Source organism: Myotis myotis, unplaced genomic scaffold (genome assembly GCF_014108235.1).
Source record: "Myotis myotis isolate mMyoMyo1 unplaced genomic scaffold, mMyoMyo1.p scaffold_m19_p_25, whole genome shotgun sequence".
Lineage (NCBI taxonomy): Eukaryota > Metazoa > Chordata > Mammalia > Chiroptera > Vespertilionidae > Myotis > Myotis myotis.
The window spans coordinates 3,961,930-4,022,719 of record NW_023416330.1 but is presented as its reverse complement, the minus strand read 5'-3'; the positions used below and the strand labels follow the sequence as shown (position 1 = coordinate 4,022,719).

The 60,790-nt window shown below is 53.0% G+C and overlaps 3 protein-coding genes across 9 annotated transcripts in view; 1 reads left to right on the top strand and 2 right to left on the bottom strand.

The window, feature by feature from the left end:
* The window catches only part of LOC118679397 (ATP-binding cassette sub-family F member 2), an 18,167-nt gene extending 13,974 nt beyond the window's left edge, over positions 1–4,193 (bottom strand). Inside the window, exons 1-2 of one of the 3 annotated variants that reach the window (XM_036356088.1) lie at positions 4,048–4,193; positions 3,192–3,392 (exon numbers count right to left, since the gene is read on the bottom strand). In XM_036356088.1, the coding sequence (XP_036211981.1) occupies positions 3,192–3,351 (160 nt within the window). In that variant the 5' untranslated portion in view covers positions 3,352–3,392; positions 4,048–4,193. The other 2 variants (XM_036356089.1, XM_036356090.1) reach the window with 2 other exon arrangements.
* A 13,324-nt stretch (positions 4,194–17,517) lies between these two features.
* CHPF2 (chondroitin polymerizing factor 2) lies at positions 17,518–23,238 on the top strand. Of its 3 annotated transcripts, none has more exons than XM_036356084.1 (4): positions 17,519–19,067; positions 19,493–20,057; positions 20,718–20,900; positions 21,815–23,238. In XM_036356084.1, exons 1-4 carry the CDS (start codon positions 18,781–18,783, stop codon positions 23,111–23,113), a joined length of 2,334 nt encoding a protein of 777 aa, XP_036211977.1. In that variant the 5' UTR covers positions 17,519–18,780; the 3' UTR covers positions 23,114–23,238. The 3 variants fall into 3 exon arrangements, with proteins under 3 accessions (XP_036211978.1, XP_036211977.1, XP_036211980.1); XM_036356087.1 differs by having other exon boundaries at positions 18,930–19,067; positions 19,419–20,057; XM_036356085.1 differs by lacking the exon at positions 20,718–20,900 and having other exon boundaries at positions 17,518–19,067.
* A 134-nt stretch (positions 23,239–23,372) lies between these two features.
* Positions 23,373–60,418, bottom strand: SMARCD3 (SWI/SNF related, matrix associated, actin dependent regulator of chromatin, subfamily d, member 3). 3 transcript variants are annotated; one of them, XM_036356092.1, is made up of 14 exons: positions 60,327–60,418; positions 58,365–58,505; positions 30,874–31,085; positions 28,657–28,699; positions 27,488–27,610; positions 27,251–27,373; positions 26,905–27,000; positions 26,638–26,739; positions 26,247–26,408; positions 24,629–24,726; positions 24,337–24,472; positions 23,960–24,082; positions 23,743–23,844; positions 23,373–23,531 (listed from the first exon to the last, which is right to left on the bottom strand). In XM_036356092.1, exons 2-14 carry the CDS (start codon positions 58,401–58,403, stop codon positions 23,478–23,480), a joined length of 1,413 nt encoding a protein of 470 aa, XP_036211985.1. In that variant the 5' UTR covers positions 58,404–58,505; positions 60,327–60,418; the 3' UTR covers positions 23,373–23,477. The 3 variants fall into 3 exon arrangements, with proteins under 3 accessions (XP_036211985.1, XP_036211986.1, XP_036211984.1); XM_036356093.1 differs by lacking the exons at positions 58,365–58,505; positions 60,327–60,418 and adding exons at positions 36,394–36,504; positions 36,854–37,394; XM_036356091.1 differs by lacking the exons at positions 58,365–58,505; positions 60,327–60,418 and adding an exon at positions 34,138–34,609.
* Positions 60,419–60,790: the final 372 nt, after the last annotated feature.

Below are 60,790 nucleotides of genomic sequence, written 5' to 3'. Positions count from 1 at the left end.
AGAGATGTAGTAGAGGGGGGAAGACAGCTCGGTGCCCTCCTTGGACAGGTAAGCTTGGGGAGAGCAATGCCAAGACAGAAGGTGTGGTGGTACGTGGTCAGTCTCAGAGGTCACTCTCCAAATACCCCATCCTGTCAGATTACCTGTGCTGGCACCATTACCCACCTTGCTGCTAAACCTGCTCTATTTGCAAGGAACCAGCACTGAGGGCGGAGAATGCTCCACAAGACAGACAGCAGTCATTCTGTACCTACCTCAGCTCCTGAACACTATGATATATATGTAAGTGCTTGATAAGTACTTTTTGAATGGAGGACTAAGTTTTTAGTTTTGACTGCAAGGAGGAATTTTAAGTCTTTTTTCAATATGGTTGTGTTACCAAGCTTCCCACAGCCTTGCTTTGTGCCAATCCCTGTTCTAGATGCTGAGATGATTATGGAGTAGGGAGAAAGAAGTTCATGTTTAGATAAGTAGTTGATAAACTTTTTCTTAAAGGGCCAGATGGTAAACATTTTAGAGTTTACAGGACAAGTGGTAAAATCAAGATCATTATTTAGTATCTACATTACCATTGAAATGTAACCCTCTAAAAAAATGTAAAAACCATTCTTAGCTTAGGAGAGAAGGTGGCTTAAAAAAAAGGCTGGCCAACTGCCTACTTTTATAAATAAAAGTTTTATTGGAACACAGCCACATTCATTATTTACATATTGTCTATGGCTGCTTTCTACTACAGTGAGAGAATTGAACAGCTGCAAGATATAGTCCATATGTATAGCCCACAAAGCCACAAATATTTACTATCTGGATTTTTTTTTTTCTTGTTCAGTGACATTAGGAGAAACCCACCAATATCTTAATACTCTTTTTTTTCCCCTTTAATTCTTTATTGTTTAAAATATTACATTACTATTTGGATCTTTACAGAAAAAGTTTGACAATCCCTAGTCTTTCTCTTCATCTGCTCAGGCAGGGGAAGATCAAAATTAAGGGAGGGCTATATGCCATTTTCTTTTGATCTCTTCCAGTTTATAGCATCTATAACCTAAGTCACCTTCTAAGCTTCAAAAGAAAGACACTTAAACAGACCTCATTGTCTAACCTACAATATCCCAGAAAACAGGCTCCAAAGACAAGTGAATAGTTTTGAAGAAATGGAAAAAAGATTCTGGAACAAACTTCACCAGAGTGAGTACTGTCCCTTCTACTCATTCTCCAGTGCGTATCTTAAAGTGTCTCACATTGTAAAGAAGGTGGAACTGTTGGTCAGAGGTCACTTTCTTTGCTATTTATCTTGGTCTTTTCAGACCTTGCTATCTAAGGAAGACCACATGGTAATGGCAATTGGTAAAGGCTGGAGAATGGTCACTCACAGTATCAAATAATCCCAAACCCAGAGGAGAGAGGACTCATTAATTATGAAAGCAGAAACGACATGGCTCCTGGCAATAAGAAATGTTGGTTGAGAGGGTTTGTCACATTTCATAATAGTATCTCCCTGAGGAAGCAAGGTAAAATCCAAAGATCCTGTATTATTGAGATAGGGATGCTATATCTGGGTTCCCTGGGAAATTCTATTTTCATAGAAGAGGAAGGGTGAAGAAATTTGTAATGAGGACAGTAGACAATAGTCTCAAAGTAGGATTCAGTTTTCTACCTTTCCAATTCATCCAGAAAGTCCCCACAGAGCCAATGATACAGCTTACCATGGTTCCTGAGCATCTAGAGGGGACCCCAACTCTCTACTTCAGAGATCACAACTCAGCCTGTTCACTCCCACCATTCTTAACTTCTCATCCCTCCTCCTGCCAAGAATAAAACTTCCCCATGGCCTGACTTCAATGCACCAGTTTTTTCCTATAATTCTTATTTTGGAGACAATTCTTACCACTCAACTCTCTACTCTCAATCATTTTTAACTCCTCCTTTTCTGAATTTCTATCTGACTGTCATAATTTGCATTAGTAATTCTCCTCTCCTCTTCAAACATTTACTTAGCATCTCTATCTGCAAGGCTAGTCATACAAAATAGCATTATCCAAGACACAGTCCCTGCAAAAACCAAACAATTTAGGTGGAAAAAAAAACACAAAAACAGAAGAGAAAATATAAAAGGTAATGGTATAAGATAGCACAGGAGTGTAGTAAATGGAAATATTAAGGTCAGGTTTGATTGGGAAAGGCTTTGAGAAAAAATGTCAAATGTAACTAGCATAAAAATTGTGGTATTAGAACTCAGTGTGTAAAAGGACAGAAACATGGTGACTATTCAAGGAATAATAATAGTCTGTATTGAGAAGGCCTGTTTAGAGAGCCTTCAGGGGGCAGGGGGGAGGGCTGGAAATAGACTCCCAAGAGCCTGGAATATTATTTTTCTTTCTTTTTTTTAACATTATTTTTCTTTTCTTTTTATATATTTTTATTGATTTCAGAGAGGAAGGGAGAGGGATAGAGAGATAGAAACATCAATGATGAGAGAGAATCACTGATTGGCTGCTTTCTGCACGCCCCCCACTGGGGATCAAGCCTAAAACCCCAGGCATGTGCCCTTGACCGGAATCGCACCTGGGACCTTTCAGTCCGCAGGCTGACGCTCTATCCACTGAGCCAAACCGGCTAGGGCTGGAATATTCTTTATCACACACTGCCATGTTCCCCCACCTAGACTGTCAGTTCTGCGAGGGCAGACTGTGTGTATAGCTGAGCACCTCAGTATGTAGAACAGTGTCCAGCCCTGGAGAAGTGCTACATATTTTCCAAACTATAACAGAAATTATCTCTTTCCCAGGAAAAACCCATAAAGTAATTCATAAGTTTATGAATAGAAGTCATTACCCCAGAGAGGACAAGGGTGTGATTTGGCAAAGAGCCTGGCACACTGACCACCAGGTGTAGAAATGGGAACTGAGAAAGGGGCAGGGAGCTGACCTCCTCCTCACAGTCTAGCAGACAGAGCAACAAAGTAGCACGGCTCTCCCAGCTGCCTGCCCCGGGTATGTGAGGAGCCTGTGTTTCCCTGAACAGTAACAGGATGCCACAAGCTCCAACGCTATTGTTTTGGTTCATGCAAAGTTTCGAGGCACCTGATACAGTATTCAGTGCCCCCAGCATCCGGATCCGGCCTCTGGCTGGGGCCCGCATCCATCAAGTCCTAGCAACCAGCCCTGGCGCCCACCTCGCCCTCAACGCACCTGTGGTCTCCTGGCCATTGACCCCCTCGTTTCTCTCCTCTGCCACCTGTGGTTCTGCGGCAGCATCTCCGTTTTCTTCATGCCCCTTCCTGGGCCGCTGCCGCGCTTTGGCAGCTTCCTTCTTTTTCGCCGCCTTCTTTTTGGCCAGGTCGGAGGGCATGGTGATGAACCACAGGGGTCGGTACTGGTCTTCCAGGGAGCCTGAAGGAAGGCAAGCACCCCTAAGTCTACTTTAGGGAGAATGCCCGGGCCCTGCTCCGTCCCTGCCGGGAATTTTCCTAGCGAACCTCGGGACCAGCTCCGCCCCTGCCCGGTAGCTCCCAACTTTGTCAGTTTCTCGAGCCGATGCTGATCCTCGGCCGCTCTTTTAACCTCAGCATCTCTTCCCTCGGGCTGTGTCCGCCAATCCCCACGGCCTGCCTCGCTCCGGAAACGCTCCTCCTTCCAGGGCGCCCGGTGGGCACCGGGTTCTGCCCCTCGGCAGAGGGCAGAGGTCCCGTCTCCGGTTTCCCCGCAACTTGGCGCTCCGCGCTCCAGCCGTCCGCCTCGCTTTGCCGGGCTGCCTCCTCCCGTCCGCCTCGGGCCTCCTCTCCGCTGTCCCCTTACTTCCACACCACCCAGCCGGCTCCCCCCGGGACGCACTGTCCCCCCTACCCGGGTGAGTCCCCTCGGGGTCTCCCCACACGCCACCCCCGAACGGACCCCAACCCCCGCCCGTCAGCTTCTCCCCCTTTGCCTTTTCTTCTCCCTCGAAGATTCCTCCATCCATCCCGACCCCGTTCCTCCTCCCTCTTCTCATCCTCCTTCCCCTTCACTGGCCGGCGCCCTCCCCCCAGCGTCTCTTCCCCCAACTCACTGGGCCTTGCCGCTCGGCCTCTGTCGCAACGGAGCTGCTCCTGGGGCTCCTCCGCGTGCGGCCGGCTCACCAGCCAATCACGGGCCCGCGCGGCTCTCGGCGCGCCGCCGCTCAGACTCCTGGGAAGTGTGGTCCTCAAGTCGCAGCTGCCGAGGCAGAGAACACTCCTCGAGAACTACCGCATATCCCAGGGGCCTCACAGACCCTGACGTCATTACGACGCGCGAGGCCGGGATAGTGGGCGGAGGGAGATTAGAGTCCTGGACCCCTCTGTTCGCAGAAGAGCTTTGGCTGCTGCAAACGGCAAGTCCCAGATTGCTCCTCGGATAAGCGGGCTGCATCTTCCGCGCTTTACCCCACCTCTCGAAAATCTGTTGAGTTGTGTGGCGATACCGAGTTTAGAGGGCATCCCGGTTTAGGTAGGCGGGCGAGCGACTACACTTCCCAGACTGCATCAGGCAGGAATGGGGTCGAAACAATGGGCAAAGCAGAGGAGGGAAAAGGAGGAAGAGAGAGGCGGTTGCGAACAGAAAGCTATCCTGCCTGAAAGAAAGGCGTCCCCGTTTCTTGAAACCGAGATTTAAGAGGCTAATCCAGCGTTAACCAAACTTGTAGAATGTGCCGATCGTTGTTCCTGAAACTTGCCGCTTAGCCTACCCACTCCAGAATTGTTAGGTCTGCTCGAAACCATGCAGTTTGGTGGGAAGACCCTCTTTCCGAGGACACCTTTATCATCAGTTAGTCCGTTACCTTTCCTGTGAGCCTCACAGATTTCTCATCGCCTACGCTGTAAATCCCAAATTTGTAGCTTCAAACGCAAAGCAGGCGTTTTGTGATCCCTGTTAACCTCCCCAGGCTTCTGGCCAGCAGGGCCACACCATCAGTGACAGGCTGTAGGGAAGCAAACTCACTCCGCCACCCACATAAAACTAGTTTTCTTCCTCAAACTTGATTCTCCAATAGAATCTAACTGCTCGTATTTCAGATAATTCTATTTCACACATTCATGCCTTTGAAAGTAACTTTTTCTAGATTACCCTCCACCAATTAAGTGTCCAGTGTACGTTAGGCTCAGAGCTAGATGCTGGAGTTGCAATGGTGACAAGGCATTCTCTCACCCTAGGCCAGTGGTCGGCAAACTCATTAGTCAACAGAGCCAAATATCAACAGTACAACGACTGAAATTTCTTTTGAGAGCCACATTTTTTAAACTTAAACTATATAGGTAGTTTGCTTCTTTTTTGTAGCCATGTCAAACAGGGCACCTAAAAAAATGTTTCATTTTATAATAATAATAAAGCCACCAACACAAAATAATTACAATTCTTAAATTGATGACAAAAATACCTGTAGGATTTGCAGCTGGTTGGAAAAATACAGGTAACTTTATGCTTCGAGTAGGTACTTTTGTCACCCGCGTGCGATTTGCGGAGGCGACTAGCACTAACCACTGCACAATGAGACTGCTGACTGACCGGCTCACTCAACTCGTGCATGAATCGCGCCCGCCTCCCCCACGCTGTGTATCCCGAGGCCCGCCTGTGCCGTGTCTCCCGTCGCCCGACTGCCCGACACCCTCCACTTCTTCTAACGCCACTTCTTCAAAATAGACTCGCCCAGGCCGAAAACCGACTTCTGCGTATGGGCCACGAAGGTTCAATCGCACTGTACATGCACGCCCGCACGTGGTATTTTGTGGAAGAGCCACACTCAAGGGGCCAAAGAGCCACATGTGGCTCGTGAGCCGCGGTTTGCTGACCACTGCCCTAGGGAGCTCGCAGTTAAGAAGGAACTTTTTTTTTAAAAATATATTTTATTGACTTTTTTACAGAGAAGAAGGGAGAGGAATAGAGAGAAACATCAATGAGAGAGAAACATCGATCAGCTGCCTCCTGCACACCCCCTACTGGGGATGTGCCCGCAACCAAGGTACATGCCCTTGACCGGAATCGAACCTGGGACCCTTGAGTCCGCAGGCTGACGCTCTAGCCACTGAGCCAAACCGGTTAGGGCAAGAAGGAACTTTAAAAAGGTGAACAAACCATGGCATTTAGGTGGTAAGTGCCTTAAAAGAAGTGACTTGTGCCTGCTGCTGGAATTCCTGGATGGGGACCTCACTTGTCATAGCATAACCAAGTGCATGAATTCTGGGAGCAAACTGCCTGCATTCAAACCCCAATGCTACCATTTACAGTGTGTGACCTGGAAAAAATACATTCTCTCCTCTGTAAAGTGGGACTGATGATAGTACTTACCTCATATGTTTCTTAGAAGGATTAGAGTTTTGTTGGTTTGTTTTTGTGTTTTGGTTAATTCTCACCTGAGGGTATTTTTTCCATTGATTTGTTTTTGAAAATTAGATTTACTATTTATTAGAGCATCAAAAATATGAAATATTTAGACATGAATCTGAGAAAAGGTGTAAAAGATCTAAACAGTAAAAATTATAAAACACTGCCAAATTAAGATCTAAATAAATGAATACATTTACAATGTTCATGAGTCAAAAGACTATATAGTTACAATGTCAGTTATTCCAAAATTGATCTACAGATTCAATACAATCTCAATAAAAATCTTAGGATATGTTTTGTAGAAATTGACAAATCGGTTCTAAAATTCACATGGAAATGCAAAGGACCTAGAATGGCCTAAACAATTTTGGCAAAAAACAAAGTAGGATGACTGACACTACATGGCTTCAATTAAGGCAGTGTGTTAATGGCATCAAAATAGACAAGTAGATCAATGCAACAAAACAGAATCTAGTTCTGGGCCCCACAAACATGGACAACTGATTTGAGGCAATGGTGCAAAGGCAACTCAGTAGAAAAGGAACCATGCTTTCAAAAAATGGTGCTACAATAGGTGACCCATTTAAAAAGGAAAGGAGAGAGGAACTTAGGTCCACACCTCACATCCTATACAAAATTTAATTCAGAACAGATGATGGATCTAAATGTAAAATTTTAAGTTATAAAAACAGGAAGGAGAGCCCAGAGCCCGGCAGCCGACCAGGAGCGCGGGCTTTTGACCCGCGCCAGCCCCAGGCAAGCTCCGGTGACTCTGGTCGAGGCCATCAGCCGGCCCAGTGGCAGGCCTGCTGCCCCCGCAGGCCCAACCGGGGAGCGCTGCGAGTCTGCTAATAGCCTCTGCGTCCTTCTTTGTTCCTAGTCGACCCAGTGGACGCAGTCTGGTTGGACTGAAGCCAAAGCGGGACCTTTGCACCAGTGAGGGTGAAGAAGCTGATTGTTTAACCAGCTCGTCCTTTTCTGCAATAGAAACAACTTGAGAGGAGACGGAAGATGGCGGCGGTATAGGCAGACGCGTCCCAGGTCGTGTCCCGGAGCAAATGGAGTGAGCAGCTGAAACTAGTAACATCCACCCCGAATTGGCGAAATTGCTCAGCTGGTGAGACGGTTTGCAGCCGGGAAGAGCAGAACTCCCCTGGAAAGCAGATCCAAGCAACAGCAACCTCCTGAGCACCACACCCTCTGCTGAGGAACAGCAGCTGTACGTGAAACCTCGCCCCACCAGCCAGAAGAGCCACCACAGCTGTGAGCAGCACCCACCAGAGGAGCTGCTGCCAACTGAAGAGCAGCTGCTACCGCAACCGCCCGAAGAGCAACCACAGACCAAGGAGTCACTGCCACCAAGGGAGCAGCCACTGAACGACTCAACGTCTAGATATGTCAGTGAGATCAAACATGGGTAGACAAAGAAACCCCCAAAGGAAAGAGAAGGAGGACTCTCCAGAAAAGCAGCTAAGTAATACAGAGGCATGCAACATGACAGAAAAAGAATTCAGAATAAGGGTCCTAGAGTGCATAAACCGGATGGAAGAAAAAATCGACAACCTCTGCAAGAAGCAAGATGAAACAGATGAAAAAATCGATAACATATGGAAGAAGCTAGAAGAAACAGATGAAAAAATCAACAACTTAAGTAAGACCCAAGAAGAAATGAAGAGTGATATAGCTGCAATGAAAAACTCCATTGAAAGTATCAACAGTAGACTAGGTGAAGCGGAGGACCGAATTAGTGAATTAGAAGACAAGGAAGCAAAACACACCCAAATTGTACTGCAATTGGAGAAAAAAATGAAAAGACAGGAGGAGAGCCTAAGGGAGCTTTGGGACAACATGAAACGAAACAACATACGAATAATAGGGGTACCAGAACAACAGAAGGATGAACAAGGATTAGAAAACCTATTAGAAGAAATAATATCAGAAAACTTCCCTGAGGTGGGGAAGAAAAAAGTCACACAAGCCCAAAGAGTCACAAACAAGGTGAACCCGAAAAGACCCACACCAAGACACATCATAATTACCATGGCAAATGTTCATGACAAAGAGAGAATCTTACAGGCTGCAAGAGAGAGACGGAAAGTTACATACAAGGGATCTCCCATTAGATTGTCAAATGATTTCTCAACAGAAACACATCAGGCCAGAAAAGAATGGACGGAAATTTACAAAGTGATGCAAAGCAAAGGACTGAATCCAAGAATACTCTATCCAGCAAGGCTATCATTCAAACTTGAAGGGGAAATAAGAAGCTTCACAGACAAAAAAAGGCTAAGGGAGTTTATCACCACCAAGCCAGCAATGCAAGGAATGCTAAAGGGACTGGTATAAAAATAAGAAATAAAAAGCTCAGAAAGAAAACAGCCACACAAAAACAGAAATGGCTACAAACAAGTACCTTTCAATAATAACTTTAAACGTAAACGGACTAAATGCTCCAAACAAAAGACATCGAGTGGCTGAATGGATAAAAAAACATGACCCATACATCTGCTGTCTACAAGAAACCCACCTCATTAGAAGGGACTCACACAGACTGAAAGTGAAAGGATGGAAAAATATCTTTCAGGCAAATGGAAAGGAAAAGAAAGCTGGGGTAGCAATACTTATATCGGACAAAATAGACCTCAAAGTGAAGGCCATAACAAGAGATAAGGAAGGCCACTTCATAATACTAAAGGGATCAATACAACAAGAAGATATAACCCTGGTAAACATATATGCACCCAATCCAGGAGCACCCAAATTCATAAAAAAACTCCTGGAAGATATCAAAGGAGAGATCGACAACAATACAATCATAGTAGGGGACTTTAATACACCACTGACAGCACTGGATAAGTCCGCTAGACAAACAATCAGCAAAGATACAGCAATCCTAAGTGACTCACTAGATCAGATGGACTTAATAGACATCTTCAGAACACTTCACCCGAAAGCCAGGGAATATACATTCTACTCAAATGCTCATAAGATATATTCAAAAATAGACCATATATTGGGTCACAAGCAAAGTATCCCCAAATTCAAGAAAATTGAAATCATAAAAAGCGTCTTCGCAGACCACGATGGCATAATATTAGAAATAAACTACAATAAAAACAACCCAAAATACTCAAACACGTGGAAGCTGAATAGCATGCTATTAAATATTGACTGGGTTACCAATGAAATCAAAGAAGAAATTCGAAACATCCTGGAAACTAATGACAATGAAAACACAACAATCCAAAACCTATGGGACACAATGAAAGCAGTCCTGAGAGGGAAGTTTATAGCTCTACAGGCCTATCTCAAAAAACAAGAAAAAATGGTAGTAAATCATCTAACTCTACAACTCAAAGAATTAGAAAGAGAGCAACAAGAAAACCCCAGAGTGAGCAGAAGGAAGGAGATAATAAAGATTAGAGCAGAAATAAATGACATAGAGACAAAAAAAACAATACAGAAAATCAATGAAACCAAGAGCTGGTTCTTTGAAAGGATAAACAAGATTGACAAACCTCTAGCCAGACTCACCAAGAAGCAAAGAGAGAGGACCCAAATAAACAAAATCAGAAACGATAGAGGCGAAATAACAACAGACCCCACAGAAATACAAATGATTGTTAAAAAATACTATGGACAGCTCTACTCCAACAAACTAGACAACCTGGAGGAAATGGACAAATTCCTAGAAAAATACAACATTCCAAAACTCAATCAGGAAGAATCTAAAAATCTCAACAGGCCAATAACTATGGAAGAAATTGAAGCAGTCATCAAAAAGCTTCCAGCAAACAAAAGCCCAGGACCAGACGGCTTCACAGGGGAGTTTTACCAAACATTCAAGGAAGAAATAAAACCTATCCTCCTCAGACTACTACAAAAAATTCAAGAGGAAGGAACACTTCCAAGCTCATTCTATGAAGCCAGCATCACCCTAATACCAAAACCAGGTAAAGACAACACAATGAAAGAGAATTACAGGCCAATATCCCTCATGAACATAGATGCCAAAATCCTCAACAAAATCTTAGCAAATCGGATCCAGCAGTACATCAGAAAGATCATACACCATGACCAAGTAGGATTTATCCCAGGGATGCAAGGATGGTACAATATCCGCAAATCAATAAACGTGATACATCACATAAACAAATTGAAAGAAAAAAACCACATGGTCATATCAATTGATGCAGAAAAAGCATTTGACAAAATTCAACACCCATTTTTGATAAAAGCTCTCAGCAAGGTGGGAGTAGAAGGATCATACCTCAACATAATAAAAGCCATATATGACAGGCCCACAGCCAACATCATACTCAATGGACAAAAACTAACACCATTTCCCCTAAGAACAGGAACAAGACAGGGATGCCCCCTCTCACCACTCCTGTTCAACATAGTACTGGAATTGTTAGCCATTGCAATTCGGCAAGAAGAAGAAATAAAAGGCATCCAAATTGGAAAAGAGGAAGTAAAACTGTCCTTATTTGCAGACGACATGATATTATACATACAAAACCCTAGAGACTCCATCAAAAAGCTACTGGACTTAATACATGAATTTGGCAATGTAGCAGGATACAAAATTAACCCCAAGAAATCCGAGGCATTTCTATACACCAATAGTGAACTTTCAGAAAGAGAGATTATAAAAACAATCCCGTTTACCATCGCACCAAAAAAATTAAGCTACCTAGGAATAAACTTAACTAAAGAGGTAAAAGACCTCTACTCAGAAAACTACAGGACGTTGAAAAAAGATATAGAGGAAGACATAAACAGATGGAAGAACATACCGTGTTCATGGGTTGGTAGAATCAACATCATTAAAATGTCCATACTACCCAAAGCAATCTATAAATTCAACGCACTTCCCATTAAAATACCAACGGCATACTTCAGAGATCTAGAACGAACTCTCCAAAAATTCATCTGGAATAAAAAAAGACCCCGAATAGCTGCAGCAATCCTGAAAAAGACCAAAGTAGGTGGGATCTCAATACCAGATATCAAGTTGTATTACAAAGCCACTGTTCTCAAAACTGCCTGGTACTGGCACAAGAATAGGCATATAGATCAATGGAATAGAATAGAGAGCCCAGAAATCGGCCCGAACCAATATGCTCAATTAATATTTGACAAAGGAGGCAAGAACATACAATGGAGCCAAGATAGTCTCTTCAATAAATGGTGTTGGGAAAATTGGACAGATATATGCAATAAAATGAAACTAGACCACCAACTTACACCATACACAAAAATAAAAAATGGATAAAGGACTTAAATGTACGACAGGAAACCATAAAAATTCTAGAAGAATCCAAAGGCAACAAAATCTCAGACATATGCCGAAGCAATTTCTTCACTGATACAGCTCCTAGGGCACTTGAAACTAAAGAGAAAATGAACAAATGGGACTACATCAAAATAAAAAGCTTCTGCACAGCAAAAGAAACCATCAACAAAACAACGAGAAAACCCACTGTGTGGGAAAACATATTTGCCAATGTCATATCTGATAAGGGCCTAATCTCCAAAATTTATAGGGAACTCATACAACTTAACAAAAGGAAGATAAACAATCCAATCTAAAAATGGGCAAAGGACCTAAATAGACACCTTTCAAAAGAGGACATTCAGAAAGCCAAGAGACATATGAAAACATGCTCAAAGTCACTAATCATCCGAGAGATGCAAATCAAAACAACAATGAGGTACCATCTCACACCTGTCAGACTGGCTATCATCAACAAATCAACAAACAACAAGTGCTGGAGAGGATGTGGAGAAAAAGGAACACTTGTGCACTGCTGGTGGGAATGCAGACTGGTGCAGCCACTATGGAAGACAGTATGGAGTTTCCTTAAAAAACTGAAAATGGAACTCCCATTTGACCCTGTGATCCCACTTCTAGGAATATATCCCAAGAAACCAGAAACACCAATCAGAAAGGATATATGCACCCCTATGTTCATAGCAGCACAATTCACCATAGCTAAGATCTGGAAACAGCCTAAGTGCCCATCAGTAGATGAATGGATTAGAAAACTGTGGTACATCTACACGATGGAATACTATGCTGCTCTAAAAAGGAAGGAACTCTTACCATTTGCAACGTCATGGATGGAACTGGAGAGCATTATGCTAAGTGAAATAAGCCAGTCAATGAAGGAAAAATACCACATGATCTCACTCATTCATGGATAATAGAGACCATTATAAACTTTTGAACAATAATAGATACAGAGGCAGAGCTGCCTCAAACAGATTGTCAAACTGCAGCAGGAAGGCCGGGGAGGGTTGGGGGGCAGGAGGTAGGGGGGTAAGAGATCAACTAAAGGACTTGTATGCATGCATAGAAGCATAACCAGTGGACATAAGACATTGGGGGATAGGGGAGGCTAGGGGACTGTCTAGGGCGGGGGGATAAAATGGACACATATGTAATACCCTTTGTAATACTTTAAGCAATAAAAATAAATTAATTAAATTAATTAAAAAAAAAGTAAAACAGAACTAACTCATGGTTCACTAATTGCAAATAAATAGCCTATTTTTCAAAAACAAAAACAAAAAAAACAAAACAACAACAACAACAAAAAAGAAACAACTTGAGAAAGAATAACATGGAATATTATTCAACCAGTAAAAAGTAGGAAATTCTTTCATGAGACAACATAAATGGACCTTGGCAGCCATCCATCATTTATTCAACTGAAATAAGTCAGAGAAAGAGGAATATTTTATGATCTCACTTAAATGTGGAATCTAAAAACTATGAACTCATAGAAACAGAGTAGAATGGTGGTTGCCAGAGGCTGAGGGGTGGGAAGCTGTTTGTCAAGGTTACAAAAACTCAGTTATCATGAACAAGTTCCAGAGATCTAAAATATATAGCATGGTGACTATAATTAACAATACTGTATTTTATACTCAAAGGTGGCTATAGGGTAGAGCTTTTATTTCCTCACCATAGCATGTAAGGTAAAGGATGTGTTAACTAACCTTATTGTGGTAAACATTTCATCGTGCATATGCTTATCATCATATCTATCACCTTAAACTTATGAATGTTATATATCAGTAATATATCATTAAAGCTGGGAAAGAATGAAAAGGGAAGAAATAAACTGAAAATCTCTGATAATTAAAGAAATCGAACCAGAAAAAAAAAAAAAAACAGGAAGGAAACATAGGAGAAAGCCTTTATACACTTGGGTAAGGCAAATATTTCTTAAATATGATACTAAACTCACAATCCATAAAAGAACTGAAAAATTGGACCTCATCAATATTGAAATCTTATGCTCTTCAAAAGCTACTGTTAAGAGAATTGAAAAGACAAACCACAAGCTGGGAGAAAATATTTGGAAATCACCTCTATGAAAGAGGACTTGTGTTGATAATATATAAAGACCTCTTACATATCAATAAAAAGAAAACCCAATTAAAACATAGGCAGAAAATATGAACACCATTGATATTTTTAGAGAGAGTGAGACAGGGAGAGAGACACATCAGGTGAGAAAGACATATCAATTGGTTGCCTCCCACACACGCCCAAATTGGCGTGGGGGATCGAGCCTACAAGCCAGGTACAGGCATGCCCTTGACTGAGACCCTTCAGTCGAGAGCCGATGTTCTAACTACTGGCTAGGGCAGGATTAGAGTTTAATTCTTGTAAACTGGCTAATAATTACTTAACCAAAGTTCTGACAGGCTTCCTTTTGCCTTTTCTGCTACTAGTAGAAGCCTTGCCTAAGTATACACTGAGTATTTATTTTATTTAATACATTTGACAAATAGTAAGCATCTACTCTGGACAGAAGCATTGTTTTAGGTAAAGAATATAGACAATAGCTGAGCAAAGCCTTTCTTCTAAGCACCTGTCTAAAATATGCCTCCCTCTCCCAGCCTCATTAAAATGTCTGGTTATGGGCAGGCTACAGGTTACAGAGAACTAACATTTATTATGCCCTTTCATCTATGCAATTCCATTTAATCTCCCCCAACAAACCCCAAGGTGGGTATTATTACCATTTTACATATTGGAAACAAAGGTACAGAGCTGTTAATAACACATCACTGCCAGTAGGAGACAGTGGCAGGATTTAAGTCTGAAATTTGCTGGTTCCAGAACTCCAGCTCTAAAATGGCTCAGGTTAGCAAGAGAAAGACTATCACCAGTTACTTCAAGAAGCCACCTACATAGCCACCAATCATCTCCAGGATTTCTCATGAATCAACAGTTGCTTGGCAGTCTTCCTTCAGCACAGCATGAGTGGCTTAGAAAACTTGTTGGCCACTTAGAAATTCTGCCATTCTCACCCAGGGTTTACATATCTTTCAGGGAACAGATCTGGCAATGAGGGGAGAAGAAATGGGGAAATGGAGAGAGAGAGAGAGATAGGTAGAGTAGGGAAGGACTGGCTAAATATGAAAAACCACTGAAAGTCAGTGCTGCAAGCAAGAACACTTGGTCTGAACTCGTCATTTATTTACTTATTTATTTATTTAGTCTGAACTCGTCATTTATTTATTTATTTATTTATTTATTTGATTGACTTTTTTACAGAGAGGAAGGGAGAGAGACAGAGAGTTCGAAACATCGATCAGCTGCCTCCTGCACACCTCCCACCGGGGATGTGCCCGAAACCCAGGCACATGCCCTTGACCGGAATCGAACCCGGGACCCTTCAGTCCGCAGACCGACGCTCTATCCACTGAGCCAAACCGGTTTCGGCTGAACTTGTCATTTAAATATGAAGAAATGGCTGTAACCGGTTTGGCTCAGTGGATAGAGCGTCAGCCTGCGGACTGAAGGGTCCTAGGTTCGATTCCGGTCAAGGGCATATACTTTGGTTGCGGGCACATCCCCAGTAGGAGGTGTGCAGGAGGCGGCTGGTCGATGTTTCTCTCTCATCGATGTTTCTGACTCTCTATCCCTCTCCCTTCCTCTCTGTAAAAAATCAATAAAATATATTTAAAAAAATAAATAAATAAATATGAAGAAATGAGACCCACGGAAGGAAACGTCTCATCCAGAATTACCTAGGAACTCAGTGAGAAGGGTGTGGAACTGTGCTGTTCAATGTGGTAGCCCAGGGGTGGGCAAACTTTTTGACTCGAGGGCCACAATGGGTTCTTAAACTGGAGCGGAGGGCCGGAACAAAAGCATGGATGGAGTGTTTGTGTCAACTAATATAAATTCAAAGTAAACATCATTACATAAAAGGGTACGGTCTTTTTTTTTTTTTTAGTTTTATTCATTTCAAACTGGCCAGATGGCCCGCCGGCCGTAGTTTGCCCACGGCTGTGGTAGCCTCTGGCTATGGAGCACTTGAACTTGGACCTGAAATGTGACTAGTGTGAATTGAGATAAGCTGTATCAAATATGCATTCAATTTCAAAGATTGCATATGGGGGGGGGGGAGGATGTAAAATATGTCAACTTTTTATTTTGGTTATATGTTGAAGTAATATTTTGGAACCCAGCCTTCGTGACTTAGTGGTTGAATGTCGCCCTGATCTATGAACCAGGAGATCACAGTTTGATTCCCAGTCAGGGCGCATGCCTGGGTTTCAGGCTCCATCCCCAGTAGGGGGGCGTGCAGGAGGCAGCCCATCAATGATTCTCTCCCATCACTGATGGTTCTATCTCCTTCTCCCTCTCCCTTCCTCTCTGAAATCAGTAAAAATATATATATTAAAAAAATGAAATATTTTGGATATATTTAGTACTATAATAAAACATATATAAGAAAAATGTAAATTACATATATGGCTCACGTTTGTGGCTCAGATTATATTTCTATTGGACAATGCTTATCTGGAACCTATTATCATCCCACGTCCAGGTGATTGTCCCTCTTCTCCTTTCTAGAGTTTCTTCTAACAAGTCATTTACCACCTTTTATGTGCCAGCTGCTGAGGGGAGCTCAAGTTGTGGTCTGAGGATAAGATCAAAACGCAGCAAAGGATAGCAGTCCTGGTGAGTTCTATCTTATATTCTTCCTAGAATGATGGTTCTTAAACTCTATTAGCTCTGGTGTTCCCTTTTAATAGCAAACACTTTTAGAAAATATATTTCACTTACATGAATGTTCAATAGGGCAAATTTTTTTCTTAATGTGTTTTCATTGATTTCAGAGAGAGGAGAAGGAGAGATAGGAACATCAATGATAAGAGAATCATTTATTGGCCGCCTCCTGCAGCCCTCAACTGGGGATGGAGTCTAAACCCGGGCATGTGCCCTGAGCGGGATTGGAACTGTGATTGCCGGTTCATGGGTCAATGCTCAACCACTGAGCCACAAGCGCTGGGCCATAGGACGTGGTAAAGGCCCGGGACAGACCATTGCTACTTGTGTGATACTGTCTTACCATGTGCAAGGCGTCTGACGTTCTTGGCTCTTCCCCTCGAACATTTGGCAACAAAGTTGCTCCTGCACACCTCCCGCTTGCCCCCGAGGGGTGTGCCGTCCTGGCCGGAGCCTCCGTGGTTGTCAGAGGCCCCGCCGGCCCCGGGCTGTGTTCCCCCTTCTCCGGCCCTAGCTGCCCCGGCCTCCCCAGTTCTCTCAGCCAGCCTCTCTCCTCTTTCTGGGCTCTGCTTTTTACCTGGAAATCTCACATTTCGTTTGGGTGACTCACTGAAACTCTGGATTCTCAGCCTTCCCAAATTCACAGTCTAATTCGTCCTGTCGTGTTTTCCCACTGGACTCGCCGTGTCCGCCGTGGCACGTGTGACAGCTCGGGACATCTGCCCGCGTGTGTTCTGCCGGTCAGTGTGAGTTTAGCGTCGACTCTCAGCTCCCGAGGGAGGGACCACGCCCACCCGCCCGGCCGGTCACTCGGTACCCACGACGATGGCCCGCAACTTCCAGGCCAACACCCGGCCGCCTGACGGAGCGGAGCGGCGGGTTCCGGGGCCGCGGGGGCAGTCCCGGGGCTGACACGCGATCACTGGGGGGTACTTTCCTGGGCGGGTGGGAGTTGGGATGGGAGTTGGGGTGGGAGGTTTGCGGCCCCCCAGGGCCACTCGGAGGAGCGCCTGTGGGGCGCACGCGAGTTCGAGAGGGGCGGCGGCACGCGGTCCCGAGGAGGAGCCGGCAGACCATAGAGAGGGCGCGGCGGAGCGAGCGGCCGGATGCGGTCACCATAGAGACGGGCTGACAGCGGGCGGAAGAGGAAGGAGGGGCCGGCCGTGAGGTGGCAGCGGCCGCGGTGGAGCCGGCGCCTCGGCGGGACCTGGGGTCTGTTCCTCCTTCCCGCCCTGCCCCCGCCCCACGCCCTCGCCCGGTCCCGGGGACGGCGCTGCTCGCGACGGTCGCATCCTCCCCGCTTCGCCCCGGGCCTGCTGCCGGGCCTCCCCCTGCGGCCCCGCGGAAGCCCCGGGCACGGGGTCCTTGCCCTCCTCTCAGTCCCCCGCCCTCGGCAGCTCCGTGACGCAGCCGGTTTTGTTCGTTTGGAGACTAACAGCTAACAGTCGCCTTGAGCCTTCTTTCCAGGACTGGGATGGGTCCGTGATCGCAGAGGGAGCGCCGCGGCCGGCCTGTCCAGAACCCGCGTGGCCTCGAGCCGCTCCTGGGCCTCTCGGTTCGGTTTGGTGTGGGAACCTGGGGCCTTGGGACGACCGGACAGCGAGGGGCTCTGACACCGCCCTCCGCAGCTACTGCCAGTTGCCTCCTGTCCTCCCGGAGAGGGAGGTGGCAGCACCCGCCTCTGAGCATCTGGGCTTGGGGAAGGAGGTGCTGCAAAATGGCCCCGGCAGCCTCCGGGCCCCTGTGAGAGCTGGGGGCTGGGGCTCGCTCTCTGCCCCTCGTTTGGGTGGGCAGAGCTTCCGTGTGCCATGCCAGTGGCTCTCGCCCCCTCCTGAGCGGGCAGAGGGTCCCTCCCGCCCCGTGTTTCCTTGGCACTCGGGAGTAGAGTAGGAAGAGGCCGGATCCCTTTCAGCAGCCTGAGTGAGGCCGCCAGGCCAGGCTCCGGGGCAGGGTAGGGGGCAGCGCCTGGGGGGCGCCCTGTTCTGATGCAGCAGGTGCTTTCCCCTGCCCCTTCTACAGCAGCTGCTGCTGGCTCCTGACTTGGTCTGCAGGTGTGCGTGGGCCTTTCGGGTTACGTTTGGCAGGAGTGAGTGGTGTTGCCTCTCTTTTCTACGGGAAGACAGGCCATAAGCCGTTAGTGGGCGAATTGGAGTCTAATATTTATTACCGTCTGGACTGAGGGTTAGATCTGGCACTTTGATAACTGGAGACCAGCCAGACAGGATTGTGAAGACGGGACCGTCCAGCTTCCTGGGGATGCTGGGTCTGGAAGCAAACACGCCTTGTTCTGCTGCTGAGCTCATGGGCCCCAGGTTCCCTGGTTAAAACTGCATGCCTACCACTGGCCTGGCACCCGTCAACCTACTGAGTGATCCTTGAGGCTGTGCCCTCCGGAGCATGCGCACAGCAGGGCCTACCACCATGCGACTGAGCTCCCTGTTGGCTCTTCTGCGACCAGCGCTGCCCCTCATCCTGGGGCTGTCTCTGGGATGCAGCCTGAGCCTCTTGCGGGTTTCCTGGATCCAGGGTGAGGGAGAAGATCCCTGTGTAGAGGCTGTGGGGGAACCAGGAGGCCTGCAGAATCCTGACTCAAGAATTGGGCTTGACCAAAGTGATGAAGAGTTCAAACCCCGGATTGTCCCCTACTATAGGGATCCCAACAAGCCTTACAAGAAGGTGCTGAGGTGAGAGCTGCATGCGTGCATAGCCCCCGACCCCACTTCAGGGCTGCTCTAAGGCCTTGCCTCTGCCTTCAGTGGTAATGTGTGTTGGGCCCCGTGGAGCAATTCTTACCATCGTGGTTCTATTTCTTTTTTCCCCGCTTCCTCAGTCTAAGAAAGTCTCACCTATTGGTGTTACATTAGTGCTGGATGTTCTTAGATAGGGTAGGAATTGCATCTACTTCGTCTAGTCCAGCATTAGTAAACCCCTCCCCAGTGTCAGCTGTTCAGAGGATGCTTACTCCAGGAGCTAATTAATACTGATGAGGAGGTCTCTTGCTTCTCTTTTCTCACCTCCAACTCCCTCATTTCTAGAGGGGTGTGTATGCTATACAACCTGGGTTCCTGAGATGAGGGAGCTGACCCTTGACAGACTGGTCTCTCCACAGGACTCGGTACATCCAGACAGAGCTGGGCTCTCGGGAGCGGTTGCTGGTGGCTGTCCTGACTTCCCGGGCCACGCTGTCCACTTTGGCCGTGGCTGTGAACCGCACCGTGGCCCACCACTTCCCGCGGTTGCTCTACTTCACTGGGCAGCGGGGGGCCCGGGCTCCAGCGGGGATGCAGGTGGTATCTCATGGGGACGAGCGACCGGCCTGGCTCATGTCGGAGACCCTGCGCCATCTCCACACACACTTTGGGGCCGACTACGACTGGTTCTTCATCATGCAGGATGACACGTATGTGCAGGCCCCCCGCCTGGCAGCCCTTGCTGGCCACCTCAGCATCAACCAAGACCTGTATTTGGGCCGGGCGGAGGAGTTCATTGGCGCCGGCGAGCAGGCCCGGTACTGCCATGGGGGCTTTGGCTACCTGTTGTCTCGGAGTCTCCTGCTTCGATTGCGGCCACATCTGGATGGCTGCCGAGGGGACATTCTCAGTGCCCGTCCTGACGAGTGGCTTGGCCGCTGCCTCATCGACTCTCTGGGCATCGGCTGTGTCTCACAGCACCAGGTGACAGCCCTTTCAAGTCAGTCGGGGTCCCTGACAACAGTATTGACTGAGGGATTGGTCTCCAGGCTAGGTGATGCTGGCTCCTTCCCGGCAGCACATGCGGCCTCTGGTTTGCCCTTCACAGATACGGAGTGTGCCTCTGGCTGCCCTGCTACCCTCAGGCAGTCTTAGCCCCGGGGGCATCTTGTCAGGGACCCTGTGAGAAGATAAAAGGTGCCCCCTCCTCAGTCCTCCATCCATCTGCCCCCCTTCCTCCACCCCTTCCCTGACACACGCACAGTCGTGAACAATCTGGGAATGTTCTAGAGATGGCTACGCTCCTGGAGAAGTGAGGTAATCCCTGTTCTAGCCCTGAGAGCTGCCCTGTCTCTGGGACTGGTATCATAGGAGTACTTGCTGGCTCATGGTGTTCATTCCCTGGAGAAACAGTGGGGCTCTCTGGGGAAGAGAGTACCCTTAGTTGCCTACTGAACATTCTTTTTTCCAAAATTTAGCAGTGAGAGTAAGGCCAAGGTTAAGGGGACACTGGACTGAGCCCCCGCTTCCTCCGTCCTTGCACGGCAGCAGCAGTTATGGGGGTGAATGCTGGGTTTGGTCAGGGCTGGTTGAGACGGGCAGCCCTCCGTGTGTGGCACTGATTGGTCTGATTGGTCCCTCTAGGGGCAGCAGTATCGCTCATTTGAACTGGCCAAAAATAGAGACCCGGAGAAGGAGGGGAGCTCGGCTTTCCTGAGTGCCTTTGCAGTGCACCCTGTATCGGAGGGGACCCTCATGTACCGGCTCCACAAGCGCTTCAGCACCCTGGAGCTGGAGCAGACGTACAGCGAAATAGAGCAACTGCAGGTGAGCCGGGTCGGCTGGAGTGAGTGGCAGCTGAGGGGGAGGCTGGTGGGGTAGGAAGAAGCTGACCATACCTAAATTTTTTTTTATCCTCACCCAAGGATATTTTTCCATTGATTTTTAGAGAGAGTGGAAGGGAGGGGGAGAGACAGAAAGAAACATTGATGTGAGAGAGACAAGACACATCCATTGGTTGCCTCCCACATATGCCCCGACCAGGGCCGGGGATCAAGCCTGCAAATGAGGTACATGCCCTTGACTGGAATTAAACCCAGGATCCTTTAGTCCTTGGGCCAGTGCTCTATCCAGGGAGCCAGACAGGCTAGGGCTAACTGTACCTAAATTTAAAGCAGCTCTAGAGAGAAGGGGCTCTTGGGTCCAGGCCAATCATCAGATGAGCTCCTGGAAAGACCCGGAGGCAGTTAGAAGGGTTTGATGGTGAACTGAGAGGGTCAGGGCTCGGAACAGTGCACCTCTCCACCAAGGAGGCCACAATCCCAAAGTCCCCTAATTTCTATCACTGTCCTAAAAAAACCAAGGGTTTGAAGAATATTCTAGTTTATTGTGGGGTTGTCAGAGGGGAAGTACAGGTGCACACAAAGGTGTGTTCTCAGGAGGATGGGAGTACTTTGGGTTTTGGAGGGGGAGCCGTTGAGCTTTGTATTTCAGGATGCTTTAAGGTCTGTCTGCCAAAGCACATTCCTCCCCGCCGGCCTCCTCACTGCATCTGTGTACAGGGGGTGTAATTCATATGCCGATTGCGATTGTAGAGGAAGGATGTAAGGTACAGGGAATTGAGTGATTAGCCAAGGGGCACCCCACTAAGTGTCAGGACAGAGCGCAGAGCCCGGGCGGGTCGGGTCCTGAGGACTACCTAGCTCCCCCGGTTTACTAACTGTGTGTCCCTCCTGCCCTAGGCTCAGATCCGGAACCTGACCGTGCTGACCCCCGAGGGGGAGGCAGGGCTGAGCTGGCCTGTGGGGCTCCCGGCCCCGTTCACACCACGCTCTCGATTTGAGGTGCTGGGCTGGGACTACTTCACAGAACAGCACACCTTCTCCTGTGCAGATGGGGCGCCCAAGTGCCCACTGCAAGGGGCTAGCCGGGCGGACGTGGGCGATGCTGTGGAGACGGCTCTGGAGCAGCTGAACCGGCGCTATCAGCCCCGGCTGCGATTCCAGAAGCAGCGGCTGCTCAATGGTTACCGGCGCTTTGACCCAGCGCGGGGCATGGAGTACACCCTGGACCTACTGCTGGAAGCTGTGACGCAGCGTGGGCACCGGCGGGCTCTGGCCCGCAGGGTCAGCCTGCTTCGGCCGCTGAGTCGAGTGGAAATCCTACCTATGCCCTATGTCACAGAGGCCACCCGTGTGCAGCTGGTGCTGCCGCTCCTGGTGGCGGAAGCTGCTTTGGCCCCTGCTTTCCTCGAGGCCTTTGCGGCCAGCGTTCTGGAGCCACGAGAGCATGTGTTGCTCACCCTCCTGCTGGTCTATGGGCCACAGGAAGGTGGCCGAGGGGCCCTGGACCCGTTTCTCGGGGTGAAGGCTGCAGTGGCCGAGTTGGAGCGACGGTACCCTGGGACGAGGCTGGCCTGGCTCGCAGTGCGGGCGGAGGCCCCTTCCCAGGTACGGCTCATGGACGTGGTGTCCAAGAAGCACCCGGTGGACACGCTTTTCTTCCTCACCACTGTGTGGACCCGGCCGGGACCAGAGGTGCTCAACCGCTGCCGCATGAATGCCATCTCTGGCTGGCAGGCCTTCTTCCCCGTCCATTTCCAGGAGTTCCACCCCGCCCTGGCACCACAGAAGTCTCCCCCGGGGGCTGGCCCTGACCCCCCATCCCCTCCTGGTGCTGACCCTGCCCGGGGGGCTCCCGGAGGAGGCCGGTTTGACCGCCAGGCTTCCGCGGAGGGCTGCTTCTACAATGCCGACTACCTGGCTGCCCGCGCGCGGCTGGCTGCTGAACTGGCAGGCCAGGAAGAGGAGGAAGCCCTGGAGGGGCTGGAGGTGATGGATGTGTTCCTCCGGTTCTCAGGGCTCCACCTCTTCCGAGCCGTGGAGCCAGGGCTGGTGCAGAAGTTCTCCCTGCGGGACTGCAGCCCTCGGCTCAGTGAGGAACTCTACCACCGCTGCCGCCTAAGCAACCTGGAGGGGCTGGCCGGCCGGGCCCAGCTGGCCATGGCCCTGTTCGAGCAAGAGCAGGGCAACAGCACCTAGCCTCGGCCTGCCGTGTGGTTCCCCTTTCTGCCTCAGCCCCAGGAGGGCAAGGCAAGATGGATGGAGAGCTTGTGGCTGTATTTTTTTTAAATAAGAAAATGTGATTAAAAGTGTCTTCTGCCAAAGTGATTTTAGGTCTAGGGAAACGGAGTCAGGAGAAGAATCTGAGGGAGGGGCTGGGGAGTTTTCCCAGAGGGACCTACTGCCTCCCCCTGCCCCCTCTCTCCCAGTTGCCAATGACCACACAGCTGCTAGCAGATGAATGACCTTTAATCCAGTTCCCCACCTCCCACAGGTGGGCAGAGGGGTGCTGGCAGAGCCTGGGTCAGGTGGCCCTGGCCCGCGGTGCTCATTTGCAGGGCTCCTAGGTGTTGCGCACCACCAGCGACTGCTCCAGCTCCTGCCTGCGCTGCTGGATCTTTAGAGAAATGAGAGCAGGAGCAGGGTTACGGTGTTGCTGGTGAGTGACAGGACGACCCCAACCACCCGCTGCCCACCCTGGAAGAGCATCTGGGAGCAGGGAGGGCTCCCAGGAGGTGAGGGACATGGTGGAGTGGCAAAGGCACCGGAGGCTGAGGAAGGAAGTTTCTCAGTGAGGAGGGGCCTAAGGTGCCCGGGCCCCTTCACACCTTGCAGTAGAAGTAGCGGCTGACCGCTTCCTGAGACCAGGGCTGGTGGTAGAACTCAGCCCGGCGCTCCTCCTCAGGGTTGCCTGCCACATCTGTCATCACCTGGGAGGGAGAGTGGAATCAGCCCTGAGCCCGGGCCCTTCCCCCCCTGTGTACAACCTTTACTGTCTTCCTGATATGCTTGTCTTCCATCCAGTGCTCCCCAAGTCCCCTTCACCTTGAGGTCCCGGCTCTGGGAGCAGAGCAGGTCTTGGATGTAGCCTTTGGGGTCTCTGGAGAAGCTTAGCATGAAGTCCCTCTGGATCTTGAGCTGGTTTATGGACTCAATCGTCTCATGGATCTACAGGTAGAAAGACAGAAGCTTCACCTGGCTGTGGTGATGTGGAAGAAGGGGGAAGGGGGAGGCAGGCACGTGGGGGAAGGGCTGCTGCTGTTCCTTTGAAGAACAGTCCCTCGGGCCCCAGGCCTCTGCAGTCCCAGGGGAGGGGGTGTTAAGTCCTTCATCTCTTCATAGGCCCATGCTCGTGTCTATTCTGTCTGTACTCTGTCATTTCTGGGTTAACATCCCACTGCAGCTCTGGGCTCTGGCCCCACCTTACTGTCCAGAGCGCTGATCTCCTGCTGGTTGGCCGTGGACAGGAGGAAACTGCTCATCTGCCCCTTCAGTGGCTCCTCCACCTCCACATCAATGTCATAGCACGCCGTCTTCTTCTGGTCCGACGGGTCCACGCTGCCAGGAAGTCCAGCCCTTGGAGTTCACCTGCCTCCACAGAGGCCAAGGGCCCCAGGGCAGACGCAGTGGGGAGGGAGGGGGCGTTGGGATAGGGGGGACAGGCAGGACAGGAGGAAATGATTCCCCGGTCTGAGGAGCAAGCCAGGGCCTCACCTGATGACGTGATTGATGACAATTGGGTCAGGGGGCAACAGCAGGGCTGTGAGGCGTTGGGGAATCTCAGAAAACTTCAGCCGGGGACAATCAAAAATCTGAGGCAGGAGGAAGAGGTCACTCTTTTGTGCTTGGAAAGGGCATAACTACAGTTCTAGATCCATTCCGGAAAGGCCACAAGAAGCCAGGGGCATCTGAGTCACGGGTCTGAAACTAGGGGCCCATGGGCTGGTGCGGTGCAGTGGTTGAGGATGGACCCTGGGTCTGCCTGCCTAGATACCAATCCTGCTCCCACCACTTACTCTGCAGCCTGAGCAAGTTACTTAATGACTCAGACCTCAGTTTCTTCATCTCTACAATGGGGATAATAGTAGTACCCCTCTCTCAGGGTTGTGGTTAGAATTCAGTGCATCAGTACACTCAACGTGCTTGGAACATACCTGCCTGACACATGGTATGTGCTCAATAAACATCAACTGTTCTTTTTACTCCTCAGGTTTATCTGCTGTATTTATTTAAAATGTATGAAGAATAATCTCTACTGCCCTGGCTGGTTGCTCAGTGGTTAGAGCGTCAGCCTGTGGACCGAAGGGTCATGGGTTCAATTCTGGGTCAAGGTCACATACCTCAGTTGCAGGTTCTATCCCCAGCCCCATAAGGGCACATGCAGGAGGCAACCAGTCAATGTGTTTCTCACATTGATGTTTCTCTTTCCCTCTTCCCTCCCACTCTCCCTAAAAAGGTCAATGGGGGAAAACTATCGGCTCAGTGGTTGAATGCTGACCCATGAACCAGGAGATCATGGTTCGATTCGCAGTCAGGGCACATGCCCAGGTTTCAGGCTGGATCCCCAGTAGGGGGTGTGCAGGAAGCAGTGGATTGATGATTCTCTCTCATCACTGATGTTTCTATCTCCCTCTCCCTCCCTCTCGCTGAAATCAAAAATATATTTTAAAAAGATATCCTCAGCCTGGCCAGCATGGCTCAGTGGTCGAGTGTCGTTCTGTGAACCAGGAGGTCACGATTCAATTCCCAGGTTGCGGGCTCGATCCCCAATGTGGACTGTGCAGGAGGCAGCAGATCCATGATTCTCTCTCATCATTGATGTTTCTATCTCTTTCTCCCTCTCCCTTCCTCTCTGAAATCAATAAAAATATATTTAAATTAAATAAATAAAAAGATATCCTCGGGTGAGGATTAAAAAAAAAAATCTCTACTTTGGTAGAATTTTTGTCAAACCCCTTTCATAGCAATTTGATTTTCCTAACTGCCCAGTGGGTTAGATGGGACAGATGAGGAACAAGGCTCAAAATGGCCAAGTAATTCACCCAGAGTCAGGACCCAGGACCAGACCCCTGAGATCCAACTCTAAGTGCCAAGAATATTACATTCCTGAGAGCTTTGTGGGGTTCCAGACCTCCCTGACCTGGGATGGTGAACATGCAGCACAGAGCTACACCATGGTAGGGCCTGGACTAGGACTCTGGCCTCTGGCTCTGAGAGAGTGACTATGGTTTCTAATACCTGAGAATCTAAAGGCAGGGGTGGTATTAGCTTCGTAGAGGCACTTCCCCTACCGGTGACTCTGTCTGCTCCCCACATCCTGGGCTCAGGGTACCTGCTGGAAATACTTGTCCCCATTGATGTATTCCTTGTCGTGGGAGTCCTGCAGCCTGTTGGTCTTCACATACTGCCACAGGGCCTGCACGATGGCTGAGCGGCTCTGCGTGTGCAAGCCCAGCAGCCGGGCCAGGCGGGGATCCAGTTTGAACTGGGGAGGCTGTGAAAAGGTGACCATGAAAATTAGGGAGTGGAAAGAGCTCAAAGCCAGGCAGCTTGGGACTGGGGTGGAAGTGGGGGGTACGACATGGTGATTGGGCTCCTTGGAAATGTGCTTCTGGAGACAGAGTTAGGATGGGTCTCTTGGGATGCCTACCTTGGGGGCCTTCGCCCACCTGTCTAAGAGAAAGGGTGTGGGGGGCCAAAGGGTGTGGGGGACTGGCACGGACCTGGTAGTCCAGCATGAGGAGCAGCGTGCAGCGCACACTCAGGTCCCCCGGCCTCTTCACCTGGAACCCATCCGTCTCCTGGGTGGTGGGCGTCCGGTGCCACTGTCCAGGGGAGAAGAGCTGGGTCACGTCACAGGCCCATCTGGGCTGGTGATGCTTGGGGCTCTAGGGAGGTCCCTGGTGCAAACCTGTGCAGCGGATGGGACTGCGGGACTTGGGCCTGTGGAAGGGTGGCAATTCTAGGGCAATGTGGGGTCTGGGTCTTACCTCAACTAGGTGGTTGTCAGGGCCATAAAGGTCTTTGTCTAGTTCAATGACCAAACTCTTGAAGAAGGAAGAGAACTTTCGCTTCTGCTTGCTGGGCTGTGGGAGAAGAACAGGGACTGTGGGGGCAGAACAGGGACCATGGGGGCAGAACGAGTTGGGAGGGGGTGGGGCTGGTTGGGTAGGGCAGCATGGTTAGAAGCAGGCCTCTGCACCTCTGATGTCCCTCCAGGCCACCCACCCTGGGCAGGGCTGACTCCCTAACCCTCAGTGCAAACATCTAGTTCTGTCCTCAGTCCAGCCCCATACCCACCCCAGGACACCTGGAGAGACCTGGGCCAAGACGTACGTCATCCAGGAGTTTCCCCTCCACCCGCAGCTCCCAGGAGGCGATGCTGCCGTCAGAATCCTCAGCATCGGGCTTCGCAGGGTTAAAGGTATTGGAGATATAGAGACGCAGCTTCCGCTTTTGCTGTAGAAATAAAGAGTGTCCCACAGAGCAAGCACTGTGTGCCAACTCCGCAACCCCACGTCTCCATTCTGGGAACAGGACGTAGAGCACCTTCCCACCCCTAAACCAAGGCACCTTCATCGGCCTCTTCAGAGCCTCCTGGATGTCCACCCGCTTCCGCATGATGGTTTGATCCAGTTTCCTCTCAAACGCCAGGAGGTCCATGTAAGCCTGGGATTCAGGGACCAGCTCCCGGATCTGGAAGAGGAGGAGGAAGGCAGGGAACAGGGGCTCAGCCAATCTTGTAGGTGGAATGTGTGCATATCATGTGATTCCAGGTACACAGAGATGGAGGGGAGCTGGCTGGTTCTGGGACTTTTGAGAGTGAGAATGGGACCTCTCCCCAGGACTGCGTATCCAGCAGTAGCAGCCTCATGTATAGGGACAAAAACTGCTTCTCCCTCCAGAGCAGTGGTTCTCAACCTTCCTAATGCCGCGACCCTTTAATACAGTTCCTCATGTTGTGGTGACCCCCAACCATAAAATTATTTTCGTTGCTACTTCATAACTGTAATTTTGCTATTGCTATGAATTGTCATGTAAATATCTGATATGCAGGATGTATTTTCATTGTTACCAATTGAACATAATTAAGGCATAGTGATTAATCACAAAAACAATATGTAATTATAGATGTGTTTTCCGATGGTCTTAGGCGACCCCTGTGAAAGGGTCATTCGACCCCCAAAGGGGTCGCGACCCACAGGTTGAGAACCGCTGCTCTAGGGAGACCCATGCATTTCATGATTAGGGAAGGCCAGAGCCACCATGGACCCCAACAAACTCGGGCTTCACCTCCTCCTCTGGCTCTTTCCTTTGTCACACAGCCTCTGGGCTATCCTTGGGTGTCTGTAAATTGGCTAGGACCTTGGTGTCCCTGAGACAGTTAGGGGATGTGGCTGCTTGCCTCTGCCCTGGCACCTCACCCAGTCACTCCAACTGATGTCTAAACTAGCTATCCCCCCTGCCCTCCCCCCCCCCCCACAGCTCAGCATGTGTTTGGACCGCTGCAATTCAGCCCACTGCACCCCAGGCCCAGGATGCTACCCTTTGGGTTCTGTTCCTTCCCTCTATCCCACCCCCTCCCTCTGGCCTGGGGAGCCTCACTTCTTAATTAGCTTTTTAAACAAAAAGTAAAAGTGATTGTGACCGCTGAAGCTCTGCTCCTTAGGGGGAGGGGAGACAAATGAGGTGGGGCAGCAAGGGGTGAGGGTCTGCTGGGGGCTTCTGTGAAAGGCACTCACCCTTTGAGGGAGGATTTTGTCAGCCATCTTCCTCCTCTTGGCACTGTACATTTTTTAAAGAAAAAACCAGGTTACCATGGTAACAGATCTGGGAGTAAGGAGGCCACCTGCTAAATTATCCCCCCTCTCCGCCCGCCTGGCTGGGGTTCCCACAGCCCACTCCTCTGCCTGCTCAAGGGGCAACAAAGGTGGTGTGTGGCGTCGTGCTCTGTCCTCTCTAGGGGCAGAGGTGACTCCTCCTTTCTCTGGCCTGGGAGCCTCCTTCTGCCCCAGGCATGTGCCCTGACAGGGCCAGACAATCGTAGACTTAGGGGCTGAGGTGGGGAGCTGCAGAAGTGTTTGGGGAAAGCTGGGAAGGAGAGAGGACAGAGGAGAGGGAGGATGGCTCCTGAGGACTTTCCTATGCTGCCAAACTGGGGGGCACTGTCCAAGGAAGGCTAGCCGACCCCCGGACCCCAATCCCTGGAGCAGGACGTGGTGACATGAAGCTGGTGAGGACTGCACCTCTGCCACCCTGGGCTTGGAGGAGATGCTGAGAGGAGAGGGACACTCTCCTAGGGACTCAGAGAGAGTGTGTGTGGGGGACATTCTCCCCTGGGACATGACTTCGGGGGGGGGGGGGGATTGGATTATTCTTGACCAACTAGCTGCTTCTGACTTCCAAATGCACCCCAGAGAATCCTTGGCAAGTGAATAGCCCAGCCTAAAGGATGGCTCTATACTGCCCCCATGTGGTGTTCTCAACTACTGCCCCTCCCTGTCCAGAAATCTATTCTAAGGTTAGAAGAGGAGCTTTCACTCAAGGTCTGACTTGTTTTTGTTTGTTTTGTTTTTGTGTTTTTGTTAATCCCCATCCGAGGATATTTTCCCATTGATTTTTAGAGAGAATGGAAGAGAGAGGGAAAGACAGAAAGAAACAATGATGTGAGAGAAACACATCGATTGGTTGCCTCGTGCTCGGGCCGGGCTGGGGAGGAGCCTGCAACCAAGGTATGTGCCCTTGACTGGAATTGAACCCGGGACCCTTTGGTCCACAGGCTAATGCTCTACCCACTGAGCAAAACCGGCTAGGGCTGTTTTTGTGTTTTTTAAAAGACATTTTTATTGATTTCAGAGAGGAAGGAAGAGGGGAAGAGAGATAGAAACATCAGTTATGAGAAAGAATCATTGATCAGCTACCTCCTGCACGCCCCTCACTGGGGACTGAGTCCACAACCCAGGCATGTGCCCTCACTGGGAATCGAACCTGTGACCTCAGGTAGACGCTCAGCCATTGAGCCACACCGGCCAGGCAGGTCTGACTTGTTTTGAACAAAGTATCTATGTGAGACTCTCCATTTGTACAAAACAAATCAGGGACTTGTTAACTGTATAACAGGATGATTTATTTTGAAGGAGAATTCACCGTAGGATTTCTATGAACAGGGAATTTTCCTCGATGTGTAAAAAATATTTTATAATGAGGTATAATCCATATTACACATTTTACAGGACTCCATGTGGTGAGCAGAGGGAAGCATGTGTGTTTGGCTAAATAGTGAAACCCAAAGGGGCATTTCTCTTGTCATGCACCAGCAGGGGCTTTGGGGGTGCCACCAGCTGGCCCCAACAAGGACATGGGCTGGCCCTGGGGGCTTGGAGGCAGACCTGGTCCAGAGGCCAGATTATGACAGCTCTTCAATCTTTGAGTGCCTGCGAGCAGGACTGGGCAGAAGACATCCCCTCACCCCAACAGGGCAAATTCCCAAGCTGCTACACAGACACACACACACACACACACACACACACACACACACACGCCAGGGATTCGGATTCCCAAGATCTGGAATGGGGCTTTAAACAGTCAAGCCAGGGAATTCTGGGGAAGGTGCACCGGACAACCACAGTTTGAGAAACACAGTCCCACAGCTCTGCTCTCAGGCCTTCTGCCAGCACCCACCCCCCAACCCCAAAGACTGAAGCATCACCCTTAACCTGGGAACAAGGGCTGGAGAGAGGGCTGGAGCAGGTGACAAGGAGAAAGGGCGCTGCGGCCGCAGCTCGTCTACGCTGGGCACACAAAGGAGCCAGAGCAGTGCCCCTCACTCCACTTCTCCAGAGGGCATCCCTCCCGGGACGCCTCGGCCCCTGCTGCTCATGCCTCCTCGCCCCTGCCAATCCCGCTCCTCGCCCACCCCGTCCCTGCGGCCCGCCCCCTCCGCGCCGGGCCCCACTCACCTGCGGCTCCGCGCGGGGGCGGTGGGCACTGGCTGGCCCTGGCTCTGGGCCTGGCTCTGGCCGGGCGGAGGCGCTGCTCGCTTGCGGGCGGGCTCCATGCCCGCGGGGGCCAGGCCGGGTCGCACGGCGGGGCTGCCCATGTATGGGGAGCCCGGGGGGCCCATGGGCGCCCCCTGGTGGGGCATCCGGGCTCCAGACGGCATCCCGGGGCGCTGGGTTGGGGAGGGGGGTGGCGGGGGTGAAGCAGAAACAGGCGCCCGCCGGTCAGAGCAGGGCCCGGCTCCAGGCGTCCTGAGCCGCGTCTCCCCCACCCCAAACCCCGGCTGGTGACCCTGCTGCAGCGGCGTGAACGAGGGTGGGAGGGGCAGGGGCGCCGGAACCGCGCGGCTTTGGCGGAGGGGGCTTCGCGTCTCGCTGCAGGAAGCTAACTGCAGCCAGGCAACTGCACGGGGCATCGCCAGCTTCGGATTTGCGGAAGGTACCGCGGAAATGAATATTAATGGCGCCTTTGAACCTTTTCAAAGGATGTGCACATCCACATGCTGCTCCGAAAAACAGACTCGGAGGGTCCTTCCATCCCCACTTGACAGATGAGGCAACCGCGGCTCAAGGAGAGGCGTGACCTCGCCAAGGTCACACGGCTCCTCCTGGCACAGGCAGCCCGAGTGGCCAGTTGGCTGCACCTAGGTCAGGGCCGAGCTCCCCGCTGGGACTCCCGCAGGCCCGCTTCCCTTCATTCCCTGCTTCCCGGGCCGTCTTGCCCTGCACTCGCCCCCCTCCCTCCATCTCCACCCTCTCTTCTCTCTGGGCCCAGCTTCTGACCCCTCAGCCCCACCCCCAACCCCCTTCAGCTATTCTAAGCGTCCACACCTAGGGGCTTCGCTGACTCGGTCCATCCCATAATTTGCTCCCAAGGTGAGGCTGGAGGTGGGTCTGGAGGCAACCTGAGAGGCTGAGGTCAAACCCCACCATCACTCTCTGATGGGGGGGAAGGAGGGGAGAAGGGAGGAGCCGGAGATGGGCTGCCAGAGGGCTTGGGTAGGTCAAAAGCAGCATATTTCCTCTTAGAATCATCTTTCCTTCCTGTAGGCCTGAATCACCAGAGATGGACTCATCATATAGACCTCCTCTACTTCCCACCCCACCCAGTGAGGTCACAAGTCAGGGTTCAAAGGGGGCTATGGAGAGATGGATGAGGCAGGTGTATTCCCTTGACACTATCCAGGTGCTCAGACGGGATGTAAATGAGATGCAAATACACGGAGTGAAGTGTTCCACAGACTTTTGAAACCCCACTTGTCTAGATTCCAGATGAGAGATTGGGGAGGACAGAGGGGCTATGAAGTGGACGCTGGGTGGGATGGGGATTGGGACATGGAGAGCAAGAAGAAGATTAGGGAGCAAGGGATGCAGCCCCTTGGCCCTCTTATCATTTAAATATTACCACTTTAGCCCTGGCTGGTCTGGCTCAGTGGTTGGAGCATCAGCCCTGGGACTGAAGAGTCCCGGGTTCGACTCCTGTCAAGGGCATGTACCTCAGCTGCAGTCTCAATCCCGGCCCAGGTTGGTTCATGTGTGGGAGGCAACCAATCAATGTGTCTCTCTCACATCGATGTTTCTCTCTGTCTCTTTTCCTCCCTTCCACTCTGTCTAAAAATCAATGGAGAAAATATCCTCCGGTGAGGATCAACAACAATAAAAATACTACCACTTTACCCCCAGGAGCGCAGCTGCCCCCAGGCACAAGGAGGAGCCCTGCCCCCAAACTGGGTGAATTCCTTCTAACTGCCAACTCTCCCTCCAGCCCCGCATTATGTCTAACCTAACCTGCAGCCAACCAGCTGCCTCTGTCCATCTCTCCCACAGTGAAACCTGCCTGTCCATGTGTCTGCCTCCCCCACCCAGCTGACCCTGTCACTCACCCCTCCAGGGTGGTGGCCCAGAAGGGAGCCTAGGCCAGCCGCTCCCCACCAGCACAGATGAGGCACTGGGAGTGGGGCAGTGGGGGCTCAGACCCATTCAAGAACGGAAGCTCTAAGTTGACCAAATAAAAAAATCCACAAGTGTAGCTTTCCTCCCACCTAGATGGGCTTTCTTAAAGGGACTCCCCAAACAACAAGGTTAGGACTGGCAACTCAGCGGGCCAACACCAACACCCCTGGGGCGTTGCCCCAGAGGTTCAGGCTGGAGGACAGGCCACCCCAAGGAAACCCATTTTCCTTATCAGCTGCTCTCCCATTTATCAAGGTCAGTGATACTGCCCTGCTGAAGAGGCCCCAGGGAGCTGTGGCAGCCACCAGGGCCACCCCGTGATGGGCTGAGGCTCCAGGGCCTGCCTCACTGACAGCGTGCCTTCCTTGGGGTCAGAACCAAATTTGGCCACAGTCGATCTGACTGCTTCCTCTACACCTGGCTCCAACTCTAGTACCCATGTCAAGTTCTGACGCCCCTGCCTCTCCCGTCCACCTGCCCTCCACACCTCTCCCCACCTGGCCCTGCTGCCTCTGCTGGAGGCTCCCATGCCCCCAGGTGGCCGTGGCCTCCCTCAGGCTCCCTGTGCTGCCTCCCCGCGTTGGCCTCTAGGCCTCACTCCCTGACGCCAGCCCTTCCTTCACACCTTTGAGGCATTAGGGAAGCAGCTTTTGGGGGCTGAGTCTGCCAAGGGGATCCATCTCAGACCCTTAATTTTGGGGTCTGTCCCTAGAGAGGGCCTCTCTCTGGCCCTGATGGCAGAGGCCACCAGCAAAGCCCCAAAGTCCTCCTCATGAGATGCACAGGCTGTTCAGCCAGAGAGCTTCCTGCTCCCAGTGCCTCCAGGGGTCACCTGCTCCCTGCTCCTGAGATACAATCAGAGAGACACTCTCCCAACGATGGACACAGTCCAGCCCACGCCATGCCCCCCACCCCCACCCCCACCCCAGGGCAGGGGTAACACCTGGGCCCACAGGGGAAAGAACGGAAGGAAACATGTCTGGGACACAGGGGAGCCCCACTTGGGCGTGGGGGACAGTCTCCACGTCCCCACCCCAGCCCCTGACCAGAACCCAGGCAAACGCCTCCCTGGCCGCCCGGGCACCCATCCCCGGCGGCCGCCTGGCGACGTGTTCGGTGCCAGCGCGCCGGCTCCGTCCCGGGCTGGGCCGAGGCTGCGGTGCCCGCCGTGGCCGGGGGAGAGCGGCCCCCGCCAGCCCCTCCCGGCGGCCCTCCATTCAGCCCGCGCCAGGAGCGCACCCCCCACCCCCCCGACAACTTTCCCCCACTCACCACCCCATGGACCAGAAACTCAAAAAGTTTGCTTTTCGTGGCTTTGCGCGCCCCTCCGGCAACTTCGTCCGCGGCCATCGGGGTGGGCTCGGCGGCTCCTCGCACTCTCTCGCTCTCTTTCTCTTTCTTTCCCTTTTCTGCCTTTTTTTCCCTCCAACTCTCCCCTCCGAGTCCTGCTGGGCGCTCTCACACTTCTACTCGAGCGGAGTGGGGAGGGGGCCCCTTCAGGGCTGCCCTGACGGCCCACGGCCCACGCCGCCGCCGCCGCCGCGGCTGCCGCATTCCTGCGCCGATAAGACAGAAATAGTCCGCCGCCGGGGTCTGCCGCCGACTCCGCGGGGACCGGCCGGCCGGCCTTCCAGCCTCGCTGCCCAAACAGCGCAGATAAGCGGCCGGGCGGCCGGCGAGCCCGGCTCCGGCGCTGGGAGCCGCACGGCCGCCGAGGCCGACCGGGGGCCGCGGGAGGCGGCGCGGGGAGGGGCGCCGGGGAGGTGGCCGGGGGCTCGCCGGCCGCCCGGCTCCGCCACAAACAGTGTCCCGGGTGGGGAGTCCGCCGGCGGGGCGGGCAGGGAACGGCCAGTTCCAACTTTTCCCCAAGTGGCTCCCGCCGCATTTCTGAGGCCCTTTCCCCGGGGACCTGGCGGGCCAAGGAGGGAAACATTCGCGGGAGGAGCGGGGGCGCCGAGCCGGGCCAGGCCTCCCCCCGCGCCGGCGGCGGCGGTGGGTGTGCCGAGGGGCGGCGTCCCCGGGCGCCCGCATCTGTGAGCGCCCTTGTCCGCACCGCGGCTCGGCGGCTGGTGGGGTGTTTGCGCGCACAGACGGCGCCTCTGTGTGCCTCCTCCGCGGGGCGCGGGGCGCGTGCGGGGCGGGTGCGTGTGTGGCGGGACCTGGCCGGGGCCTCCCAGCTCCGTGTGCGTCTATTTCTGGGCCTGCGAGGCTGTGTGTGTCTCTGTGTGAAAGTGAGGGCAGGAGGGGATGTCTTTTGGGAAGAGGTGGATAGGGCTCATGAGAACAGGAAGAGGAAAATGTGGGGGGAGGCAAGGATGGGGGTGCTTGTCAACGGATGGGTAGAGAGCACGAGGCAAGCAGCCCGGCGGCTTTGGAATGGGGTGCGGGGTGGGCGACTCGGAGTAGGTGGGGCTCCTGTGGGTTTGGCAGAGCCAACCTCAAGACCCCAAAGAGAGCAGGGTGGTGGGGGAGTCACGAGGGCGCTGCAGGAGGCTGGTGTGGTGGGAGCAGCCAGTCCTCTGGGTTACGAGGGACAGGAAATGGGAGGGGCAAGTCATGAGATCTACAGGCTAGGCCCCCTGGCCCCGCCCATGGCCCCCCAAACCACACCCCTCTCTCCTCCTTCAGAAGGGAGAACTCAGGGGTTTGGGAACAACAGTGGGTCAAGTTTACGGCCCTCCTGGGGCTGGCTGCACTGTCAGAATCCAGGTGAGGAGAGGGGGCAACTTGTTGGAAACGTATTTGAAGTTAGGCCTTCAGATCCAGCATTGCACTGGGGGTGGGGGTGGGGGGATAGGGGCTGTGTGGAGGGGCCTCGGCCTCAACCCTTCAGAATGCCTTCAGAGGTCAAGACCAAGACTGTGGGAGTATTCTGCATGGGGAGTCTCTTCTGACTGCACCCTGGTTTTGCTTGGGCATCCACTGTCAGTCCCCTGAAACGCCAGAGAAGAGGGGTGGTCCACGATGCCGCTCCTCCACCGGGGCTTAGCTGGGACCTAGAGACCCCCTTTCTGCCAAATCTCTACCTAGCCTCCACCCCAGACCCAGACCCACAGAGACTGGGCCCTGGGGGTGGTGGGGTGGGGAGGCAATCTCTCCATCCTGTTCACTAACTTCTACCCCCCTCCTTCGCTCAGTCCCATTTCTAAGCCTCTGCTCCTGATATTCTTTGCCTGGAATGCCTTCCACCTCCTGTCTGCCTGTTCTGATCATATTCATCCTTGAAAGCCCAGCTCAGGCCCCACCTCCCCGAGAAGCCTTCCCTTGTCCACTCGTGTACACGGATCTTTCTCTTCTCCGAATGTCATTACCACCTACCCTGTGGCATGAATTGGCACTGGGCTGACTAAGGTCTGATGGGCTTCATGTGTGTTAGGTCTGTAGTCCCCTGAGGTCAGGGACTGGCTTTAAGTCTCGCTCGGCTGCCATGCCTGGGCACAGGAACTCCACATGACCAAATGCCTGCTAACTCTTGCAACCACCCACAACTCAGTGGCCAGTGGACAGAACTCGTACTTGGCCACTTACCTGAAGGCGTGAGTCACCATGGGCTGGGCACCCCCACCCTCTGTGGGTGCTTGGGCAGGGGTAGACTCCCCTCGGCTTTGTGTAAAGCAGAGTTCTCAATTCTTGGAGAGGCTTTTTGGAAAAAGAAAACAGCAGAGGAGGGGTGGGTGCCCCGCGACCTTACCCAGCTGGGCAGTTTGAGGGTAGGATGGCCCAGCATGTGTGAGGGGGCTTGGTCTTGTGGTGGAGTTGTCAGAGGGGTTGGACCAAGGGCTGCGGTGGACCCCAGGAGATGGTATCACTCAGGTCCACAAGAACCCCCTTCTGGGCCAATCAAGGTCAGGGCCTCCCCTGCAGCCACCCCTGGGAGATATCCCTATGCTGCCTGTAACGCACGCACGCCCCGCCCCATAGGCCAGGCACCCCACTAATGCAAACACCAGGGGACAGGAGCCACCAGGACCCGCACCTGCGGGCGCACCTTAACCAGCTCCACAGCCCGCTCGCCAGGCCAGATCCACCGGCACCCGCCCGCAGACACGTTTGCGTGCCGTCGCTACAGGGGCGGCCCTAGCGGTCGGGCACAGGGAGCCCTCGGGCCAGAAAGCAGAGGTGCCAGTGTGGGTACCGGCCAGAGCTTCCACGTCACAGGGGCCAGGAGCCCCAGCCGCTCAGCCCCAGGGGCGGTCAGCAGCGCCCCGCCGCCGTGTCCCGCCGGGTGGGAAGGAGGCCAGGGAAAGCCCAGATTCCAGCGGGCAGGGGCCTTCCTCCGAGCCCCTCCGCCCGTGCCGGCCGGCCCAGCTCGCGCTCCGGCCAGGACGGGCGAGTGCCCAGCGGAGGGCGGTCGCCGGCGGCCCGGAGCCGGAGTCCCCCCTGCCGTCCCCCCATCGCTCCTTCCCTCGCCGCGAAGCTCCACCGGCACCAAATGGCCAAGCGCCGCTCCCCGCGCCGAGGGATGCGCCGCGGCGGCGGGACGGGCTCGGCGCCCCCCGACCGCGCCCGGCGCGGGGACGTGGCCCGGCCGCAGCCGCCCGCCCCGGCTGTCGCCTCCCGGGGCTGGGGCAGCGGCGGGAGCCCGGCCGGGCATGCGCGCTGGGCCTCCCTCCCGGTGAAGGTCAGCCCCGGGCCTAGCGGCAGGACTCGGAGCGCGGGGGGGCGGGGAGGCGGCAGGCGGCGGCGACTTAACTCCTTCCCTGCGGGAGGATGGTCACGGCGCTGCGCCGAGCTGGAGTCCCACCTCCCGTCCTCCGTGGAGGTCCCATTCCGAAGACCCCACTCAGGGGAGGCGGGGAGAGTGAAGAGCGAGGAGCGGAGGAGGGGAGCGGGGAAGGGGAGGCGAGGGGAGGGGGGGGAGGCGGGGAGGAACAAAGGAACGCCGCCTGAAGGGGAGACCTCTTTCTGTTGCCCCCTTTCCTCTACCCCAGCAATAAAGGTTTCCGCAGCAGAATGGAATGACCCTCTTGGATTGGTGTGTGTGTGTGTGTGTGTGTGTGTGTGAGTGAGAGAGAGAGAGAGAGAGAGAGAGAGAGAGAGAGAGAGAGAGAGAGAGAGAGAGAGAGAATGGAAATGAAGCGAGACCACCAGAAGCTCAGGCTGACAACCCCTGATTTCAGGGGCCTGGGCCATCCCTAAACCCAGCCCCCACTTTGCCCCCTGCTCACTAAACTCTAGGGCAAGCCAGGGGGCCAGCGGCAGCTCTACCCCGGCCTCCCTGCCTGGCCTAAGTCCCTGCCCCCAGGGAACCCTAGGGGGACGGAGGGGGCAGCCCAGCCCCCAGAGGTGAGTGGAGGGGAGCCGACACCTTAGCCCCCACCTACACTGAGGGGCTTCCTCCCGCCCGCGGACAGGGACAGGACATTGGAGGACCAGACCATGGGTGGGGGCACTGTCCTCCACCCCCTCCTCCACTGCCCAGGCCAGAGCCATGGTGCAGGGACCTCTCTCTTCATGCAAGAGTGTTTCTGTGCCCCGGACGCGGTCTGCTACTATTAAGGGGCTGTCTGTCTTTCTCTGAGACTTTGCCTTTCTGTGTCAGCTTGCAAACATATATAAGAGACAAATATGACAGAAAGAAGCAAACAGGAAAAAAAGTAGGCCACCAAAATAGGTGTGTGACCATCGCCCCTCAGCTCCTCAGGAGGAAAAGGGCCCTCCTGCCCTGAAACCCAAGGGTTCCATCGGACACACACGGGAACCCAGGCAGAGAGACGGGGAGGAGAGAGACAGACACAGAGAAGCAAGGACCATGCCAAGCCAGGGCTGCTGCTAACCCACAAAGACACCGGGTCCCTGTCCCACACACACCTCCGTTGGTCCCTCACTACTATGCTGTCAGCCCCCTTGGAGGGGGGCAAGGTCCCCCAAGGGCTGCACAGAAAGCAGGTGCAGGGTAAAGGTTAGTCAGATGAGTAAGTCCTTTCCCTGTTTGCGTGAGTGGGTTTCCTCTGTCTATGGGGGCTCCGTGACCCCCTTGCTGCCCCTCACATACAGTGAGGGCCAACACCAGGATGCTGAAACTGCCGGTCAGGGAGGAGAGAAAGTCGAGGCTCTGGGGCCTGAGCACGTGCAGCCCAGAGGGAAGGCACATTTCGGATTCACAGCCAGTTTTCTCTCACTCCCCTCTCCCATTCTTTGGGTAATAGTTCATGCCCAGCAGCTTGTGGCTCCGTGCAAAAAGGAGCCACACTGGCCTGGTCCCCATTTCAGCAAGGATGGGGTTGGTCCTGAGTGGTGCTCTAACAGCCAGGCTGCCCACTGCAGCCGACTGGGTGGGACCAGCATGGTTCTGCCAGGTCGGGCAGCAGGGACGTTCCCATAGAAACAGCCTCAGTCCCATAGAAACATCCTTACTCCTGGACCAGTTACATTTAGGGAAAACGCAAGGGGGATCTGTGGCCTCGGGACTCGCAGGCCTTCAAGACACCAAGTAGCAGCAGCAGCAGCAGCAGCAGCAGCACAGGTCCCTCCTTGCCTCCCTGAGGCCAGGAGCCTACCTGGATCCATAGAGCTGGGAACCCCACCCATCCTCACAAAACCCTCTCTCTAGCTGAAGCCTTTCCTCCAGCTCTGCTCCTGCCATCTGCCAAATGCCTGAGGCTCCACGGAGTCACCTACCCCTCTTTATGTCCTTAACATCCTGGCCCACCTCAAGTCTATCAACAGATGCTGGTCCAATCCTCACTTTGTTCACTGCCTGGGAGGCTGGGGACCACATTCAGGGGCAGCTCATGACTTCCTGTGGACACCCAGCTCTGCTCATGGCGGCTACGCGTGGTCCTGGGAAGGCTACCTCCGCCCCCGGTGCTACGTCCTCCTCTGTGAAATGAGATACTGCTACCTTACCCAGACCTCGGAGAAAGCCAGAAGGGCCTTGGCTGGCATGCCGGGGAGAGACAGTTGCCGCCCATTGCCAAGCCTCAAGCATGGACCCTGGCTCCCTGTGCTCCCTGGCTGGGAGACCCTTGGCTGCACTTTATGACCAGTGTCAGGACAATGTCATGGTGACCAAAGATCCTGCTCCTCACCCTGGAAAACTCCTGAGGCCTGAGCCACAGCTCTGACCAGGTGGTCAGAGGGATTTCCGCCAGCCACTACATTCTGAGGTCTGGGATGTCACCCAAGTGAAGAGAACTGAATAGAGAAAAGAATTCATCTGCATTTCCTTGAAGACATTTTTTGGGGAAATTAAACCAAATGGCAACGGGCAGTGGAATGTATAGATAAAACATCCATGGAACAGCCCAGAGACCTGGCCTCCCAGATGTCTTCAGCTTCACCTGGAGTCAAGGGTGAGCCCCGCTCTCAGGGTCTGAAATGCACTTTCTCCTCTGCATCCGTGGGGCCCAGGGAGCCCTGCCCTCTGCCCCTCACCCGACACTCTGCCTCTCCACCACGCCTGTGGGCTACCTGTGGGGCACCTGCCTTCCTGCCATAGGAAACCCCGCACTTCCCTCCACTCCTGCAGGCGTGGCTCCACAAGGCTCCAGCACCCTCTCTGCTCTCCTCTCCCACCAGCTTGAGCCCTTCCACTCTGTGCTCTGTCATAAGTAAGATGTCCGATCCACTTGGCCACTTCTGTGAACATCCCTTTCGCTTTCTTGTGACAGAGCTCAGCTCCCCTTGACGATGTTTTCCCCAGAACTCCCCCCCCCCCCCCCCCCGCCACGCACTGACCTTGAGGTGGGGCAGTACCCCTCCTGGCCCATGGCAGCAGCTTCCAGGCCCTAGTTTTGCATCTTATCCCCACACATGGTGCCTTCATTTTCTGGGGGTTCCAGCTCCAGCTCACTGTCACTCCCACCAGTGTAACTCCCTGCCCTCTTCCTGCTGCTTTTCAGATCCTCTGGTCTTGATTCCTTGGCCTCCTCACCTCCAGTGATCCTCCCCCGAACCCCATCCCCAGCCACTCACACCCAGGTCATTTCTTGTGCCTTGTCATTCCAGGCGCTGTGGTCCGCACCCCGGTATCAGTCTCAAGCACTCCACTCTCTGACCACTCTGTCCAGTGCCTTGACCCCCAAAACCTGTGACTCCACTGGAACCTCGGGTCCATTTCTCTGACCCACATCCCTCGTTGCAATGACACCGGCATATAGACGCTCTTCTTTCAAGTTATGGTGAAATATATATAACATAAAAGTTCATTTTAACCTCCTTTGCATCTATTCTTGACTCTCTTAAGAGTTAAATCCAGCTTCACTAACTCCCAGCAGCTGCACCCAGCAGCTGACCGTGGCTGGAGTGAAACACACCCCTGCCTGGAACTGGTCTCACTGTCACTTTAGGAGCACAGAGTTCAATGGCCTCATGCCATCTCTGGTCCATTCATTCCTTTCCCTGGTCCACTTCGACATGAGTTTTCTTCTTCTCCCTCCTCTGACTTCAAAATCCTCCTCCCCTCTGCACTCCCAGATGATAGGCGTGCTTCTTGCTTCACTGAGAAAATGAAAGAAACTTCCAGAGACTCCCGCCAACCTCCCATCTCCCGGCAGCTCTCTCCCGTTCCTATAGGAGTCACCTGTGCCGTGGCCCCGTTCCTATAGGAGTTGTCTGTGCTCTGGTCCGGAGCTGCCATCCTGGTATCCTGGCTCCTGTCCCTTCTCACGCCCTCAAGGACGTTGCTCCAGCAATTCTCTCCCACACCATCACATGGTCAGCCTTCCCTCGTTCCTGGATGCCTCCTGCCAGCACGCAAAGTCCTGCCATTTCCCCATCTGCTCATCCTATCGGTCACTGCCCAGTTGCAACAAAAACTTCTCAAAAGTGTTATCTTCTCCCAATCCAATCCTTGCTGGCACACATCCTACTCACTGCTCCACTGGAAATGCTCCTGTCGGAGCCGCCCTCAGTTCTCAGGAATCATCTTGCTTAAGCAGCTGCCTCATTCCATACAGTTGGCCACTGTCTCCTCTTGGAAATACTCTCTAGCCTTGGCTCAGAGCAGCGGTCACCAACCGGTGGTCCGTGGGCCACTGGTGGTCCGTGAGGTTCGAAAGGTTGGGACCGCTGCTCTAGAGCACTCCCATCCTTGGGTTTCCCTCTTGCATCCCCTGCTGCCCCTTCTCACCTCCGGGGCTGTCCAGCTCATCTTCCCTCTCAGGGTGGGGGCACTTCGGGCCCAGGCCTTGGTCCTCTTCACTTCTCCACAATCACTTCCTTGGTGACCTCACCCAGTGTCATAGCTTTAAAGACCATCTATATGTTGACAACCACCAACGTTTTCTTCCCAAGCAGTCCCCTCGCCCAACTCTTAGACTTGGATATGCAATTGTCTACTCAACATTTCCACCTGGATCAGTCATAGACGGCTCCACCTTCATATCCCCACAACAAACTCCTGCTCTCTGCCCACCAACATTGGAGTGACCTTAGAATCCTGTCTTTCTCTCACATCCCGCATCCAATCTGAAGGCAAGTCCTGTTGGCTCTGGATCCAGTACCCAACCCCTTCTTACCTCTCCTTGCTACCACCTGGTTCAATCCGTGAGTGGTGGTTAGCTTGCTTCCAACCTGCACCAAGTCTATTCTCAACTTGGCAACCAGAGTGGTCCTTTAAACAGGGAAATCAGCCTGGCCGGTGTGGCTCAGTGGTTGAGTGTCGACTTGTGAACCAGGAGGTCACGGTTTGATTCCAGGTCAGGGCACATGTCCGGGTTACAGGTTGGGGGGTGAGGGTGTAGGAGGCAGCTGATCAATGATTCTCTCACCTTTGATGTTTCTATTTCTCTCTCCCTTCCTCTCAGAAATAAATAAAAACATTTAAAAAACACACAAAAAATAAAAAGGGGAATCAGATCACATCATCTCTCTGCTTGAAACTCTCCCAAGTCCCCCTATCTTATTCTGAGTAAGGACCAAGGTCCTGCGGGTCCCAGGACCCAGTCCCAACGCTACTCTCTGCTCCCTCTGTCCCTCACCTCCTGCCAGTCCTTCACTCTTGTCTGTGCCCCAGCCTCTAGCCTCGTTGTGGTTCTTCAGAAACTCCAGGCATTGGGCAGCCCTGGGGCTTTGTTCCCTCCGCCCGGAAGGCTCTTCTGCATGGCTAACTCGCCTATCTCCCTAAAGTCTTTGTTCAAATGTCCTCTTCTCAATGGGTACAATCTGTCCACACCATTAAAAACTGCAGCCCTCCCTCCCCTCTGCAGTCATCTCCCATATTCTGTTCATCTCCCCGTGGTGCTGCACACCTTCCACCATTCTACGTCATGGACTTACTTATTGTGTTAGTGTGTCCCCCTCCTTCCCTCTGTTTGAAGGTAAGCTCTACAAAGCCAAGTCTCTGGCTTGTTCACGAATAAATCCCGAGTAGCTGGCACATGGTCAAGACAGTGATTCCTCAGAGGTGAAGGCAGTGTGGGATTTCTACATGCTTCCAAATGACACCTGCATATATGCTACAATCTGTGCTCATGTCATGGTAGGATTCATAGCAATAGCATCGTCTTAGGTCTGAACAGAACTTTACTGTTGGCCAGCCAGGCACTTTCACACGCAGTAACCAGCCTAGTCCTCACAGAGACCCTACCAGGTAGGGGATAGGATTCCTGTTCTAAAGATAAGGAAAAAGGGCTCTAGGAGCCATGTGACTTGCCAGCAGTCACGGTGCTATTACGGGGTGGGGTCAGGACTGCAAATCCATCTCCCAACCTCAAGGTTTCTGGGTTTTCTCCATCCCAAGCTGCCTCCCTGACATCTCCATGTAGAATGCCTGCCCCCTGGGAATAATCACACACACACACACACACACACACACACACACACACACACACCTCCCCCTTCCCCAAACACCTGCCTTTTAGAGAAGAAAATCAAGATTCCCAGAAGTCTGTACATTTAAGCTGAATTACTCTCATTTGTCTTTTAAAATTCACCCCAAAAGACCTCAAGCAGATTGTTTCAAACACTAAGAATACAAATTCTAGGAATGCACCATCAAGATGTCTAAAACAAATTTCAATGCATTTTTAGGAGGTTCCTTTAAGTCCTATGTTAGAAATATCCTTTAGCCAAAAAAATGAATCTTAGTTCAACTTTGAATAAGCCCTTCGCTCTTGTGGGTGGAGCAGCAGGCAGTTTAGTGGCTTCTCCGGGCCGTGCGGAAGGACACACGTGTGCATGTAACTCTTGGGTGGGAAACGCACACACGATCACCAGATCAGCAATGCCTCTCTGTCCTCCCACCTGGCCACCCCGGTTCGTGCTTCCTACAGGGACATGCTACCTGGCCATAGGCAGGTGGTGGTCTTGGGCAGATCCAGGGCCACCTTGTCCTGCCTTCCTGGTGCCGTTTGGTGGCCACAGGTCTGAAGAATTCAATCTGGCCTAAGAGGGTAGGAGAAATGATGTGAGCAAAGGCAAGAGGCTCCATCTGTGCCAAGAGGACCCCAGACTTCTTGGGGAACCAGGCAAAAGTATGTGGGGTTGAGAGATGGGCCTGCTAGGGATCAGGGTTCACAAAGCAGGGCTCAGCCTCCCCCATGTCCCCACACAGCAGACCCTATAAGTCAGCAGACTGTGCTTTAGTTCTGGGTCCCAATGGTGCGGCGACAGCCAAGAAACCCCATGAAGACTCACCATGGAGCGGCTGAGGGGGGGACACAGGTGTTTTTGAGCCTGGACCTGCTAGTTGCACCACCCCTGTCTCCACTAACCTTTGTAACAAAGTCTGCTTGGTGCCCCCGCCCACCTGTACAAGGATTCCCCACTCCGGGAAGTGTTTGGCCCTGCCCTGACCATGTCCTGGCTCCCAGATCTAGGCTCTTGCCTTAGGTATTACAACCCAGCCTGTCTCAGCCCAGGGCTGTGACAATGGGTCCTAACTGCCCTGCCCATTGCCCATTGCTCCGGTGACTTATAGGGTCTGCTGCGTGGGGACATGGGGAAGCTGAGGCCGGCTTTGTGAAATCCCTGATCCCTTGCAGGCCCACCTCCTCTCAACCCCACATACTTCTGCCTGCTTCCCCAAGAAATCTGAGGTCCTCTGGGTTCAGGGCCTGGAGGCCTATCTTTCCCCAGGTCCTGAACCCACTGTTCTAATGGGGTCTCTGCAGGCCCATGGTGTGATAGCTCTGAGCTTCAGCCTGGGAACAAGGTTTCTAAAGTCCTCTTGGCACTGTTGACATTTTGGGCTGGATAACTCTTGTGTGTGTGCGCGCGCATGCGTGTGCATGTGTACATGTGTGTGTAGGCTGTGCCATGCATTATACAGTGTTAGGAGCATCCCTGGTTTCTATTCAGTAATTTCTACCACCACCCTCAGCCCTCTAGTGCAGCGGTTCTCAACCTGTGGGTCGCGACCTCTTTGGGGGTCAAACGACCCTTTCACAGGGGTCACCTAAATACATCCTGCATATCAGATATTTACATGACAATTCATAACAGTAGCAACATTACAGTTATGAAGTAGCAACGAAAATAACTTTATGGTTGGAGGTCACCACAACATGAGGAACTGTATTAAAAGGTCGTGGCATTAGGAAGGTTGAGAACCACTGCTCTAGTGGGACAAGCAAAAGTATCTCCAGACACGGTTCCGTGTCCTGGAGGGAGAAACTGCCTCGGACTGAGAACCACTGCCCCAGAGTCAGTCAGTGGTGGGTTCACGCCTGGCTCAGCCACTGACGACCAAAACTTGTACAAGTTACCTGACTGTCTACGCCTCATTCTCTCCATCTGCACAACAGGGATCCTTACACCTGCCTCGCAGGTGGATGGGAGTGTCAAAGTGAGGTCGCACGTGTGCAGAATTCAGCATGGCGCCTGGCACAGGGTAGGCACTGCATGAGAGCTTGCTGCTGTTGCTGGGTTCCCGATGCTGCACCTTTCAAACACTCCCCCTTCTCCCGCCCCAGCTCCACTGCCACTACTCTGCTTACCTCTGGGTCCCTGGTGGTCCTGCTGCGGGCCACCCCCCAGCTAGGGGAGCAGTGAAACCAGGGAGCCCTTGGAGCCCTGCAGCTGTGGGGATCATAGTGGCTGATCATGATGGCTATGGGAGCCTGGGGGGAGTCTCGGTTCTCCCCAAACCACCAGAAGTTTCCTTGAGCAGAGACTGGCCATCAGCATGCAGGCCGGGCCTGGCATGGTTAGCCTGTATATGTGGCCCAGAAACACGGTAGGCGCTGCAGGAAAGAGGGAGATGCTTCAGGAGCCACCACAGCAAACCAAGTGGATTTAAATCCAGGAATAATTTCCAAGGCTGCTTGTTGGCCCAGGGAAGCTGAGGTTTGGGAGCTGCTGCTGAAGACACCTAGAGGCAAAGCAGGGCCTCCCCCTGCACCGTCCTTCCCCACCTCTCCTCTGCCTCCCCCTTCCCATGCTTAGTGAGCACCCACTAGGGCAGCCGTGGGCAAACTACGGCCCGCGGGCCGGATCTGGCCCATTTGAAATGAATAAAACTATTGAAAAAAAAGACCGTACCCTTTTATGTAATGATGTTTACTTTGAATTTATATTAGTTCACACAAATACTCCATCCATGCTTTTGTTCTGGCCCTCCGGTCTAGTTTAAGAACCCATTGTGGCCCTCGAGTCAAAAAGTTTGCCCACCCCTGCACTAGGGATGCTTTGCGAGAAGTGCTGCTGACTCACGTGCTAGACACAGCCTCAACCCTCGAGACACCTGAATTTAAGGACCAGAAAGGGGCTGATGGGACTGAAGGCCTTGACACACTGCAAGATGCAAGAAGCTCGTGTCAGCTGCCCCCCACCCCAGCCGCCAGGAAGGCTGCAGTTCTAGTACTAGGTAGTGCGTCCCATTCCAGAGCCCTGGGTCCGTGCTAAGGTCTCTCACGATGAAGCCTGCAGTCAGGGGAGCCTGGACAAGCACCGGGTTAGGAGGATGTAGTCCTTGCAGAGGAGAGAGGGAATTACCCCTAGCAGCTGCCACCTCAGGGGCTGTGGCTGGGCGGTGCAGCGGGCCTCGGTGTCAGTGGAGGAGAAGCCAGCAGCTGCAGCCTGGCCGGCCGAGAGTTCTGGGGAGCTGGCTGCAGGGTTGCCATGGGCTGGCTGCCAGCGAACCTGTGGCACATTGACTGTATCAGTGGCACAGAAAGGAGGCCCCCTCCGGCTCCGCACAGTCCCCTGAGGGGAGAGCTAGAGCCAGGTGGGGAGCCTGTGTTCCAGCCACCAGGGCCCAAGAGATTCCACGGTGGTGGGGAGTCCAACTGTCCCCTGGGGCCTTGGTTCTTCCTGTGGCACGTGTAACCCAGGCTCAAACCTCCTGGAGGTTCTGGCCACTTAGAGCTCATCTCTCTCCTGCAAAAGACAGGACTCCCAATGCTGAAGGCAGCGATCACAGTCCCGTTAGGGGCTGAATTATGTTCCCCAGAAAGTCATTTGTTGGGGTCCTAACCCACAGCACCTCAGAATGTGATCTTATCTGGAGACATGGCATTTACAGAGGTCATCGAGTTCAGATGGCCATTAGATTTATTCTAATCCAATGTGACCGGCGTCCTTAAGAAATAGGGGACTTTTGGACACAGAGACTGACACACACAGAGGGAAGATGATGTGAGGAGACAGAGGAGAAGATGGCCATCTGCAGGCCTTCCCCACAGGTCCTTCCTCACAGCCCCCAGGACGGACCAGCCCTGCTGACACCTTGATCTCAGGCTTCCAACCTCTAGGCTGTGAGAAAAACGCATTTCAGTTGTTTCAGCCCGGGTCTGTGGTACTTTGTGGCAGCCCTAGGTACTAATTACTAGTCCACCCAACACGGCTCTTCACGATCCCTACAGTGGTCTGCATGTGACCTGCTGGCCAGTCCGTGGGCCATCCATTCTGCTCCCATATCCTAAGGGCAGCCCCTACAGCGGTTCTCAACCTGTGGGTCGCGACCCCTTTGGGGGTTGAACGACCCTTTCACAGGGGTCGCCGAAGACCATCCTGCATATCAGATATTTACATGATGATTCATAACAGTAGCAACATGACAGTTATGAAGTAGAAACGAAAATAATTTTATGGTTGGGTCACAACATGAGGAACTGTATTTAAAGGGCCAGAAGGTTGAGAACCACTGCCCTAGAACAATGTGTTGCACAAGCACAACACAGGGCAGAGCCCGGCCCAGAAGACCTGTGTCTGAGTGTTCACCCCACGGCCTATTGACCAGAAGACAGCAGTGTGAAGTCATGTCAACCGGTCTGACCCTCATTCCCTTCATTTTTAAAATGGGCATACTATTGTCTCATTGGGTTATCGTCAGTAGCAAAACAGTAATGAGAGGACATGTGAAGATTCTCCTTAAGTCACAGAGGACTGAATGAAGTACCACTGTTAATGAATCGCTCCTTGGTAACCACCCTTCCCACTCTGGCCTTGTATTGAACTCACTGTCAATTAAAACCTCAATTCGCTTCCTACTCCAATTGTGCCAAAGCATGTCTCCCCATCCCGTTCTTGTAATGTTGCCTCTGTGGACTCAAGAACAGACACACAGTTATTCCTGTTCATATTCATCTTGTAAGCCTTAGCCCATTGTTCTGGCTTGAGAGCTTTTGAATCTCAGTTCCATTATCCAATATATTTACTGTCCTTTCCAGCTGTGCCTCATTCATAAATCCAGTGAGCATAACCTCTCTTCATCCGGGTCTTTGCTGAAGGTATTGAAAGAAGACAGGCACCAGGACAAAACCCTCTCTCCAGACAATCTACCCCCTTGGGGCTTAGTCTTCACCTGGCAGTAAACTTACTCCATCATAGGAATATTCAGTCCCATGATGGAGAGTCATGTGGTAGTTAAAAATCAGCCAGTGCCCTAGCCGGTTTGGCTCAGTGGATAGAGCGTTGGCCTGCAGATAGAAGGGTCTTGGGTTTGATTGTGGTCAAGGGGTTGCAAGCTCCTCCCTGGCCTGGGCCCTGGTCAGAGCTCATGCAGGAGGCAACCAATTGATGTGTTTCTCTCACATCGATATTTTTCTCTTTCTTTCCTTTCCCTCTCTCTTCACTCTCTCTAAAAATCAGTGGAAAAATATCCCCAGGTGAGGATAAATAAATAAATAATAAAATACAAGCAGCCACAGTAGGAGTATTTACACCATAGGAATTGGCAAACAATACAGATCAGAGTTCAGCTCCCCCTTCCCAGCCTGTGAAGAGCCAGTTGTTGGGTATTTAAACACACACCACTTTGTCAAATACTTTGGATATATGTCCAAATTAACATATATATCTTAATGAAGCTTAATAGCCTATAAAACAATTCAATATTCATTATATAATCTGGTTCTTTCAACATCCCAGGAAGTGAAAGGGCAGGATATTACTATACCCTTTTTAAAAATGAGGGGCACAAGGTTAATGATTGACGCAGAGCCAGACAGCGAACTAGTGTGGAAGGTGGGGCCACTGCCCGGGTTTAAACATAGACAAGTTGAGAGGGGGGTTCCACAGCAGTCCCCACCCTTCCCATCAGCAGCACACCACTGAGGATTAATGAGCAATGCTTCTCAAAATGGGACCCCTGACTGATACTTGGGAAGGGGTCTTCACATTTTGACAAAGTTCTTCACCGTTTGTTTATAACTCATTGATGACAAGAGACTACCTAAAGTGACAGCAACTCTTAATGCAATATTTCTCAAACTGAGGCCCTCAAGTTCTCGGGGTGAGAAACGTCCTGAGCCTAATGGATAAAAGAGATGACAAGGGGTAAGGAAAGTTCAGGATGGATGTTACCAATTGGGCAAGGCGGACAGCTCTCACTTAGCCCACACCGTGTCTTACGCACTCTTAGAAACCTTAAAAATTGTCAGATTTCACATAAAGAAACAGATTTCCAGTCTCTTAAGAAACGGGAAATCTGGCAATAAGCCCAACAAGACCTTGGACAGTCAGATGGAGGTTAGAAGGGGGTGCCCGTTTTTGAACGGGCAAGAGCTCTCTAATCCACTCCTCCTCCTAATTCCCTATTTTAGGGACCACAAACTCTAATGCCCCTAGGGGCTCAGCAATTAATGTAAATAAGTGGTCTGGGCTTTGAGCACCAGAACAATTAGCCTTTGACCTTAGGTCTCTGCTGGAGGTAGAGGGCCTGGCTGTTTCCCTGTGGTCTGGGCCACACACACCTCCGAGAGCCAGATGTGGTCGAGAGACCCCACCTGGGACTCTTGCCCCGACCATTCAGAGGCTACTTAACCTCTCTGTGCCTCAGTTTCTCATCTTAAAAGTGATGAAGATAATAATGGCATTTACCTTATAGTGTTGTGGTAAGGATAAATGTTAAGCCATGAAAAATTCTAAAAACAGTTCTTGAATTTGCCACGAGTCCTCCATCGCACTGGCTGCTATTATTCTGACTCCACATGCTTTGCTCTGTTCCCTCCTGCAGGTGGTGCTCTAAGCCTCAGATGCTGCTGAGGAAGTGAGGGGTGGGCAACGGGGGGTGGGCAGCTGTGGGGTGAGGGGGGTCTTGACAGATAGAGCTATCATCTACTGAACAGGCAAATTTTTGAAGGGTTTCAAAGACAGAGTTGTAACCTGAAGGGAGAGGCCAGGGTGAGATAGGATAAGAGGGAGTAAAATAGGGGCTCAGAGGGTAAACTGAGGCACAAAAATAAAAGCAAAATGATGGCTTGCTGATGGGTGGGGGAAGTCAGATTTGTGACAAAACCAGGTCTCAGCTTCTTCCCTCTCTACTCAGGCTGCCACCCAAAGGGACCTCGCCCCTCCTCCTGCCTCAAAGCGACCCACCTGCAGCCCTGCTGCTGATTCAGCTGCTGAAACTCAGTCAGATGTGTCTACAGCCCCAGAGAGCTGGGAGACCACAGGGCTCTCTCCTGGAGCCCCACACCGGTTCATTCACCACCCCCGCTTCCAACTGAAAACTCTATTAGAGGAAAGAAGTTAGGCCTCTCAAATATGCAGGTTACATCAGGCCGATGGAGAGCTGCTGGCTGGGAAGATGACTGCACAGGCAGGGGACAAGGAGTAGGCACAATTTGGCTGGTGGGAGGAAGCCCCAGGGGCTCCTCACTGACCCCGGGCCTTTATGAGCCAATGGTGGGTGTGGCCTGGAACTAAGGGAGACCCTGGTCACTGCTAAAAAATCGTGCTCTGGGGTCTATAGATGACACCTGGAGCCGGAGCAGCCCTAGAAGGACATTTAACCCATGCACTGAGGAGGGCGTTCCTGACATTCACCACACATGAGGCCTTGGGTGGAGTGCCTATTACTCAGCATCCACTGCATCCTTATGAAAGGGGCATTAAGTCCCACTTTACAGATGAAAGATCAGGCCTGAGTAAATACAAAGGCTGACACCACTAGGCAGCCTCGCCCCCTCTGGCTGCCTCTCCCCAGTGGGCACCAAGGTCATGAACAGCCTGCACATGCCCCAGGTAGGAACATTTGAAGAAGCCAGAACTGGATGTTCCTGAGAGCAGGTGCAGAGTGTGTGACGACTGTCTCCAAGTGTCTGGGGGCGGACAAATGTTGTGGAAGCAGAAATATTCTCCAAAGGGCAAGACCAAGGTCACCACAAGAACAACTGAGGGAGGACTAAGCTTTGGAACATGGTGAACAGGTCCTGTTGGGGAGGGACTGCTGGGTGGGGGCCAAGAGCAGCTGGATGGAGCTGCTCAGGTGTTGGCAGGTCAAGGTGGGCAGGTAAGAAAGGCCCCCTCTTGGGTCATGGGGGTGTAGAGAGGGCATGGCCAACAGCAAAAGGGATGGCAGGCTCATCTTAGGACCAGCTGTCAGGGCCACCTCCTTTCTTCTCTGACTGCCTCATTTATTCACTCGCTCATTCAAGAAATATTTTTTTGTGCTATGCTGAACAAGACAGATGCATTCAGTCTGTGCCTTTAAGGGGCTCTACAGTGAAATATTTACATTTCTGGTACATAAGAAGGTGGGACTGACTTTTCTGACTTTTGGGGAGTGAAAAAGTGTCCGCGGAAGGAGTGGCATTTAAGTCTAGCTTTGAAGAATGAGCATACTTAGGCAGGTGAAGGGAGCTGAAAGAGTATTGATGGCAAAGGGAATAGCATGTGTGAAGGCCGTGAGTGAGGGCAGTCATTTGAAGGCCATGAGGACATGGAAGACGGGCCAGGTCGTGTTTCAGGAAGCCCACTGTGAATGCCCTGGTCGGTTGGGGCTTGGGGCAGGGGGGCAGACTGAGTGTGGGGCACCAATTAGGTGGCTACCTCAGTGATCTGGGCAGAAGACAGCAGCAGATGGACCAGGATGGTGACCTGAGAAATAAGCCGATGGAATTGAGATGGGTCTAGGAAATAAAAATCAAATAAAAGAATGAGGTGATTGGAAAGAGGAATCAAGATGGAGACATAGGTAAGCGCTGGTACTTGCTGCCTCCCACAATCACATCAAAATTACAATGAAACTACAAAACAACCATCATTCAGAACTACCTGAAAGCTGGCTGAATGGAAGTCCTACAATTAGAGAAGTAAAAAAGAAAGCACATTGAGACTGGTAGGAGGGGTGGAAGCGCAGAACAGGCTGGTCAGATACCCACATGTGCCATTTTTTTAATTGCAAGGGATATATTGGCTGCAGAGGCACCCTCTGTGAGGAGTAAGGGGTCCAAGCCCCACATCAGGCCCCCAGCCCGGGGTTCCAGGGCTGGTAGGAGACGTCCCCATAACTTCAGGCTGTAAAAACCAGCAGGGATTGTGGTTGAGTGACACGGAGGCTGCTGGAGACCCAGAGAGCTCCTTTTAAAAGGCCAGAGCACGAACTTACTCAGACTCTATCCCTCTGAGCTCCAGTGCCAGATGGCTTTGGGGGACACAGGGACATACAGGGAGGAGTGTTTAGCATAGTGGCAGGAAATCAGGGATGGCTTTCTCCCAGACAGGGGGTGCTTGCAGGCAGGTGTCATTGTTCTAGTGCTAGGACCTCCTCTCCCCTTTTACCCCTCTCTGAGCCCCTTCTCCCTCCTCCCCCTCAGGTCGCAGAGCTGACTGGCAGCCATATCTGAGTTTCCATCAGCCTGGCTCACACTGTTTGCTCCCCACTGGTGATTCCCTGAAACCCTGCCCCATCCAATTTGCAGCCCCATCCAAGCTGTTTGCTGCAACTTTTCCATATGAAGAGCCTGTTCTAGCTCAGGCTTCAAACTTTGCTAAAATCTCTCAAACAAGCAGCAGCTGGTGTCAGTGTGCCCCAAACCTATCAATAAAAGGCCCAATACCCAGTACTAGCACCAGCCTGCCTTGCTTCACAACTTGGCCTTGCCTGGGCACTTCATAAGCCCAATACAAGTAGCAGCCATCTACAGACCTCTCTGTAGCTCCTGCCAGGTGGCCCCAGGCAGTGTCTGACTTTGCACCTCCCAGAAGGACCCAGAACTAGTGTACCTGATGGATAACTTCAGACCATACCAGATTACAGCTCTACACATCCACAAGCAACACACTCAAGAGGCAGACTCAGTGAGCACCAAAGCCTTACTAAAGCAAGTGCTGCTCCATAGGGGTATCTCCTGCACAGCTGCTCTTCCACTGCAGCTGGTTCTCACAGACAATTTGGCCTAGAGGTCAATTTCTCCCAGTGACGCCAACAGCAATCAAGGTTCAAGTACAGGACTATGCACACAGCCCACACAGGGGCACACCTACAGTGCCCAGATCAGGTGACTGGGGAGGCTGAGCCACTGGGCCCTACAGGACACCTACTACACAAGGGCACTCTCCTAGTTCCAGAAGACATAGTAGCTCTACCTAATACATAGAAACAGACACAGTGAAGCAGCCAAAATGCAGAGACAAAGAAACATGTCACAATGGAAGCAAGTAAACTACTGAATACAGAGTTCAAAACCATGGTTATAAGACTAATCAAGAATCTTAATGAGAGCTTCAAGGGACTTAGTGAGACTTTCAAGGATCTTAGTAAGAATTTCAAAAGACATGAAAAGGAACAGTCAGAAATTAAGCATATACTAACTGACATAAAGAATAATTTACAGGAATTTAACAGTCGAGTAGAGGATTCTGAGAATCAAATCAACAATTTGAAATATGAGGAAGGAAAACCATCTAATCAGAAGTGCAAAAAAAGAAGAAAAAATTTAAAAATATGTAGATAGTATAAGGAGCCTCTGGGACAACTTTAAGAGTACCAACATTCACATCATGGGGGTGCCAGAAGGAGAGCAGAGAGAGCAAGATATTGAAAAACTATTTGAAGCAATAATGACAGAAAACTTCTCCTACCTGGTTAAAGAAATAGAGTTACAAGTCCACAAAGTGCAGAGAGGAACACAAAGAGCCCCACACCAAGACACATCATAATTAAAATGCTAAGGATTAAAGACAAAAAGAGAATCTTAAAAGCATCAAGAGAAAAGCAGTTAGTTACTTACAAGGGAGCACCCATACAGCTATCAACTGATTTCTCAACAGAAACTTTGCAGGCCAGAAGGGAGTGGCAAGAAATATTCAAAGTGATGAGTAGCAAGGACCTATAACCAAGATTACTCTAGCCAGCAAAGCTCTCATTTAGAATTGAAGGTCAGATAAAGAGTTTTACAGACAAGAAAAAGCTAAAGGAGTTCATCAGCACCAAACCAGTGTGCATGAAATGTTGAAGGGTATTCTTTAAGAAGAGGAAGAAGAAGGCGAAAAATATGAACATTAAAATGGCACTAAATACACATCTATCAACAACTGAATCTAAAAATCAAAATAAACAAACAAGGAATCGAAGGAGCAAAATAAACTGGTGAATAAAATAGAATCAGAGGCATGGAAACATGGAACAGAATGATGAATCTCAAAGGGAAGAGGGGGTGGAGGTGGGAAGAGATTAGCCAAAGATCTTGCATATATGCATTACCTATGGACACAGACAATAGGATGATAAAGGCCTGCAGTGAGGCAGGAACTTGGTGGAGGGGGGCAATTGGGGGAATAGGGGGACACCTATAATACCCTCCACAATAAAGATATTTTTTTAAAAAAATAAATGCATTTTTAAAAAAAGAATGAGGTGATTGTTCTTATGCAGAAAGAAGGAAGGGGTAGGATCAAAGGTTACTCCCAGGTCAGCAATGTGACCGGCCCCACCCCCACTGGAGAGGCAACCCTGGCCTCTTGTGTTCATGTGTTCACAGAAAGCTTCTACTCTATTCCTCTGAAGAGAAGATTCCTTGCCCAGTCTCTCCACCCTTCTCTTGGGTGGGGCGCTGTCTGACAAAGTGGTGAGAGTCTGACACCTGCTGGACACGTTCCTCTCCTGGGCAGGGCGGGGGCGGGGACGGGGGGGGGGGGGCGGGCGTGCGTTGAATTTAGGCATCCCTGCCTTTCCCTTGAAGCCTGCCCATCTCCTCTTGTTCCTATGCCCCAGTGAGCACACAGGTCTGCATCTGGGCCTCAGGTTCAAGCCCCTCTTCAGTCCAGCTTTCCTGCAATAACTGAGAAATCCCTGCAGCCGTGCCTCTTTCCTAGTGGGTTCAGGACCTGGTGGGTAAGGCAGGTGATGGGGCCCTCTCTCCACCCAAGCTCACCGTTGGGCACACATGCTGGGAGGGTCTCTATTCTCCTAGGAGGATGCTACCCTTACCCCAGGAATGGGACTACATGATTCCTGGCTGGAACCGAGCCCTCCTGCCTGATATTTATCGGAAACACTGTTGTAAATATTAACAGAGAGGATTTCCTGACGGCAGGCAATGCATTCCTCTAGTTTTTCTAAATTTTATCGTTGGATTGAGCACAATAAGCAGTATTTCTCTGGCTGCCCAGCTTGTGTTAGTCCTTGCCTTAGCCCAGGAAATTCAGGGTGTTGTTAAGGACATCACTTAACTTTGTCACCCAGTGTCCCCCTATGTCATCATACAGGAGAGACTTCTTGGGGTGTCAGGGCCAGAAATCACAGTATTTCTGAACAAATGGTGTGCTTTTTGTCATAAGGGCAGCGTGACCCACATGAGTGCTCACGTTCCGCACGCGGGAGGGTCCCAGGGCCTCTCGGTTTGCATGTTGTGGACTAACTCCTTCTTGGCCATACATTTCCTTCCTGTACTTCCTCCCTCCAACTCCTCCTGGAATGAGGTGGGCAGCCTCTCGTCCCCCGTTCTCTCCCTCCCTTCAGGCCCAGAATATTCTGCAGTCTGGGAGACAGTTGACATGGAGTGATCCAAGTTCGTTAATTCCAGTCAAGACACCAGGGGGGATGTGTGCATAAGACCAACTCAAATTTCCTGCAGGTTTAGGTCACAGAGAAATCAGGTTCACAGCTTGGGAAGCAAATCAAGGGCCAGCCTGAGAGCAACTGCTCTCCCATCGGGTCCCTCACGGTCACCGAGGGTCTGTACACGCCTCGCTTTGGGGGACACGGCCCACAAAGTGTCCCTTAGCTGAGTGCCCACCAGACGCAGGCTGACCCCACTGGTGCAGCAACTGAAGAGAGTTCAGAATCCACCAAACCCAGGGCCATTCAGCCTCCTCCTGGCGACACCTTCGCCTTCGCCCATTACCTCCGCCATGTGACAGCTCACTGACCCGGAGCTCTCTCCTGCCATCGCACTGCAAAGCGCTGGGGGAGGCGGGGGGCGGGGCGGGGTGATAGTGCAGCTCTGGACGCCTGGTCTAGACCCGCGCTAGCTCAGAGCTTGTCAGCATCCAAGTGAGAGCACGTGCCCACACTGCCAGGCGTCCAAGCCAGCTCCACACCCACCACTGTACACACTGAATGAAGGCCACGTTAGGCTAATGTGACTCTAAAATAAACTGCCAGAAACTTCCTCTAGCACCTGACTCCTCACCACCTTCAGCACATGGGGAGGTTGGGGCTCCTGACTCCCCAGGAATCCCAGATAAGCCTTAGATCCACCTTGTGACTGGGGCCACTTGGGGACCAGGTGTCACCAGGATGTACTCACTGTCCCAGGGCCTCCCAGTCTTCTCAAGCCTCCCCTCCCCCACTGCCCGTCCTCACAGCCTGAGGCACCTGCCTACTGCTCCTGGGGAGACCCTCGGGGCTTAGCTCAGTGCACCCCAAATCGGTGGAAATGTACGAAGTCTTACCATTTGGGGACCTGACTCTGGCGTATCTCCCAGGGACCTCAGCTGCCTCCCACCAGCCTCCCCACCCCCTGGGACCTGGCCTCTGCCCTCAGACACCCCAGAACTTAAGAGCACCCAGGGAGAACGTGTGTGGGACACTAGCTCGTAGCTTTCCTCCAGGATTCCGCATTAAAACCGACCCGCAGGCTGAGGAATAGGTTCCCACTTCCCCTCAGACGGTGCTTAGGTTTGGGGGCAGTGGATGGGACCTCTGTTGGGGCCTTGATTTCCTGCCCCTCACTGCACGTATTCCAGGGTGACAGCGCGGATGTCGGAGCTCCCTGCCACCCTGCTGCTCCATCCTCTGGGCCTGCCAGCCACCAGTGTTCACATCTTCCAGCCACAGGGGGCGGGGGTGAAGGGGACGGGGCTGCCCCTGCCTCAGAGCAGCCACACCAGGACGCTGAGTCCTCAGCAGCTTCTGAGGAAGGAGAAGCTGAGAAAGCCACTCTCATCCAGCTCACCCTTGACCCTGGCACCAGCTGACCCGCCTCCTCTTCTCCAAAAGGCTGCCTCAAACAGCCCATCCAGGGCTTCCCCTGTGTCCCTCCCAGGGCCCTGTGGCACTTCCTGCGGGATGGCCTGTCCGCTCCTCCTGCTGGGACTGGGTCTCACAGGCTGTTGCCAGGTGACCCCACCAGTGAGGCAGCCAGAGGGGCAGGTGGGGCTGGGCAGGCGGAGCCCAGACCAGACCGCAGGCTTCAGACCAGCGCCAGCCCCTCCCCAAGATAAATGCATCCTCCAGCAGGTGGCCTTTCCATGCGGTGCCTCAGTGTGTCCTTCTGGGCCAGGGGGGCTGATGTGGGACTAGCCAGGCCGTCCTCCTCTCCCTCTGCCAGGAGGAGGCCCAGGCGGGTCCAGCTCACATCAGTGGGCACCGCGGAGCGCCTGAGCCGCAGGCCTGCCTAGCGGCAGCACAGGGCTGGCTCCCCCAAGGCTGTGCCACAGGCTGCTACCTCCCCCTCCTGCTAAGAACAAACCCGCCGGCCCTGCAGGCTTTGGCACGTCTGCCACAGCGTGTTTGGGGTTAGGTTTCTGGAGGCCACCTTGTGCCAGGGGTCAGCAGGTTCCTCCCAGCAGGGGGGGCACATGTGTGCACATGGGGGTGTGTTCACACATGGGGGAGAGGAGAGATGTGTGTCAGGGTGTCTGTTGGTGGGAAGGAAATGGAACAAGCCATAGACACAGACCATTTTCACCCGAACCAAAAACACGGCTTCAGGCTTGCTTGTCCCTGGCTCAGCTGGCGGCTCTGAGAGGCAGGACCCAGGGACAGGAGGGGGAAGGTGGAGGGTGTGCCAGTGGGGCCTGGGCCGAGGCTCCAGCTGTGCGAGGGCTAAGAGGCACCACCATGGGCCTGGCTGGGGCAGAAGTGCCAAGAGGGGGCCAGACGCCAGCAACTTTCAGTTGGGCCCCAGGGCTCCTGCTCCCAGGCTGGGGGAGGCAGCGCCTACCTGTACCACGGTGGGTGGGTGCTGAAGGCCTGGAGTCATGGGTGGCAGGGTCCTGCAGCAGGGCACTCATCCGGTGCCCCCTCGGGGTGCGGGCCCAGAGCCCACCTCGCCTGCAGCTCCAAGCGCCATTCTGAGGAGGATCTGAAAGGAGAGGGCAGTGGGAGGGCCGGCAGACCTCGAGCCCAGGCAGATTCAAGGGCGCCAGGAGGCTGGGGAAGAAGACAGTTGAGGGGCCACCATGGACCAGCCCCTGACAGGGAGTGACCAGGACTGAGGTGGTGAGGCCCAGGCTGGTGGCACGAGGAAGAGCATGGGATGGGCAGGGTGCGTGCAGGAAGCCGTCAGACACTGGCTCCTGAGAACCCAGGCAGGCCCAGGTCCCTACAGGGGTGAAGCTCTGGGGACCTGGCAACAGGTGGGCAGAGAGCTGGGCACTGGAGGTGAGGGAGTGACCGGCAGGCCAGGATGGGAGCTGGGTGGCCTCTGGTCAGCCTAGGCCTCGCGAGGGAACAGTAGGAGCGGCAGGCAGGTAGTGGCAGCCATCCCCTCCGCTGTGCAGGGCCCCCCTGGATTCGCCCTGTGGGCCCTGGGCTTCAGGGTGGCTTGTGCTGAGGTCCCCAGGCAGAGGCCGGACGGACATGGGGATTGAGCGGAGGGTGGTGCTGTAGATAGGGGGCGGGAGTGGAGGGCTTGAGAGTGGCTCAGGTCATGTGCAGGGGCTGGTGGCCAGGGGGTGACTCTGGGAAGGGTGAGGTGGAAGGCAAGGCCATGTAGAGGAAGATGCCAATAGGGGAGAGATTACCAGCCCAGGACTAGGGGAGGTGCCCTGCAGGAAGGTGGGAGAGAGAGAAACACCTGAATAGGAGAGAGGTATACAGCCAAGTAGAGACAGGGGAGGTGCCAGGCAGGATGTGAGGAGGGAAGATGCCAGGCAGGAGGGAGGAGGGAAGATGCCAGGCAGGGGGGAGGAGGGGAGGTACTAGGCAGAATGGGAGGAGGGGAGATGCCAGGCGGGATGGGAGGTGCCAAGGAAGGGGGAGGAGGGGAGGTGCCAGGCAGGGAGAAGGAGGGAAGGTGCCAGGCGGGATGGGAGGTGCCAGGGAAGGGGGAGGAGGAGAAGGGCCAGGCAGGATGGGAGGAGAGAAGATGCCAGGCAGGGGGAGGAGGGAAGGTGCTGACAGGATGGATGGTGGGAAGACGCCAGGCAGGAAGGAGGAGGGGAGGTGCCAGGCAGGGGTGTAGGGCAGAGGGCAAGGATGCCAGGCAAGAGTTGAATGGGAAAGTGCTAGGCAGAGGGGAGGTGACAGATGATGAGGAGGAGTAGGTGCAAGACAATCGTGGAGGAGGGAAGGTGCCAGACTGCAGGGAGGAGAGTATGGTACCAGGCAGGAGGGCGCCAGGCAAAGGGAAGGAGGGGAAATGCGGGGGGGGGGGGGGGGGGGGGGAGGGAATGGAAAGGTACCAGGTAGGGAAAGAGGGATGAGGAGGGGAGGCATCCGAGAGGACAGGACGGCGGGTGGGAACTTGGCAGTCATGGAAGAGGTGCGAGACAGGGGACAGGAGGACGAGGCACCAGGCTGGGGCTGGGGGTGCCAGGCAGGGGGCAGGGAGGAAGAGTCAGGAGTGAGGGAGGCATCAGGAAAGGGAGGGAGCATCCAGGCGGGGAGAAGGGGGATGCCAGGTAAGGGGAAGGTGCCAGGCAAGGGATAAGGCGGGAGATGCCAGGCGGGGGGAGAGGGATGCCAGCCATGGAGAAGGGATGCCAGCAGGCGGGAGGAGAGGGAAACCAGGCAGGGGGGAGGAGGGATGCCAGGCAGGAGAAGGAAGGGTGATGCCAACAGAGGCAAGACGGGTACTTCCAGGCAGGGAAGGCGGGGACGGGGGCGGGGGCGCGGCGCGGCCTGGCGCGTCTCTTCTCCGTCTCCGCAAGGGCCTGGAGGCCGAGCGGCACGGGTCGCTCACCTGCTCCCCCGGGACGGCCGGGAGCACGGCCGCCCGCTCCCGCTCAGCGATCGGCTGGGCCGGCGCCTGCGCCGCTGCAGCCCCGAGAGGGGGAGGCGCAGGGAGCGTCTGCAAAGAGCTGAATAATGACTTAGGGATCGGAGCAGGCGCCGTTGCCCCAGCGAACCGACCGTGCGGTCCCCACGCCGGGAGCGCCACGCCGCGCCCTGGCCTGCGCACAATGCGCCCTAGGTGTGTCTGTAGGCGCACTTCGCGCCCACGGATGCACACAGGCCGTCAGGGCATTCTGTGTGATCCTGTGTGACCCGAGACATGACCTCTTCAGGACCACACACACGCACACACGCACACCTTGGGGGGTGAGAACTTAAGTTCCACGCCAGGTTCAGGGTCAGGCTCTGACTGATGCCCCCGCCCCGCTCCCCAGTCTTTATGAGCTCGCCCGCCCGCGCCTGGTCTAATCC

Bases quoted from the DNA above. Each gene is read 5' to 3' on its own strand.
- CHPF2 (XM_036356084.1), top strand. From the start codon at position 18,781: ATGCGCACAGCAGGGCCTACCACCATGCGACTGAGCTCCCTGTTGGCT. The intron at 19,068-19,492 runs GTGAGAGCTGCA...GTCTCTCCACAG, and splicing joins CCTTACAAGAAGGTGCTGAG to GACTCGGTACATCCAGACAG. The intron at 20,901-21,814 runs GTGAGCCGGGTC...CTCCTGCCCTAG, and splicing joins GCGAAATAGAGCAACTGCAG to GCTCAGATCCGGAACCTGAC.
- SMARCD3 (XM_036356091.1), bottom strand. From the start codon at position 34,215: ATGGCCGCGGACGAAGTTGCCGGAGGGGCGCGCAAAGCCACGAAAAGC. The intron at 31,086-34,137 runs GTGAGTGGGGGA...TCCCCAACCCAG, and splicing joins AGTTTCTGGTCCATGGGGTG to CGCCCCGGGATGCCGTCTGG. The intron at 27,611-28,656 runs GTGAGTGCCTTT...CTCCTCTTCCAG, and splicing joins ACAAAATCCTCCCTCAAAGG to ATCCGGGAGCTGGTCCCTGA.